Here is a 72089-nt window from a genome sequence, read left to right on the forward strand (position 1 = left end):
AAAAATTGATAAAATATATTTTTGCTCCTTTATTAGGTTTTAATTTAGTGTCTTAACTTTATTTCGTGACTGATCAGCTCTACAAATTCTCATTATTCCAGCACATTTTCAGTCTCTAATTCTCATATTTTGGAGGCTAATTGTGCATAATTTACATTTATACTTTAGAATTTGTGCTGTTGATATGATATATTGAACGTAGGTGAATTTTTGAGCAAAGTATAAAAAGATTGAGTTAATTTTAGTATATTTGAGAATTTACAAGTTTTGTGGTATAGTTAAAGGTTGGAAACGGAAGATAGATGCATAAAAGGATTGCTTATTTCAAGTTTTGAAGGTTAAAGTTCAAGACATAGAATGGAAGCATTGGAGGGAAAAATGGAGTCAATAAGTGGAGGAAGCCTACAAAGCATCAAATAGCCGTGGTAATTGGTCTCAAAAGCCTGGAAATTGATGTTGTCCAGAAGCAATATCCTCTGCACTACTATGAATTTTACTAACTTGATGAAAAATGACGGTATCTAAGAGAGGGTTGTGCAATTTTCTGGCATTCTTCACACTTCAAAACTTTTTGAGAGAGCTTTCTGTTAGGGCTTCGAAGAATTGGAGGATTGGAAGTTTGAGTCAAGAGTTTTGAAGCATTTTGGAGCTCTTTCCTTGGGTTTCTTCTGTTTTTCTTTTTCTTCTTTACATTCATACTGTTATGGATTCGATTTTTGAACAAAGTTGTAGTTCTTTTCAGATCATGAGTGGCTAGTAAACTTGTTCTAGGATTGTTTTGAACTTTTTATGTATTGAAGGTTGTTCTTTTATTTCTTTTGAGTATTATAATGATATATGTGTTGGTTTTATTCTGTGCTTATTGCTTCATTTTGACTAGTCACCATTTTGAAAGATTTATTAATCTTGATGAGTCTTGAGAAGGCTAATTTTGATTTTGAACTTGATTAAAATCATGTTTGACTTGAAAGTCTTAAGTGAATGAATGGTTTGTTGGATTGGTTAGAGATAATCTACCGACCTAGCACTGTCAAAGCAAGACTGATTTTCCAGGGTAATTTTCATTAAGTGTTTCATTTCAAATGGAAGGATAAATTTGTTTTTGACTTGAGAGAGCATTTCCAATTATGCTTTAGATTCTTGGACAACACATTTTATCATTGAAAAGCCTTTTCAAGTTAAAATAATAGTTTCAAGAAGGGCAAAGGGGGTGAACAATCCTAGGTTTTCAACATATTGAAGTTGAAGATATATTTGAGTTTAATTTTACAGCAACTTAATTTGGTTTAAGAACTTATCAATTCACTAATTTTTTTCCCTTAGCTCAACCTAATTTTTGAGAAAAAATAACAGAAAACTATCTGTTAAATTTTAAAAAGATAATTAAATAGGTCATGTTGACTACTCATGTAATGGTTTTGACAAGTCAAAATATGTCAAAATTACCTATTTGTCATTTTCAAATTCAATGGCTATTTTTAACTTCTTCAAATTTTTTATCATATTTGCGGTAATTGGTTCATTTTCACTTTGGTCCTCAAGGAACCGATACTTTCTTAATTTATACTACTTGTTAACAATTATGCGCTTGCTGTCGCGCTGAATGGCGAACAGTGGCTTTTTAGTCTCTAATTTTATTATCGTGACTGCAACCGATAGAAAATACTGACAAAACAATTTTCTTTGGGCACAAAGCATTCTAAAATGTCATTTTAATCTAATCATTTTATTTCTTAGAGAAAATGAACCTGTATTTTATTCTTTAATTTTTTTTAACCATTAGAAGAAAATAAATTAAGAAGAGATTAGGTCCATACAGTTGTCAAATTTCCTATATACCAAAGTTGTAGTGTTAAACTAATGCTTTGATTTAAGTCCCTTTGAGAATCATGTTTAAAATTACTTATATACAGGTTTTACCTAAATCGAGACAAAATTCTTTTCATATACTTACTTTGTATTTCATAAATTATGATTAAAAAACCATTTATAAATTATTTTAAATGGACTCATAATGAGTCTAGTAGGCCAGCCAATCAACGCACTTATTCATTTCTTTTTTCTAACGTAAAAGCATGTTCTAAAGCAACAATTTAGTCCCTTGTGATGATAAAGTCTCTAGCATTCTTTAGAGATTTTAGAATGCTTTATTAGGTGTTGAAGATTGTTTTGCAACATTTTTTGGTAATTGGACTAATATTGTCAGAGTGAAGAATTAAAAATTATTGAATAAAATCAAGGCACCATAATGAAACCTAATTGAAAATTAAAAAGCCAAAAGTATACTAGTTTAAAATCATTCTATAAAGCTAAGAGACTACTCCTCTGGTCTTATTTATAAGTTATTTTTAACATATTTCACATGAAATGTGAACTAAGAAAAACTCTAGACTTTATGAATTTTCATTTTATATCTAACAAAAATTAAACTTTATCCTTATTTAATGTAAATTATATCTTGTGATGATAACAAAGTCAACACAACGATAAACAAAAGGTAAAACCGTACATTCATATGAAAAACTTTTTTCTCTTCTCTATAAATAGGACCAAAAAATGTTCTCTCTTTACATCTTATAAATATGATCAAAAAAATATATCCGGGATAACTTTATGAATTAAAAAAATAAAATAATCCATAAAATCCTTAAAAGATAAAGCCATGAATCCATTTTACAGTTATCTAGCATTCATGAATCCGTCTTTCTTAATTTCAAGTTGCATAGTTGAAAGAAGTAGAGTCGAATTAAAGTTGAATGGATAAAAATGGTTGTGGCCATCCAAGGAGCCAAGCGTTTCAACAGTGTGAGAAAAGTGGTCCAAATAAGGTTGTCAATTTAACTCATCCAAATAGCCCCTATATGATGGGTTGGCCTAATAAGTAATAACCTGTCTAATCCATTAACTTTGATAGCTCCACAAGAGACTAGCATGTGCTCCTCTACAACCTAGAACCTGGTTGAGGCTTGGTTTCTATAAAACAAACTTTGGATGGGGCAACCCAACGTGAGCTTGTACTATTGGAGTGCCAGTAAGAAATGTGGTTATTTTGATGCCAGCTCGTTCTGAGAATGAAGGAATAGAGGCTTGGGTCACCTTGAACGAGTTTCATATGTCCCAATTTGAAACCAGTCCTCTACTTCTTCAATTTGCTTCTTTTGATCCTTAGCTACTTCATCTGAAAGTATATATATGTATTTGAATATTGTTTGCTGGATTTCATATTGAGTTGTTGGTTAAATATTTATTGGATTGATAAAACGTGATCAAGTAACTATATATATATATTGAAATTTAAGTGTTATCTACTATATATACATGTGTGTGTGTGTTTATGTTGGAATATCCTTCAAAAGTTTTATCTATCCCAAAGCCCAAAGGTCTCCACCAACTTTTATAAGTGTTATCAACTTTTTTCTTTGCAATCAAGGGTTAACTGTCAATTTTTAGGTTATAATGTTCGTTGTTTCTTTACTGATTGACAATCATAATGCATGTTTGATTAAGCAGTGAGGGTTTAAATAAATTGGTTTGAGCTCAAATAAGTGATTATGAAATATGTTTATTTTGCTTGGATAATTTTTATAAAATTTTGATAAATCATGATTTCACTCTCCTACCGCACTTTTTAATATAACCACTAAGAAATAGCTTATGCGTTTGAATAATTCTGATGAATCAATGAATCTTTATCAGCTGAATTTTCTTCAATCTACCCTCCTATACTCTTACAAAATTTTCTCCCCCAAATATTATTTGCATATATTTTGCCTATAATTTTTCAACTAAAACCACATGAAATTTATTAATTTTTTTTGCTATTTAAATTTTATTTCTTATAATTTTGATTCAACATTCAATTTTCTTAATTTGCTCACGGTATTAAATTGCTAATAAAATTTTATTTATTTTCATTCATCACTTATTTAATATATATTGTCTTTTCTTTAATATTTGTACTACACATAAATTTTTAAGTTATTATAAATAATAATAACAATAATGTAAAATAAAAATAATATTTAAATATTCATGTGATTTATTAAATTATATTATATAACATTTGTTATTAAATGTAATAATTATGAAAATGTAAACAATTTTATGAAATTCATACCTTTTTTGGTAATTATACATTCATAAGTGATTTTAATAAGTGAAAACCAATCATAATCACAATTATCGAAATCACTTATAAAAAAATCCATATAAAAATTAAAATTAATCAACATCATTTATAACTAGTATCATCTATAAAACGGTCACATTAGCTAGTGTCACCGCTAATTCAAACGGCCACATAGACCACGGCTGCCTGCTGCCAGCACTTTCACTCCAACAACTTATGAGGCCAACTATTTAGCAATTTGGGAGATTTAACAAACATTTCTTGGGGCCGTTAATCTGTCTGAGATTTTCAGTACAATCATTTTGTTATCTTTGTCTCAATTAATTATTGATTAGTCTCACTGTATTAAATAATTATTTATTCATTGTCTCTTCATAAATGATGATACTTTTTTTAGAAAAACTGCATTTTGATAATTTATTGCATTTAATCAATCTTAATTAATTTATATATATAACTTGGTTATTTATATCTTATAAGAAGGATAGGTGAGAGTAAATTGGAGAACCATTTACTTCAAACAGTTTGGAAACACTAGATTAAAAATGGAAATAAGAATGAAATTACTACTATGGTTTTTAAAGATATTTTTAAAGAAATAAAAAGGAGCGTTTTGAGGAAAAGAGGGTAGTGGATGGGAAGCTCACCGGAGAGAAGCCAAACCCCTGTTTGGTTAGATTGACTTGTCTAGTCTGGTACTCTTTCAGTTCTTATTATAAACTTTAAATAACTAATTTATAGATAACGAATAATTAGTTAAAACTAGTTAAAAATAATAAATAGGTTAAAAATATACTTTTATTTTTAAATATGCTCTTATAATAAATAAGAAAAAAATGAAAGAGAATGTGTGGAGAAATGTGATAAAAGAGAAATAATTAAGAGTAACATTAGAAAAAATATATTAAATGTTAAGACAAATCTCAAATTAAAACTTATAAAATGAATCACACTCTTTTTCAAATTTGAAGCTTATAAATATGATTGGGGGAACATTTTATCCTTGGACTGCAATTATTTAAGATAGAATAATTGTGAAAAGAAGCTAGAGGTTAAGTTATTAAAAAACATTGGAATTTGAAATCAAAGATGCATTATTAAAGTGAAAACTAATATGGAGGTCTTTATATTTTTATCCCATTTTAAATCAAGTCCCTAAAGTTATTTTCTATTTCATGGGATCCTTAATGTTTCAACCGTTTTATCTGTTAATTTTCCAAACATTAAACTGAGATTGAACACCGTTGAAGATCCTAATATATTCTCTTTCACCACTATAGAAGACCCCGCCAGCAATTTCCAATTCTTCCCCCAAGGCCACCCACAGACGGCAAGTCCAAGTTTGACGCTCCTCAAAATTTTATGATCAAAATGAAGATTTGTCGAGCTTAAAATTTTTTAACCATGGGTCCAGCAAATCGGGGTGCGAGACTTAAATTTTTCATATACATCATTTAGTTCATGTATTCATCATGCTTTGTGGAGTGGATGCCTAACAATACAAGGTCCAGTATGTGTGATGTTCCACGCAAGAATTTGAAGATGTCATCAACCAATATTGGGAACTTAACATCAATTCAGGAGATGTTTAGGAGGGTCAGTGAGTAGTTCACTCCCATGAACTGGCACAAAGCCTTCTATATTTTAACGGATAATCTATATCGAAGTTTAAAAACAAAGTGAATGGATATTAATAGTGAGTGCTAAGGAGTATCATTGGTCACAAAGCTAAATATCCTTTCAAAAACAGGTGGAGAGAAAACAAACAAATTTCTTTAGAAAGCATAGTAAATCATTGAGGCAAATAACCTTTCTTGGCTTAGAAAACAGAGGTAAACAGAGGAAACAAGGCAAAAAAAAAAAATTAAAAGCTATGAAGGATGGTAAAGACCATCAACTTACACACACATTCAATATTTTATACATTATTTTGGTCAAAATCTGTAACAAGGAGACAAACATCTTTTCTAACTGCATTTGATGGGACTTGTGTCGTCGTTATGTCATTCTGTTTAGAGGTGGAGTGATGATGTTTGAAGGAGTGTCGGACTGGAACTTGCTCTTTGCAGGTGGCCTTGGGGGAAGAATTGGAAACCAATGGCAGGGTCTTCTATATTGGTGAAAGAGAATGGGCTGTGACGTCTGATCCACTTGTCCACCATATTAGGATCTTCAATGTGTTTAATCTCAGTTTAACCTTCTGTGAACAGAAGGATTAACGGATACAACGGTTGAAATATTAAGGATCCCATAAAATAGAAAATAACTTTAGGGACTTGATTCAAAATGGGATAAAAATATAAGGACCTGCATATTAGTTTTTCCTCATTAAATGGGAGAATTAAAATGAATCAATAATCAATCATCAATAAAATTCTGTAAACATTGTATCAGCACAGTGATTGGGCCATGTGACTTGCTGACTTGGTCTTCCATCTGGCATCCTATTGGTTCAACTTTGTTGACATCATGACCTTGTTTTCTATCTATTGGTTTGGTTTGCCGGGCACATTCCACGTATGTATCGGCCTTCCTTATTGGGGATCTCAATGGCCACGCTAGCGTTGGCGTACGCGTTCGAGGTCTCAGCTGACATTAATATCCAGTAGGGAGAAAGGACAGAACCGAAGCGTTTCTTCGCAGACCAAGGGACTGTTTGGATATTATCAAAAGCATATTTTCATAAATCAAGATAAACTCTTTGACATATTTATTTTATATAAAATTATTTTTAAAACTATAGTTTTATTTCCATTCAAACACCCTCAACAAAGAAATAGATCGACTTCTACCCTATTCAAGACACACTGATCTGGTCTATGTTCATGGCGGAAGAATTGAATCGCTGAATTTCATTCTCATGGAGGTAATGTTTTCTTTGGTCTCTGTATTTCCAATTAAATGCCTCCTAACTGTCGCTTCGAATCCAATGCCACCAATGATTTCCCATCTTCTTGCGTTTAATATGCGATGAGGCCAACCCATTTCTTTTCCTCTTAAATTCATATTCCAAATCTCAGCTTCTCGCCTTCTCGCCAGCCTCTCCTTCTTTTTTTTCTCACCCACCTTCATCAACTTCCTTGATGATCTACTGGTCTTCCTAAATGCAGGTGTGATGCCTGTTTTGTTGAATATTTTTTCAACGAGGAAAATTCATAGTGGTTTCTGTGTCAAACAGTTCAATTTTACTGCATAAAAAGGCTGGCACCAGCTTAAATGGCATAGTCCATGGAGGAAATTGTGTTTCTAATTTTTCCACTATACCTACGTAACATGAAAACATTAGTAAATTATCTCAGGCTAATATTTTACCAACAGTGAATAGTGGATATCCTTTGTTCCACGGCTATTTCACAGCCCAGAACAAGTACAGTACACCCCACATTAATTGTTCACCACAATCTTCGCGCGCTGTATAAAAGTGGGAATTGTTTAATGAGTTGCACCTCCAGAATGATTCACTCCACCTTAATCTTGTGTTCTCTTTATGTATCGAAGCAAATATTAAAAAGGGAATAAATTGCCAAGTGAGGATGAATATAATTTGATAAAGAAAAGAATTTTGAATTTTGATAAAACCTTTCAACTGAACTCGTGTTTTTAAATCAATATAGGATAACTGGAAAATTAAGAGCCAGTTTGTCCTCACTCTTTTTCAGTAATCTTTCTCAACTAATTTTTCGCACAATCACCAATGGTTGATAAATTTCAGTTATTTTTTCCATGATTAAGGGATTTTTATTCGGGACAACAACTTATTCTTTTGGATAGCATTATGGTGTTTTTGTTCATTATCATTAGTATTTTTTTTAACTTAATTGGCACAGCTATTTGTCTTGCCAAAAATTAATTACTCAACGTTTTGAAAACCATAATCAGTTATTCTCCCTTTCTTCACTATAACTTACTTTAGTTAATTTATAAATTAATTGATTGATTGGTGTGGTAAATTAACAATTATTGTCGTCCTGTTTTTGGAATTCATATTATTAAAATTTAAATTTCTTATTATTGTATTTAGAATCCCTGACCAGTTGGCTTTATCATTTAACTTCCTCACAAAATTTAGTTTCTAATTTCGAGAGAATCCAAACTTTTATTTGGGTTATTAAATTTGTCAAACTCCTACTCATGTCACATAATCTAAAGAGGAATTTTAAAATTTTATGAAATAACTCTAATACCCCTTATAAAAAGAGAAGAATTTTAAATTAACATGTTTTATTTCACAATTAAGAACTTTCTGTCTCCATAACACATTTGCGTAAGTCTTTGAATAAAACTTGAACATAGTAAAATCTTGAAAATTAATAAGTTTAATTACACGGTTAACAAGATTCAATTCTATATTCACAATAAAACATCTTAAAATTATAATTATTTTGAAGAATAAAAAAATCATTATTAAATTTTACAGTACTTAGGTAGAAATTCTAAACCTTAAAATTTTGATACAAAAATATCAATTTTGAAGTCTGTAGTTTCAGTTTTTTTTTTCGTTTTTTTTTTTGCCCACCTGTAGTTTTAGCTTTTCTTAATACAGATTAGTGAGGTTAAGTAACTAATAATTATTAATAATGAAGGATTAGGATGCCATCTTATCTGCTTTAGAAATTGCAACAAATATATTTAATTGGCCGTGGGAATGTGGTTGTCCTTTTCATTTCTTACTTTAAAACACTTATTAATCATATACCTGCGATGACATGTCACACTCACAGAATTGCCGTTAATACAATACTGCTTTTCTTACATGTTGAAATTAACACGTTCAATCTTTATGGTTAATATATTTCAATTCTAAATTCATAATTTTTTGCCTTCATAATACAATTACAATAAGTTTTTGAATAAAACTTAATCATAATATAAACTTAAAAATTAATATGTTGCATTTCACATGTAAATACGTTTTAATTCTAAATTAACAACTTTCTATCTCTATAACACATAAGTCTTTAAATAAAATTTTAACATAATACAATGTTCAAAATTAACATGTACCATTTTGTAGTTAACACGTTTCAATTCTAAATTAATAATTTTATATCAGGATGAAACTATTAGAATTAAAGGAGGAAGATTTAATATAAAAACTAACTCACTATTACATCCTTGATCGATTTTTTGACTTTGAATAGTAGACACCAAGTGTTGCTCATTAAGAATTCTCATGTTTCGTTTGGATGGGAAGAAAAGTTCTAAGAAAAGAAAATGAGCGGTAAGAAAATAAAAAGAAGAGAAAACTGAAGAGAAAATAATATTACCCATCTTGTTTGGATGAAAGAGAGAAAATATAAAGGAAAGAAAATGAGCAAATATTTGAATGACCAAAATACCCATATCTCTATGCCAAAATATATTATGTTTAAAACCAAATTAAATATCACAATAAAAAAATTATATGAACATCAATATTATCAAATAATTTAAAATAAAAATTAATTAATAAAAATATATTATCACATTATTATATTTAAAAATCAAATAGTTTAGTAAAAATGTTATTTTTAATAAAAATAAAAAAGTGGATAATTTTTAAATTATATATTATTAAAATTATTGTTAAATAATAAAAATTTATTATAAACATTGAAAGAGATGGAGAAATATATGTGTGCATGTGTGTGTATAGTTAGTGCGAATTCTTAGTATTACAGAAATTTCGCTATGGTGAAATAATTTTTCTAAATAATAAAATAGCCATAAATAAAATTAAAAAATTGCTTTAAAGGCAAAATTTACATTCATTCATCTAATATGAGGGAGGGTATACGAGGAATGTGAGTTTTCTTTTCATTTTTTCTCCATGTGTGAAGAGAAAAGTTAACAAGAAAATAACGTGGACCTTCCTTACCAAAAAAAAAAGTGGACCCCACACCCCGTTTACTCTCTTACTTTTCTCTCCTCTTGCTTTTCTCTCCTCATTCAAATAATAAAAAAACTCATTTTTCTTCTCATTTTCCTCTCTTGTTTTCTTTCCTTCATCATTTTCTCTCTATCCAAACAAAAAGTTACGCAATGCAAGAATGATGGAAATCTAATCTCTTTAGGTTTCTAATAAAAGAGGCATTAGAGTCATTTGATAAAATTTTAAAATTCCTCTTTAGCGCATGTGACCTAATTAAGACTATGACAAATCACTCCTAGTTCATTTGAGTAACAAAGAAGATTATGATCATGCTCTAACTGAAGGTCGTTGACTGATCCTGGGTCATTACCTGGCGATCCAACCTTGGAGGGCAGACTTTGATCCGGATGCCGACGAAGTCTCAAAAACCACTGCTTGGGTAAGGATTCCTAAGTTTCCCGTTGATTATTATGACCAAGGAATCCTCCATGTTGTAGGTAATCAGATTGGAAGAGTGTTAAAAGTCAATCGAAATACGCTTCGTCAAGCCAAAAGTCATTTTGCTCGATTGTGTGTCGAGTCAAATTTGGATACACCTCTCTTGCCATCGATCTTGATTAATGGAAAGGAAAAGAAGATTGTGTATGAGGGCTTGCATTTGATATGCTTCACGTGTGGAAAGTATGGTCATGACTCTGAGCACTGCCCCAACCGTAAGATGTCCAACGTTGAGGTGCATTCACAACCAGCTGTTAGTAATCCGAAGGTTAGCAAGGCTGTGGTGGTTGACAAAGAACCTTCTAGTAGCACCTCATTGCAAACCTACGGTGAGTGGATGGTGGCTCCATGGCGATGTAGGCCTCAACGAGCACAGACAGGGAATGAGTATAATCCTGGGCGTAATGGTCGGCGTGATGGTGGGGTTGGTGTCGTTAATGTAGGATCGAGATTCATGACTTGAATGATCTTGATTCTGAGGAGATGGCCATTGAAAACAATCAATTAGTATCGCGGGAATCTCTCAATGACGCTGGCACTATAACTACAATTATCTCTAAGAACCTGAAATCATGGGATATTAATGTTGGGAAAAAAAGCAAGTAGTTGTGAGTAGTGGGTCTAAAAACAATGGTGTGGGTTGAAGTGCATGTGTGGACCAAAGTGCTATAGTTGCAAGCCCAATGGAGGCATATTTAAAGGTTAAAAATAAATTGGCAAAACAAGGCCCTACACAAGTAAGCTCAGCAAGCAAGATAGAGGTGCCAAAAAGTTCCAGTCATGTTGATAAAATAATAAATAATGGACTTCCTCAATTGACTCATAGTGGGCCGTTGGTTGCTGGGGTCAATTACGTGGATAAGGGTTCAGTCCCAATTGATCCGAATATTACAAATGGTGCATCTATTCCTTTAGATCTGAGTTCAGGTGGAAGCACGTCTTTTGTCTTGCATTCTAACCCTTTGATGGAAGATAATGATAGGGTTATGCATGTTGAAGGTGAAGTCTCGCTTAGGACTTATAATCAGTAGCTTGTTGTTGTTTATGGCGTTCATCTCTCCTTTAGCTTTATGATTATAATGACTTGGAATACTCGAGGTGCCGGTGGTGCCTCTTTTTGACGCCTTTTATCTAATCTTATGGTTCATAATAATGTCAATATTTTTGCACTTCTGGAGTCAAGGCAGGTTGGGGAGAAGGCTGAATTAATAGCTTGTAAGCTTGGTTGGCCGAATAAATTTTTGGTGGTGGCTAGAGGCTTTAGTGGAGGCATATGGCTCTTTTGGGACATGAATACTGACTTTGTTGTTCTATCTTCAGGTGACCAATTTGTTCATGGAAAAGTGAGGAATGGTAATGGTGATGAATAGTTGTTGACCTTTGTTTACGGTCACCCTAATACAACTCTTAGAAGACAGTTATGCCAGTCCCTTCATAATATCTATAATGCTTCTAATATGAAATGCGCTGTAGCAGGGGATTTCAATGCCATTGCCCATAGTGAAGATCGTTGGGGGAGGGGCAGGCAAGGTAGCTCTGAGATTGACAGGTTGTTTCGTGCTTGGATTACTAACTGTGGCTTGATTGATATTGGTTTTAGTGAGCCTCACTTCACTTGGGGGTATGAGAGGAGTCAAAGCAGGATTAACCGAGTCTTTATCAATGATTTATGGCATATTGCTTTTCCCAATGCTGCCGTTGTTCACTTGCCCAAGTACAAATCCGATCATTGTCCAGTCCTCCTTAAGACTGACAATTTCAGCACTGATCGTCCTAATAATCGGCCTTTCTGTTTTTTTGCTCCATGGGTTCTTCATGATGAGTTCCATAATTTTGTCAAGGAGAATTGGTCATCACAACATGATTGAGGTGCTTCAGTTTCTGAATTTACAAAGAAGCTTTTGACTTGGAATAAGAAGGTCTTCGGAAATATCACACAAAATAAAGAGAAATTACACTGGCGACTTGAGGAGTGCATTGTAAAATTACGTCTATAGGGCCAACCATGCATTTGGAGAAAATCAGAAAGGATTTGTGGCTCGAATTGGAAAACATTCTTAAGGAAGAGGAGGTGATGTGGCTACAATACTCACAATCTTCTTGGTATATCAATGGGGATTGTAATACTCGGTTGCTAACGGACGACGATGGCGTAACAAAATTAAAGCTCTTAAGCTTGATAACGGGATGTAGTCTTATGATTCAAATGAAATCATGAACATGGGAAGCAGATTTTTTGAAGAGCTTTATATAGAATCTGGCTCTCCAATAGGATCTATTCACTTCTCTTGTACTTATCCGGCTATTGAGGATAGGCATTTGCAATGTTTAGGGAGGAATATTGATGAGAAAGAAATTAAGCAGGCTCTTTTTGATATGGGGCCCCTTAAGGAGCCGGGACCGGATGGTTTAAACCCCCTCTTTTATCAAAGCCAGTGGAATACTGTAGGGGGATCTCTTATTTCTATGGTGAAAGAAGTTTTCAATAATCCTCGCTGTGTTGAGCATATTAATGGTACTCAGATTGTCTTAATTCCCAAAATTGATCATCCACAGACTATTTGAGACTTTCAACCCATCAGTTTATGTAATGTGATTTATAAGGTGGTAACCAAAATCATCACAAATAAGCTCAAGCCCATCATGCCCTTATGGTGGCGCCCAATCAATATAGCTTTATGAGAGGGAGACAAAGTTCAGATAATATTATTTTAACTCAGGAAATCATACACTCCATGAGAACTATGAAGAAAAAGAAGGGTTTTATGGCCATTAAAATTGATTTGGAGAAGGCTTATGATCGTATTCGTTGGAATTTTATTTTTCATTGCTTAGCAGAACTTAAGGTTCCTGATTATATAAGAGACGTCATCCATTATTACGTGTCCACTCCCAATATGTAATTACTTTGAAATGGGACTGCTGCTAAGGAATTTTGCCTGTCTCGTGGGGTGCGACAAGGAGACCCTATTTCCCCATATCTCTTTGTTCTTATCATTGAGAAACTGGGTCATCGTATTCAAAGTACTGTTGATGATGGCGACTGGCACCCTTTTAAATTAAGTAAAAGAGGTACGCCAGTTTCTCACCTATTTTTTTGCTGATGATCTTATCCTATTTGCTGAAGCAGATATGGAGCAGGCTGGAGTGATCAAAGCTATTCTTGATGATTTCTATGAAATTTTTGAACAGAAGGTAAATACAGGTAAATCACGGATTTTTTTCTCAAAAAATGTGAACCATAATAGGTGCCGCGAGATTAGCGCTTTCTTGAATTTTGCACCTTCTTTTGACTTAGGCAAGTATCTGGGTATGCCTATTCTCTATAAGAGGGTGTCGAAGTCTACGTATAAATATATTTTGGATAAAATGGATTCTCGCTTATTGAGTTGGAAAGCCAATGCTCTTTCTGTAGCAGTCGACAAACACTGGTTTGGTCTGTAGTTTCAGCCCTACCGACTTATGCCATGCAAACTGTTCCACTCCTAAGTGCGATCTGCAGTGAAATTGACAAGCGCTGCCATACCTTTATGAGGGGTAGTAGGGCTACGTCTCGCAAAGTGCATCTGGTTTCTTTAAACAATGTTTGCCGTTGTAAACAGGATGGTGGGTTGGGGCTCCATTATGCTTCTCTCCAAAATAATGCCTTCATAATGAAACTAGGGTGGTCTTTAGCTACTCGCAGTGATTTACTTTGGGTGAGGTTTTTGCGTGAGAAATACAAGACTGGTGAGGATATTGTCCCAAGAGTTGAACAGAAGAGGTCTGAGTCTAGCACCTGGAAGGGCATCAGATATGCGTGGGAAAAGGTTAGTGAGGGATTGGCATGGCGTGTTGTGGATGGTCAATGAACACTTTTTTGGAGAGATTGTTGGGTTCCTTATCTGGACAAATTGGAGAGCCTTGCTATTTGCAAGATCCCAATGGATTACTTGGAATGGAAAGTGGCCAAGTGTATTACGGTATCTGGGTCGTGGGATTGGCAGAAGTTCAGCGAGTTTCTCTCCCCTCATGTCTTGGAGGCCATAGAAAGAGTACATGTGAATGCTACAGGGGGAAATGATACACTGGTGTGGCGGTGGTCTTCCGATGGAAGCTTTACAACTAAGTCAGCGTATAAACGTCTCTCTGTGATTCATCCACCTGTTCATAATAGGAACTTATGGCGGTCAATCTAGAAATTACGAGTACCACAGCGTAACCGCATGTTCATGTGGCTTTGCTCCCATGATCGTTTGCTCACAAATGTGTCGTGATAGCGACGTGGGTTACATTCTACTGGGCTATGTGAAGCTTGCTATGATTCACCCGAAACCATCCTTCACGTGTTGCGTGATTGTTCCACTATCAGGCATGTCTGGACTTTCTTGCTCACCGAGGAGCGTTAGGATCGATTCTTTAGTGAGTCAACACTTACAGAGTGGATTTGGTGGTGCTTGTCTCAATGGGCCTTGGTGGAGGGCTATGAGTTTCAATTATGCTTTGCAATTCTTGGAAGAAACATTTGGTTGATTCGGAATGATCGTATCTTCAAGAATATTACTTGGAGAATCGATGCTTTACTTGCACGCACTAGAGCGAGTCTTTCTTGGGGCTCTCTGAATTTATTGCAGAAACAATCTTCTGTGTTTACGAGTGTCGGGTGGAGAACACCTCTGGCTGCGTTTGTAAAGATTAATGTCGATAGATCACGGAATCTAGCATTGGGTCTTTGTACTTGTGGCAGAGTGTTAAGAGACCATAACGAAGAGTTCCTGCGGGGCTTTATGTATAAGGTTGGGTATGGTTCAATCCTCATGGCAGAAGCTTGGGGTGCTCTTTAGGGATTGAAGTTAGCTTGGGACATGAATTTAAAGAAAATCATTGTTGAAAGCGACTGTTGTGATCTAGTTCATACAATCCAGTTTGAGATACCTTGTGACCATCCGGACTATGGTGTTCTTGTGGAAATACAATGGATGATTGCAAGGGAATGGGAAGTAGATCTAGTTTTCTGTGACAGAGAGACAAATAAGGTTGCTAACGCCTTGGCCGCTGAAGCTTGGACCATATTGACTGATTTCCATGTTCTTTCCTCTCCTCCTGACAGAGAGGTTGCCCTACTAAAGATGGATGCAGCGTTTCATTTGCTAATGTTGCCCCTGTTAGTTAGTTTCTGATTGTAACCTTGTTTTATCAAAAAAAAAAAAAAGACTATGACAAATTGGTAACCCATGTAAGGATTTGACTTATTTAAGTATTTTTTCAAGGGATTTTTTTCCTTTAATTTCAGATGTGATACTCTTATTTTTATATAGAAAAATTATTGGTAGTTTGATGTAAATTTGGTATTAAAATCTACTATTAAATAAATATCTATTGATAATTATAAGGCATTAATTATTACAAGATCAAGTATTTCAACAACTAAACATGTTTAATATATCTTATTTAACCAACGTGGCAAACTAAGATTTAAATCTCCACCAAGAGAAATACTCAACAGTGCTTCAAACAGGATTACTTCCAATAAAAGGATTGTACATAGCAAAAAATATATATATCTTGTTTATATTCAAATCTTTGTCTAGTTAAGTATCAAAGAAAGAAAATAATTACTAGTAAGTCCTAAGGACAAATAAGTGATCCTCATGTCGCTGTAATGTAACAATTGCAAAATCACAATCTAATCATCTAACTAAAATAGTCAAAATATAAAACTAGAATTGGAGACATAAATGTAATTAAAAAATCAATAATTAATTGCTCTAAGCTTTGGCATAGTTGTCTCCTCATTGGGGGATTTTAGGTTTAGCTACTCATGGTTAGATAAACCACTCCACCGAGCTCCTTCAATGCTTCAATCATCATTCATTGCAAACAAAGAAGTAGTTTCTCACGGTTAAATTTGGTGATTTGTAGCGGTTTTAAACAAATGCCAATTGTAAAAGTAACGGCTACAAAAACCTACCAAAGCAAATAGTTTTGTAGTAGTTTATCAAAACAGCTGCATGAGAAGCCCAACCATTACAGTATTTTTTTCACAGTTCCTTAATCGCTAGTAATAATGTCAAGGATGAGATCACTTTGTGACAATTTGTAGTGGCTCCTAAACCACTATAAATGCAAATGTAAGGCAGGAAATGAAATTTGAACATTTGTTGTGGTTTAGAAAACTACTACTAATGAATAGTGTAAAATTTTTATTTGGTGGGAATCAAAAAATTCGCAATGGCACCAAAATTTGTAGCGGTTAGCAGTTATAGAACCGCTACAAATTACAAAATTTAAAAACAAATGGCGAGAAGAGGAATTTGTGGCATTTTAAAGTTGCTACAAATGTTAAATTGATTTTTTAAAAATAATTTTCCTTATGGCTTGTAATTAAATTTACAAGATAAAATATAATAAATTAAATATGGTTTATATAATTGTGAAATGAAATCCCATTAAATTTTATGTTAAGAAAATTTTGTTAACATTTTAAATAAAAAATGCTTATTATAACATTTAGAATTTAAAATATAAATTATAAAAGTTAAAAAATTATTGAAATGTTATTTATGAAGGTAACAAATGAATTAGAAAGAGTAGAAGCTACTAGTGAATAACTCCTACATAAAAGAATAAAAAAAATTAGCAAAACTAAAATAAATAATGTGTCAAAATAAAAATAAATTGAGAAGGAAAAAAAACTTACAATATGATGGAATCGAGAAGTGAGAAAAATGAGAGGAAGAGTGGGGTATCTATAGAGGGCGGGTATTATTTATAGCGGTTATGATATAATTTGTAGTGATTTTGATTTTTGTAGCGATTTTATGTGTTTGTGGTGGTTTGGACAAAAAGCGAAAGTAAATTTTTTTAAAAATTAATATATTTTAGTTACTAATTATAAAATTTTTGTAGCGATTTTATGTGTTTGTGGTGGTTTGGACAAAAAGCGAAAGTAAATTTTTTAAAAAATTAATATAGTTTAGTTACTAATTATAAAAAAATTGTTTAGAATGAACTGTTGGAAATTTTTTTCTTCATTATCTTGCCTAAAAGGAGATGTATGAAGTCAAATAATTAGAAATTATTATAACACATATTTATATTAAAATTAAAACATATAGTTCTTAATTAATGTAATAAAAATGAACCAAAGTTATATATAAAAGAGAGATATTTAACAATTGCCAATTGCGTATAATAAGTCTACCAAGTTTCATGGCTTAACTCATATATTTGGTAGGTCAAACTGGAGCTGGAAGCTAACTGCTTCAGGACCTACGTTTTATCCATTCGATAATTCTTGCTCTAATCCTTTTTATTGTTTTGGCATGCATGACTTGGCTTTATTCTTTACCATTCATTCTCATACATTTTCATTCATGCTATAAACATTCTAAACAAATACATTGTATTATCGGCATTCATATACATAATTTACATAATAGGAGAATTATACATTAACCAATAGCTTCATTCATTAACATGAAAAATTCTCTACTTTCTTCTCCTTCCTTCTTATGCTCTTCTTCATGGAATCATTGTCCATCATACTTGACCTAAATGGTTGGTTAGGAAGGGGTGAGATTTGGGAAAATCTCTATAGCAAACAATAACCACCCAAACATACATGGCAAGCTTGGCATTCAAAACATGCTTGCAACTTAACATCTTTATAACATATTGACATGTTTGGAAATCATCATGCATTTATTATAAAACACATAAGCCTATGGCATATGTTAAACACATTCACAATCACAACATATGAGTTCATAAAATCATATAACATAGAAACATGTCATACATGCAAATAAATACAAAGCACATAAGAGTAAGGTAAAGCTTGCTACCTTGTGTCTTTAAACTCTCTTTACTTCCCCTTGCTCCCTTTGCTACCAACCATTAAGGTTGCTTGCTTAACCTTTGTCATTTATCTTCCTCAATATCTCATGACCCTAAATGCATTAACACATCATTTCTATTCATTCATTAGAGCCATGGTAATCAACAACATCAACACTTTGTTTTCTTTGAGCTATATTGACTTCTAACTTTTAAGCTTGATTTTCAACCTTTCTAAAATTAATTCCACATACTATTCCCACATAATTTTGCATGTAGAATCTATTTCTGAGCTCAAAATAATTGAAACCAAACTCCTTCCCCATGAAATAGCCTTGACTGAAATATAACTCAAGTTACATAGTCATGAAATTCAATCAATTTCAACATAAAGCCACTTGATTCTTGTTCCTTTCAAGCCTTTAAACATTATTCTAACATCAATTTCATCTTCTCCTATTATTAAGAATTTCATGTAGCATGTCTCCCTAGGGTTTCAAGCTCCCAAAAATCATTAAAATCCATAACCAAGCTCAACAACAATAAGGGTAGTGAAAACTATATCAAAAACCATGAACATACCTTGTTTTGGAGCTTGATCTTGCATATAACCACTTGGCCTTTCTCTTTCCCTCTTCTTTCTCTCTCTAGAATCTATTTTGCAAGAGTTTCCCCATAGGTCCATGGCTTGCACGAAAATGAGGGGTAGGGAGGGGGTGTTTATAGAAAACAAGACTGAATCTAAGCCGTTGATCTCAAAAATATGTGGCTTGATTGGACCATCTGTTTTCTCTTTTTATCTTGTGATGACATGTGTCTTATGACATCATGCTTGCATCATCAACCCACATGCCTTTAATCCAACAGTACATGTACATGTGTCTTGCATCTGATTGTACACGTAATACCTTTTTTTCCCATCTAACTGTACACTTATCTCTTCCATATTCCTTTATCATTTTGGCATTAAAATAGGGAGGAAATTAATATAAAATTCTTGTAAATACAACCCTTAAACATTCCTCCACCTATCTTGCTATTCTACACCGCATAGGGTACTTTTTGGGGTCTTAACTTTAAATTCTATTAATGCCAACCTCTTCGCTTTTTAAGGAAGGAATTATTTTTAAAACTTATGATAATTCCTCAAGTATTTTTTTCCTATTTTATTCCAATTATCTGAGGCCTTCCCATACTTTAAATAATTCATTTTTGAAAATATTCCAAATCAGTCAAAATTTTGGGAATTCCACAATTTCTAAAGGCATTTTTGTCATTTTTAGCCTCATACAGGCCTCTGAACCTTATTCCTATTTTTCTGAAATTTGTTTCAAGTGTTCAGACCTTAACCTACTATTTTTCATTTTCTAGGATTTTTCTGGGATTTTCAGCCATAATTTCTATTTTTGCCCTTACAACCCAAAACTTTACAAAATTACGATTTTGTCCCTGGTTTGGCTTAACCTCAAAATTCATCTCATTGAGGCCTCCAACATAACCTTTGGCCTACATTTATCTCTATTTCTCATTTCTAGGCCCCGAGACTTCTTTTGAGTCTCTAACTTCCTCTTTTCTCAGTCCTAGAAAACTTTCCCTTTACGATTTAGTCCCTGAGAATCCTACTATCCTTCCAAGGAATCTCTAGGATCTCTACCAAAAAAGGTTTGGTAGCCTGCCCAATTTAGGCTAATTCCATTACTCCTAGGTCTAAAATTTGGGACATGACAGAATGTAGGCTCATGATCTTCAAGTTCTCCCCTATTAATGAGCCTAGAGAAATTAACAGATGTGATGCTCGATTTGTCAGTAGTGAATCCATGTGAAGTTGTCGTATTTGCCCAGTAACACTTGAAGAGATTGATAGTGAAAAATCCTTAATAATTTAACTCAACAATATGAACCGGCTTTCATAGTAAGGAATGCCTCCAAATCGCACATCACTGTCACTTGTACTAGCATAACTCCTCATTCCAAACATGCCGAAAACTCTAGAGTTTTATGTGAGGAAATCCTAATCACTTGTTACTGTACGGAACTTGAATCCATTGACATTATATGTAAACCTCCTGGCATCATCAAACAGACTATATGTAAGTCTTTTGAGTTTAGCTATGTTGGGTTGTTGTCATTACGTATTCGGTGTGTAAACCAACTCGAAAATTCTCTATGGACTCTCTTTTCAACCTCAACGCATGTTTGTGAACGAACCCATGGCTGCCGCTTGACATATCTTCTCAATTCCTTGTAAATATGATTGGGGTTATTTGTTACAGAAGGCAATGATAAAGAAATTTTAAATATAGAAAAGAAAATCAGTGTATAACTTATTGGAGAAATGGTTCAACTTAAGTACAATTTATCAAGACATGTTGTGTGCTTGTAACATCTCAGTAGGAGTCAGTTTGAAGTATTTAAACGCTCCAACTAGTTTCCCAATAGCAGGAAAGAAGTTGCTCAAATTGGAAGGGCCCTATGGATAATTGTCAATACGTGAGGGGCGGTTGAAAATTGTCTTGATGTCATCAAAGTATCTAGAATAGAAAGTAAGGACCTCATCTCTAGCATAACCTTTTGCTATTGAACCCTTTGGCCATGCCTTATTCCTGATATAGGATTTAAATTTTCTTAAATACTTGTATGTTTAATCAATTAATAATTGTCTATAATTGAGATTAAAATGTGGAGTATGGAAAGAGATAACATAACATACCTCTCAGTAGGGTACATCTATTGATATTGAATTGGGCCAACAAGTTTTGCTTCTCGAATAAGATGGACAATAAGATGAACCATGATAGTGAAAAAGGATGGAGGAAATGCTATCTCCAAATGACAAAGCGTCAAAATAATTTTATTCTGCAGTTGATCTAGCTCCCAGAGTATCAAAGTCTTCGCATATAACTTTTTAAAAAATGAATATAGCTCCAACAAAACCATACAGACATCAAGAGGGAGTGTGCTTCTGAGTACCAAAGGAAGTAATTATTGCATCAAAACATGCGAGTCATGGCTCTTCAACCCAGTAACCTTTCAAGCTTGATCAATACATCTTGAGATGTTACTGAAATATCTATCAGAGATTTTTATTTTCTTTAATGTTGACAGGAAGATATCCTTATTCTACCTCATCAAGGTGAATTTAGTTGGTTGAAACCTGTCATTATCATCGGGCTAAGCATTTGGATGAATTCCAAGGGCCCATAAATCTTTCCTAGCTGAGAGGTGGTCTTTAGATTTTCTAGGATCGTTGAGCAACATGAACAGCACATTATCACATACATTCTTTTTGATATGCAAGACGTTAAGACTGTGGCAGATCAAATTAAATTTCCAATAAAAAAGGGTGAAGAAGATATTTCTTTTTCACCACTACATTTGGCTAACCATCAAATGTGCCACGAGAACATCATCCGACTCGTTCAACTTTGTCAATCTTACCAAACTCGACATCAACACCTTCGTGCTGCCCAAATATATCCAAGCTAGATAAAGTAAGAGGATGATCTCTTTTTTCTTATTTACCATTGAAGTGATTCTGTTATAATCTAAAGTTGTGCTTCAAATCAAGAAACTATTGGTGCCCCATAAAGTAACATATATGATTATGTGGAAGGCGCACAGCTTCGGACTCATAATTACACTCAGGACAGGCCAACCCAGTACACATATTGCAACCGAATAATGTTCCCAACAAAGAAAAATCACTAATCATACACATTAAGGCTGCACAAAAGTTGAAAAGGCTTTTCTCATATGAGTTATAGGTTTCCATACTAGTAGTCCACAAATCGATCAATTCCTATATCAATGGTTGTAGGTAGACATCTATATCATTTACGGGTGCTTTCTTCCCAAAAATGATCATGGAAAGCAAAAAAGAGCTTGGTTTCATGTACATCCAAGGTAGAAGATTGTATGGAATTACATCACATGCCATATACTGTAACTAATGCTCATGTTATTGAAGGGATTAAAATCATCGGTCACTAATGCAATTCGAACATTTCTAGGATTAGCGGCAAAATTTGGAAATTCTAAATTGAATGCTTTAAATGCCTCAAAATCTTGTGAGTGCCTTAACTTGCCATCTAAATTTTGGTCAACATCATACCACCTTATATGCTCAATCTTTTTTATGACATATACATTCTTTGCAATTGCAGCTTCAAAGGAAAGTACCTAAGAATTAAAATATGAAAAAATATATTAGTTTGTTAATAAAATAATCATAAAAAATAAAACATTAAAGCAAATAATACCTTAAAATCTTTACAAGTTTCTTCTTCTTCTTTTTTCTCTTTCGTGTGAGCTTATACCTAGACGTCTTGCACCTTTTACAAATTTTCTTGCTTGCATCCTCTCCATAGTACAACATACAATCATTTGGGCATGCATCAATTTTTGTGTAGTTCAGGCCAAGCTTGTTAATCATCTTCTTTGCTTCATAACAGGATGGTGGAAAATCTGTATGAGGGAATGCATCTATCAATAATTCCAAAAACATTGATATTCCCTTGTTTGTAATACAAAACAAGCATTTTATATGATGTACTTTACCAAGAATAATAACTTTGAGTACTTTAGCTTATCATCTTCATTCATGAGGTCAAAAAAACTTTGAGCAGCTTCATTCTTTATGAACTCTAGTTAAGGTCCTTGTACTTCTTCAGTGGATATATGTTCGTGAACCCCAAATACATCAAGCACAGCGTCTTTGATAGGATCATACTCCTCTGCTTCCACTCGTATTCAGGAAATTGCAGGACTTGACTAAGAAATTATATCGTGTTGTTCACCATAAAAAGACCAAAATGTATAATTTCATAAGAAAGGCTTGAAAATTAAACAGTCTCTAACAACATCTCATAGGTGTCACTTATTGAAATTGTATTTAGGATATGAACAATGAAGTTTACCGTTAGTAGTTGCATTGGCAGAAGCAAATTCTAAGAAGGAGGTTAATCCAGCCAAATACCATTAAAACGTACATGACAACTTGATCCTTGTCTTATCCATCATTTATGCAAGTAAGAGTAGGGAAAGATTTCATAGAAAAACTCAAATCAAAGTAGAAATGAAGTTTGGAATGTCTAAGATGGTTAAAAGGCAAAAAAATAATGGTCGAATTTCTATAGCGGTTATAAAACTACTACAAACTTAACAAAACCATAGCTAAAACCAATTGTCAAAATTTTGTAGCGGTTATAAAACCGCTACTAAGTTCAGGCATGGATGGGAAAATAAAATTTCAAACTTTGCAGTGTAACATCCTAAATTTTATTTTAGAATTAAAAAAAAGAAAAAAATTTAAATATATATAATAATAAATAAAATATACAATATTATATTATTATAAAATAATATTTTATTTGTAAAACAAAAAAAAATTCATATTCCAATGAAAGTTCAGTGGAAGGTGAGGAGTGAATTTATTAGGGGGACCTCGCCCTAATAAATGTGTGGGGGTACTAAATATACCCCCCACAATTCAGTTTTTTTCCGTGCGCAAGAGAGAAGAGAGAAAGAGAGAAAGAGAGCGAGAGAGAGCGAGAGAGAGAGATAGCAAGGGCATAGCGGTGGCCATAGTAAAAGAGATGACAATCTTTAAAGATATTTTAGGTACATGAAATCACTTTTTTTTATCAAACTTTTTTCATGAATATTTTCTATATATTTTAAGTTTTATAATGACAGTATTATTATAATAACTAGAGAAAATTTTGAGACTTATATATAAGATAAGTATTGAGTTTTGATAATAGATGACCATAGAAATTTAGAGGTAAATGACTAGTAAATTTTAATCAGTTTAGATTTTGTCTATTTGTTAATTTTCAGTATTTAAATTAATTTGTTTAGCTAAAAAGTCTGTTATATATGATATATATATATATAATATTTTTGCTGATCAAAATTAAGTTAAATATTTTTTTTGAGTTGTTTGACATATTATTGAAATTTTAATAGGTTTTTTTTTTGTTGGGTGACTGGATATTTTAAAATAATTATTTTAGCTAAAATTCTATTATTTATGAAGAAAAAGAAATATGATAGTTATATCATTAAAATTTTGGTTAGATTATTTATTTATAAATATTTGATGTACTATTAAATTTTTTATGGTTTGATTTTGAGGTCTAACTTGAAATAAAATTTTTAGAATTTAAAATATAATACTTTCATATTTGAGAATTTTGGAATATTCTTTCTATTAGAGTAAATAATCCAGAGGATATAAATGAATAATTTGGCTTGTTAGAAAATTTATGATTTAGTTTTAAAATACTTAATTTTAGGTTATAAGCGTTGTGAAAACTTAGAATAAAAATTAAATTAAATTAAATTAGAAATTTAACTAATATATAAGCTTAATTAATTAGCTTATATTAATGTGTGGTCATATTAATAGTATAGATTAATTATTGGATTATTGGTTTGAGCACGGGATTGACTTTTTGGTAATTTTTTTTATAGCTTTAGTAAAAGATAACCACTTTCCACTTGTTATATATGCTTGTATGATGTTTGTGAGTAATTTCGAATTACTTGAGATTCTTAAAATGCCATTAGGATATGATTTGAGCAATGAAATTTATTATTGAAATTGCCTTGAGATACTTTATGTTATTGAAAAATAGTTATGAAATTATGAATTTATAAAGCTGTCATGTGGGACATGAATTTATTGAGAAATGGTTTTGAAGATTGATGTTGATTATTGAAATTTCGAAATCTCGATTTTGGTAAATGTGAAAGTTATTATGTTATTAGTAAATGATTATTTTATAAATCTCATGAGTATAAATATGAAAGGGGATGGTGAACATTGATTAGTGGGAGACATATTACAGGGAGAACAAGGGGTGAATTTTGTACATATTATAGAGGTAATAAGGTGGTAGGACGCCAGATGTATACTGGTTGATCCTTTGGTCCTTTCATGGGTTATAAGGCATATGACACCCTGAGTGGGGAACCTATAGTCTAGTCTTGTGCTCTGTGGATTTTGGCCCGTTGACATCACTTGATCAATGAGCTTATTATGTTAAGCTACCAGTCACATGGGTCAATACTAGCTCATGGGTTCAGTCAGAAGAAATAAGGTGTAAGGATATAAGGTGAAATTGAGAGTAAGATATTGTATTTTGATGTGTGTGTGTGTGTGTAACCATATGACAATTGTGAATGTTATGATTTTTGTAACTGTTCCACTTGAAAGCTCCCAAGCACTTACTTGTATGCCTGATGAGTAGGATTGTGGGTTACTGAGGCCTTTGTCTCATCCCGTGATTTAATATTTTCAGGTAATAGCTCTAGGGTTGGTCTGTCAGGGAAGACAGCGGAGGCCTAGCTATCAAGTTTATCTTGTATAGCCTCCTTTTTGTTATGTGATGAGTATTTGTATATTATCACATATAGCTCTTTTTGCATACTCTGATTTATCTAAGATTGATTATCTTAGTTACTTTTGTTATTAGATTGCATACTGGTAGAAGGCTAGAGGTCTCCAAGGGTTTGTTTGTGTTTGTGAGTTGTGGATCGACAATGACTTTCGAAAATAGTTACTCAATGTTGGTTTGGAAGAATTTTATTCAGAAAATATCATGTTATGGGCTTAGAGTTAAATGTGATGTTCTAGACTTTGTAAAGTCCATGACCCAATTATTGTGAAATACTATTAATTATACTTAACATTTCTGATGAATCTAATTTCTTTTTATAACCATGGTAACCTTTTCAAATATTACACTAAGATTCTTTTCTACCATGGTTAGTATTATTAAATTTTGGGTTTAAAAAGATTAGTAAGGGGTTGGAGATAACCCTTGTTACATGTAGTGGTTACTAAAAGCCACTACTAATACCAACGATTGATTTATTTTGTAGTGGTTATTGAACAGCTACAAATATCGAGTTGGGAGGGACAATGGAATTTTAAAATTCAAAATTTGCAGGGTTATATAACTGCTATAAATGTCAGATGAGGAGGAAAATTCAAATTTTAAAGTTCAAAGTTAGTAACAGTTTTAAAATCGCTTCAAATTGAAAAAATTAGTTACTATGTTAACATTTAATCCAAATTACTTTATTATGTAGTTTTACTAAAAAAATATACTCAAAGTTCTGTAAATCAAGTTATGAAATAGCTAAATAAATATGATTACTTCAAAAAGAACAACTAAAATTGCATAAGAATTAAATTTCAAGAATTAACTACAGTAATCCAAAAATAAATTAAAGTTTGAATGTTCATGAAAGTAATAAAAGTCGTCAAATTTTGGCTCTTTGTGAAAACTCTACAAAATCATCATCCACGTCCTGACAAAGCAGTTGGTTTTGGGGTTGGAGGTGGGTTTGGGGTTGGGGCTCTGGCTAAGGCAACTGTTGCAAAAGGTCATAATCCTCATCATCCATCGCTATATCTAGGAGCACAGGAGCAGGAGTGCCAGGATTTACCTCCTGCCAAACAATTAAAAGACAAATGACAGGCAAAAGAAAGGGAAGAAAGAGAGAGAAGACAGTATATATATACATGTGTGTACCTTTGAGGGAATCCCCATGAGTATTTAGTGGGCAATATCAAAAGTTGCTGTGGGAGAGAGAAGGACAAAAGCACTATGCATGAAACCCCAAGAGCAAGAACGACAAATAGAAAAGGAAAGGAAAACAAAGGGGAAAGAAGGGATAAAAAGGGATACCTATAGGGTACACGACTTGTGCCGACAGCAAAGCGACTTGTGCTGACGGCAAAAATAATTGAGATAGAGAAAGGAGAAGGCTTTTTAAAAGGGAAACATGTAGGGTTTCACTTTTTTTTTCCAGTTATTTTTTTCCTTATAAATAAAAGATTTTGAGTTAAATTTAAAATAATTTGAAATATCTTGAAGATTTATCTAGATTTTTTTAACACTTATTATTGCTTCTTCTCTTATTTAAATTTGTCACATCCTGAATTTTAGGCCTCGAAACACTGAAATTAGCCTAAAATAGGTAGACTGCCAAACTTCTTTTGGCACAGGTCCTAGAGGTTCCCTAGAGGGACAGAGGGATTCCCAAGGACTAAGTCGCAAAAGAAAAGTTTTTGGGGACTGAGAAAAGAGGAAGTTAGAGACTCAAAAGAAGTTTCAGGGTCCAAGAATAAGAAATAGAGATGAATATAAGCCAATAGTTATGTTGGAGGCCTTAATAAGGTGAATTTTGATGTTAAGCCAAACCAAAAGCAAAATCATAATTTTGCAAAGTTTTGGGCTGGTAAGGCAAAAAATAGAAATTATGCTCGTAAATCCCAGAAAATGGGAAATGGTATGTTAGGGCTTGAACACTTCAAAAAAGTTTCAGAAAAATGGGATAAGGTTTAGAAGCCTATATGAGGCTAAAAATGACGAAAATGCCTCTAAAAGGAATTTGTGGAATTCCTAGGGTTTTAACTGATTTGGAATATTTTCAAAAATAAATTATTTAAAGTATAAGGAGGCATCAGATAATTGGAAGAAAATGGGGAAAAATACTTGAGGAATTATCACATGTTTTAAAAATAGTTTTATCCCCAAAAAGCGAAGAAGTTGGCTTTAATGGAATTTAAAACATATTTACATACTATGTGGGAAAAGTCAAAGTCAAAGGTCTAGAGGTTGACTTTGGACTTAAGAAAAATTAGAAGAATTTCCTATAATGAATAAATAGTATTGGTACCCGGAGATAGATTCTCGAAGTTGTGAACCGATAGAAAGAATTTAGTCAAATTCGCTCCGCAATAGATATTATTAATTATTTTAATCAATATATCTTTTAATACTATTCCACTCAAGCCACGTCTCAAATGGCTTATTCTTTAGCTTCAAACTCATTTTACTGTTCATAAGGAATTTTTGGCTTAATAATAGCCTATCGGGCTCTGTGTCATATGGCTCATATAAATGGCTGCGTGCAAAGACTATATTTTGAATTTCAAATCCCGCCTCATTTCTTATATTTTGAAATTTGAATCTTCCCCATTTATGAATCCTGTCAACACTGTCTTATCCTTTCTATTTCTTCGGCATCACACATTCTCTCTTTCTCGTACGGCTCACTTCTCAACTCCTCCCATATCCTTTTTCTCAGCCTCCACCCGTCAATTTCTTTTTCAAACCGCCTCACTCATATTTTCTTCGTTGGTCTCTTCTTCTTCAGTCTACGTCTTTACTAATGAGGAGCTAAACATTGAAGATGGTGGGGAGATCTGGTGACCACGACAACAGCGGAGAGGCACCGATGAGAATGGCGATGACACTGGGGAAGCAGAGACGAGGAGATCATGGCTATAGGAAGGTGAGTGACAGAAGTGAGGGCTACACATTGGTCCTCGCCCTCTCTATTCCATCGCATTCTTCTTTCTCATTTCTCAGTAAGGATGGTAGGGAGATCTAGCAACCTTGGCGACGACGAAGAAGCCATGATCACGATGGCCATGATAGTTGGGAGGCAGAGATGAGAGGAATCGGCGGTGATTCTTTTCAGGCAAGGATGCGACAGTAGAGAGAAATCGCTGAGGATATGACGGATAAAGTCAGCTTGCAGTGCTTTTGGCTTCTTTCTTTGATTATTATTTTTCCTCTTCTTCTTACATTATATCTTGACCTTCATACCCGCAGCATTTGCCTTCAGGTTCGTTTGAAAAAGGATGGTGGATGTTTCCACTTCATGACATTCCCCCTTCTTTTTCACGAGTATGGAGATTAAAGAGGGCAACGAATCTACGAGATAATAGCGATTGTACATTTATATTGTAATCCTCTATCTCCATTTTATATTTCCTCATTTCAGCAATATTTCAGCTATCGTTTTTTCTCATGCTGCCAAAATTTCATCTTTTTCCCAACCAGATTCAGTGTTGTGGCTACCAACTCTCTCTAGGTTTTCCATCCTTGAACATGTTATCAGTAGGATCAAGGGACATAGCAGAGAGAGGGAGATGTATGAAATGTTTGCAAGTGAATAAGGATCACTATCAAAGAAAGGAAGACAAAATGCTTCTACTTCATGTCAACAATTATGGTCCCACAGACTAGACCTTCATTCAATCCAAGGGCCTTCTTCAATGCAAGTGCAAGTGTTGTTATCTTTTCCAAGTCAAGAAGCTTTGTCCAAACCTCAAGAAGTATTTCTCATTCCTCTTCTCATTTTACCTGTTTTTGTTGATTTGGCATTTGAAACAATATATCAAAATTAATTGATGGGGTTTTTCTGTATTGTAAGGATCTACGCAAAAGACGAAATCAATTCACATAGGTGAAAGAAAGACAGAGCACGTCATTTTCCAGAAAAAATGAAATTGAATAACGGGCGTGTGTGGGGACCTTTTAAACATGTATTTCTCTTCCATCCAAGAGGGGCATCCTGTTGCAAATAAAAATCAAAGTCAAATGTAAACTTTGTACTTTATACGTTGTGCTATTGAAGTCCAACTATTAATTTCATCTATATCTATAGAATATTTTTGATACTATTAACCAACCATGTATATGTCTGCAGAACTTCCCGAGCCACGAAATGCAAAGGATGCTCCAAAGTCTTTTATTATTTAGCATTTGAATGTTTTTTTTTTTCTTTTTGTGATGATCAACATAATATACTTTGAAATGCTGATTCACATTTAAGATTTAGTGCGATGGTTCATGGAATAAGACGGGATAGGATGTCAAGTAGTAAAAAGGTTCATGGGGGTGGATTTTTCAATCAGTTGACATACTGCACATTGGAAGATGTTAGATGTTGTGCAGATTTTTGGACGCGTACTCTGACCTTTGCTTAGAATGCATAATATGGACCGTGGTAGTTTATCCTATGAATAATTAAATTCTAAACCAATGACTTGTAAGTGCTACAGAGCTTCGTATGTAGATAACTTTTGGTAATGCAAAATTGTCCAGCAAAAGTGCGGCGCAGGCTGTAAAATTTGTCTCTAATGAAACCGGTCAAAACTTCTGAAAAAGTTAACTTGACAAGGAAAATCTATTCATCCTTTATCACAAGGAAAAGCCCAAGAGCTGCAAGTCAAAAGTTTAAAATTACATATGACAAGAGAGTTATTCACTTAACCTTTATTCCTTTAATTCCACTCAATTGCCGGATCAATTTGAAAGTGCGAAACATATCTCTGCTATAAAATATAGACAATGAAAAGATCATTTGCCAAGACATCCGATTAGGGCATACAATTATAAGTGAAGCTAATGATTACTTCAGATATAGAAATGAGATATTAACTCCTCGCTGTTACGGCCAAGCAGTACTTTGAGAATATTAATTTGCTCCCTTGATGTGGACACTAACAATGACAATGTTTATGCGTCAAATTTAATGAGTGAGATTTTTTCAAAGCTACAACTCACTAATGAAACAATCTATTTCTTTGTTACCAAGGCTTTTTTAAGACTATACAACGCGCCAAGGAAACCTTTGCGACAATTACTTCAAGTAACTCACTAACACGGCAACATGTATGGTTGCATATACATGAACATAATCATATGTGATCATATAATCATTGTTATTTTTAGTATAATAATAAATCATAATCAGATGCAGGATTTCTGCGCATAAAAAAACCTTCCATTAACAATAACAATGTTTATGTTCATAAAACTTCAGCGTTTTCATGTTTAACATAAAACATAGAATATATAATATTAGTAGTGTAAGATTTTCATCTAAAAAAATAGAAGTTAAGATCATGTTGGTTGTTTGTTGTTTGTAAGCATCTGGTCCTTCGGCTATATTATAGCTGTTGTCACTGAAGAAATAATAGATTAATAGTGACAGTTGCGTAAGAGAAAAGCTGCATGGGTTGATTTTTCAGTTAAAAATCACAAGACCATATTTAAAACTAATGCTGCCATGTCAATTTAAGGACCCCCAACAACTTATTACCAAGTGGATAAAAGGATGCTTACTTATGAAAACACTTTGTTGTCCAATGGGTATAGGCAAATGCAAAGATAACAGAATGCTTAGCTGCCGGAAGTCATGCAATCACGAAATCATTTTTTATATGTCGTAGTTTCCGTTCTTTCTTTTTTTTTTGGCCAAAGTTTTAGTTTCCATGTGGATAATCCAGCATAACGTTATTTAGGTTAAGCATCCCTCATTTGTTTTTCCAAACATATTTCTTTTCCTAGAATCAGCTTATTTCCTGGAGTACAGACATACTTCAACTATGACTATCTCTCTCTCTATGTGGTTGCATTTTTATTCCATATTCAATTCATAGATGTAGCCTCTTCAATCAATATCCTGTAGTTTATCCAACAAAGTAATAAACTAACCTGCCATGAAAACACTAAGGTCATGTTTGATACTAGGTATTAAAGTTTAAGGGATTGGGAACGGAGTTGGGAATGGGAATGGGAATGAGAATGGGCATGGGATTGGAGTTGGTATTAAGTTTTAATATTATCTTTGGTCTGGGATGGGATGAAGAAAAAAATAGGTAAGACCCAACTCAAACAAAAATTAGTAAAAAGACATGATTGCCCTGGTTTTCTTCTGTTCTTCCACCTTCCAAAAGTCCATCCCCGCCAGATAGCTGAGCACATTCCATGCTCATCACAATTTGAACAATTCAGATCGATTTTAGATGGTTCATACTAAATTTAAGTTTTTTATATATTTTAATCAACTTTTTGTTTTAATAGATACAAAATTTTAATTTTAAGTAAATATAATATCATAACTAAGATATCTTTAAAAAATAAATTTACCAGTAAAAAAATTATATATTAAAAATTTTAAATCTGAACCATCCATATTAGATTTTGGATGGTTTAAATTGTATTATAGTGATAAGCACATAGTATTCATTGTTATGATGAGTACTGAATAAAGACCATTAAATAGGTTGGAGATGGCATTTAATGACGCATGGTGATTCTGGTGACTTTCTTTGTATCAAATAATAATATTAGCAAACAATAAATTAAGCACTATGGAAAGCATCTGGAAATTACGCATTTATTAGCTTTAGATATTTTCGTCATATGTTGTGGATTATAGGCCCAATAGATTTTTTTTTTCCCCCTTACTAAGTAATGATATTCATCCTAATTACAATATCAGATATTTTCATCAATACGTTAAAGCATCGTGGTGGGACGTGGTTAGAGAGGGGGGGAAAAAAAACAGAGAGCCAAATGCCAATTTAATCTATTGGGAGATACTTAGAGAATTGCAAATAAAATGCTCTCCAAGTGTTAAGTGGAAGCATCGCCACAAAAGAAAAGCTTGAACCGCACGATAGTACAAGAGAGAAGGAACTCTGTTTTTTCCTCTTCAATGGTTGTAGCGTTAACACTTCGATTTTTTTTTTTTTAAGTGTAAAGAGACATTATTTTAGGTGAGGTTCTCATTTAAAGTAATTGCTCCCCGTGCAACGCATGGGACAGCATCATCTAGTTATTTTAATAGAAGAACAAGGGAAGAGCATCACTCTCTCTTTGGGCATGTTATATAATGCCATGTGGATTTATTTGAGGTGAGAAAATGATGCCATAACATGTCCCAGTGGTGCCGGGTAAGTCAGGGCCAAAAAAAGTACCATATACGGTACAAAATGGCAAAATAGGTGAAGAAATACCTAAGGGTTGTATTTTGCACGAATTTTATATTAATTTCCTCCTTGTTTTAATGCCAAAATGATGAAAGAATATGGAGGAGACAAGTGTATAGTTAGATGGGAAAAGAAGGTATTACGTGTACGGCTGGATGCAAGACACGTGTATGGTCAGTTGCAAGACACGTGTATAGTTGGATTAAAAGCATGTGGATTGATGATGTGAGCATGATGTCATCATGATAAGGTAAGCATGATATCATGGGACACTTGTCACCACAAGATTAAAAGAGAAAATGGATGGTCCAAATCAAACCACACATTTTAAAGATTAACGGCCCAGATTTAGTCTTGTTTTCTATATATACCCCCTCCCCTCCCCTCATTTCGTCCTAACCTCATAAAAACCATGGGAAAACTCTTGTAAAATAGATTCTAGAGAGATAAAGAAGAAGGAGAGAGGAAGGCCAAGTGATCCTATGCAAGATCAAGCTCTAAAACAAGGTATGTTTATGGTTTTTGATGTAGTTTTCACTAGCCTTGTTGTTATTGAGCTTGGTTATGGATTTTAATGATTTTTGGGAGCTTGAAATTCTAAGGGGACATGCTACACGAAATTCTTAAGGATAGGAGAAGATGAAATTGATGTTAGAATAATATTCAAAGGCTTGAAAGGAACATGAATCAAGTGGTTTTATGCTGAAATTGGTTGAATTTCATGATTGTGTAACTTGAGAAAATGTTTTGGCCAGACCTGGTTCTTGTGTCTAGGATGTGATTTTGATGATTTTGATGCTTCCAATGTGTTTGAAATGGAAAATTGTGTAGGGATAAGATGAAAGGATGAACTTGGAAGCATTGAAATCAAAACTGAAAATTACATGACAGATTTTGCTTTGGGCCTAGGACCAAGGGAAGGAGCTATATTTTGATGAATCTAAGCTCATATTTGGATTCATTGGGCAAAATTGTATAGGATTGGCCTAAACAAACAATTTTTACAAAACTAGAACACTACATTATAAATTAAGAAAATCGGGATTAAGTTTAAGGACATAAGTCTTTCGTGTTATGTAATTCTTGGTCTTAATGAGTAATGTGACCCTTGTGGCTATGATTAGGACCTTGATGCATCCAAGAGAAGGTTTGAATGTGGTTAAGCAAGCAACCTTAATAGTTGGAAGCAAAAAGGATTAAGAAGAAAGCTTAAAGATACAAGGTAGCAAACTTTACCCTACTCTTATGTGCTTGGTATTTGCTTGCATGTATGACATGTTTTGTGTTTATATGGTTTTATGCACTCATGCATTATGATTGCGAAAATGTTTGAAATGTGTCATAGGTCTATGTGTTTTATAGTTAATGCATGATGATTTCCAAACATGTCATTATGTTATAAAGATGTTAAGTTGCAAGCATGTTATGAATGCCAAGCTTGCCATGTATGCTTAGGTAGTTATTGTTTGCTACTAAGATTCTCCCCAATCTCACCCTCCCTTAGCTAACCATAGTAGGTCAAATGATAGAGAGAAGGCATACGTGAAGAAGGGCAAGAAGATAGAAGCAAAATGACCTCTGTAACTTCAAGTCGCGACCAGAAAGTACCAAGTCACAACCCGGATATTCTATGGACTCAATTTGTGACCTGGAGGTATCAAGTCATGACCTAGACTGAAAATTCGGGGAAAAACTTCAATTTTGCTATAAAAGTTTAATCTAAGGGCTTGTTTCATGATCTACTTAAACCATAACGCTTCCAAACGTATACTCTGAGGGGTTAAAGATAGGATGTTTCAAAATTCCGATTAAAACTAACTTCAATATAATAAGACATTTGAAACATTTTGAATTTCAAACCATTTCATCTTCATTTTTCCTTTAGTATTTTTATCTTTATTATTATTATTATTATTATTAGTACTACTACTATTATTGTTGCTACTATTTCTACTACTACTAGACAGACATAACATAATTATTTGTGATTATTTCATTCAATTTGATTCTCTCTTCTCTTTTTTTCCCCCTTACTTTCTTTAATCTTTTGTGATAAATTTAAATAGTAACAAAATTTACTTATCCCAATTTTCTGTAAATAGTTAACTATGAAACCCAATTAAAATGTTGGGATGTTACAAGCTTGGCTAGCTAACTTGGATTCAACTAGAGATATCTCAATTCTTATTTTTATGATGTAAAGTGTAAGATCTAATTACGAATTAGACGGATGAAGAATAAGGGATCTAATTTAGAGAAAATGACAGAGAAAAATGATTGTTGATTTTGAAAATCTCCAAATAGTCCTAAATTTAGGCACACACGACAAAATGAGAATTTTATAATTTTATAGGATGACCATATTATCCTTATGAATTTCTTTTCAGAAAAAAAAAATCTTAACTCCCCCTCACCAACCTGCGACCGGAGCTAACTATTTTTTGGGGATCTTTTTCAATATTCTTAACGTGATTATTAACTCTTATAATGATATGTTTAACTCCATTAACACCATTAATAAAATTAAAAGATAAGATGACACTTTATGTCTAATTTTGAAATACTATCATTTAATTATAAACTCATATGAAAAAAATAGGATACATAGTCATTGAAAAACTTAATATAGTGAATATAACAAACTTGATTTAAATATTTTCCAAAGATTGAAATTTTCAATAATTATGTGCATAAAATCAAGTTATTTAATTACTTTTTTCTTTAAAGTACATTAAGTTAAAAATTAAAAGATTATTAGTTACAGGGTGTTATATATACTCAATAACAGATGTTGCGAAATAATGCAAAATCTTTTCCACATGTGTGTATTCACATTGACTCGGCCTTCTTTGTTCTCATTTTGTGAATGTAATAATTCCAATTTGGTTCCACATAAATGCCAGACCGACGTACACTTTGAAATTTATTTGATATCTCCAAATTATTGTGGACATCCAAATTACTCTATCTCACATTCTTGTTATAAGAGACTTGTAATCGAATTACAAGTTTAAAAAACAGTTAAAATTAGTTAAATATAATAAATATGGAAAAAATGAACTTTTTTCTTCCAAGCATGCCCTTATTTATAAAAGGTTGGTAAGGGAAAGAAAGTATGAAAGAGCATATAATATGCCAACTTTTTAATTAATGCAATATAAAAATCAATTATGGGCAAAAATAATAAAAATACATTAAATATTCAAACAACTATAATTGGAATACTATAAAATACTCCTCTGGTCTTATTTATAGGGTAGATGAAAAAGATTTTTTTTTGTCGTATCTATAGGGCACTTAGAGAAATTTTTTGTATTTATGTATAATTTTACTCTTCATTTATTATCAAAATGTTTACATGAGGTATAATGTCTATTAAATAGGGATTAAATTGTAAAGTTGTTGAATTTTAAATGAGAGTTAATAAAATTTAAGACTTTTTTTAATTTGTGTAAAATATGTTACAAGTAACTTATAAATAGTACGGGAAGAGTAGGAGCAAAACAATTCAAATTCAAATTTGAGGCTGAAAAGGACCCAAGGGAGTATTTAATATCTCAATTTAATCCGACGTCTCATGATGACAGCATGGTTGGTAATGGTAGGTCAACGGCCAACCGTCTCATTTGTAAAATTAGATTTTTTTTTTTTTTTGTGCACTTGAATGGTGGTAAATTTGCTTTGTCTATATAGGGAATATGTTGCTTTAATTTGGTTGGTATAATGAGTCATGATTGATAGAAACAAATACAATGATGTGATAGGTATGATGAATATGTAGGAAAAAAAGCGGATAAAAATTAGTGTGGCATCAGGAAAAACTGACAAAATATATTTTGCTCCTTTATTAGCTTTTAATTTAATTGGTGTCTTAACTTTAGTTCGTGACGTATAAGCTCTACAAAATCTCATTATTCCAGCACATTTTCAGTCTCTTTCTCATGATTTTGAGGGCTAATTACGCATAATTCACATTTATATTTTAGAATTTGCGCTGTTTATATGATATATTGAACTCAAGTGAATTCTTGAGTAAAGTCTGAAGAGATTAATTATTTTAGTATATTTGGGAATTTACAAGTTTTGTGGTGCGGATGAAGGTTGGAAATGGAAGATAGATGCATAAAAGGATTCCTTATTTCAAGTCTTGAAGGTTAAAATTAAAGACATAGCATGGAAGCATTGGAGGGAAAATGGAGTCAACAAGTGGAGGAACCCTAGAAAGCATCAAATAGCCACTGCAATTGGTCTCAAAAGCCATGGCGATTGATACTGTCCAGAAGCAATATCCTCTGCACTACTATGCATTTTACTAACTTGACCGAAAAATGAGGGTATGTAAGAGAGGGTTGTGCGATTTTCTGGCATTCTTCACACTTCCAAACTTTCTGGGAGAGCTTTCTGTTAGGGCTTCAAAGGATTGGAGGATTTGAAGTTTGGGGTCAAGAGTTTTGAAGCATTTTGGAGCTCTTTCCTTGGGTTTCTTCTATTTTCCTTTTTCTTCTTTACATTCATACTATTATGGATTTGATTTCTGTAGAAAGTTATAGTTCTTTTCAAATCATGAGTGGATAGTAAACTTGTTCTAGGATTGTTTTGAACCTTTGTATGTATTGAAGCTTGTTCTTTTATTTCTTTTGAGTATTATAATGATATATGTGTTGGTTTTATTCTGTGCTTACTGCTTCACTTTGACTGGTCACCATTTTGAAAGATTTGTTAATCTTGATTAGTCTTGAGAGGGCTAGTTTTGATTTAAAACTTGATTACACTACTAAAAAAACAAGGTATTAGTGACGGAATTTGGCGACAGAATTTCATTTCGTCGCTAATTCATTGCTAATCCCTCACAAATTTCGTCACTAAAATTAGAAACGGAATTTAGTGACGGAAAATTTCTATCACCAAATTAGTGACGAAATAAAATTCCATCACTAACAGAGACAATTAGTGACGGAATCTTATTCCGTCACTAAATTCTATCACAAGTCCGTCGTTAATTTTGTTTTAAATGATTAGTGACGGAAAAATTCCGTAACTAATTTCCGTCACCAACTCTCATTTTGTGATGGAAATTAGTGACGGAATTTTTTCGTCACTAATTTCTGCCGCAATTCCATCACTAATCCGTCACAAAAAAATATAATATAAATATATAATAATTATTTTTTAAACTTATTATTAAAATAAAAATAAATATATCATAATTTTTAAATAATATATTATATAAAAATTAAAAATACAAATATTATAAAATAAAAATATATAATATATAATATACTTATTATTTTATTAAATATTTGAATAAAAATACAAATTAGTAGAAATTTTTTACTTAAATATAAAAACTAAATTCAAATAAATAATAATATATTAAATTATGTATATAATATTTATTATATATGTTTGTATTTGTTATTAGAAATATTATATATATTTATTTTTGTAAAAGAATTTCGTAGGTACTTCTCAGTTCAACTGGCAAAAGCTTCAGCATGCGTGCAAGAAGTCTTAGGTTCAAACTAACACTTCTTCACAAATTAGCTCAATTTGTGACATGGCGATGATGTGGGCAAGGCGATGATGTGGCGGCTCATAATGATGGACACGTGGCAATGACGTGGACGCTATGATAACATGGCTGCATGGGAGAGAGGAGGAGTTGAGGTGGCATCCAATGATGGACATGTGGCGATGACGTGGGTGACAAGATGATGTGGCAACATGGGAGAGAGAGGAGTTTGTGAGGTGGCAGCCATTGATGATGTAGTGGCTCATAGTGATGGACACGTGGCGATGATGTGGTATTTTAAATTTATAAAATAAAAGAATTTAGTGACGGATTAGTGACGAAAATTTTCGTCGCCAATTTGTGACGGAATTTTTCGTCACAAATCCATCATTATTTTATGACAGAATTTTTGTGGGATATCCGTCACTAATTAGTGATGGATTAGTGACGAAAAGTTTTCGTCACTAATCCGTCAGTAATTCGTCACTAATTAGCGATGGAATTTTGAATTCCGTTACTAGTTATTTAGTGATGGTGGAATTAGTGACGGAAAAAATTCCATTGCTAACTGAATTCTGTCACCAATCTGTCGCTAATACTTCACTAATTTTAATTAGTGACGGAAATTCCGTCACTAAATTCCGTCACTAATTTGATGTTTTTTTTGTAGTGTTAAAATCATGTTTGACTTGAAATTCTTAAGTGAATGAATGGTTTGTTGGATTCGTTAGAGATAATCTACCAACCTAACACTGTCAAAGCAAGATTGATTTACCAAGGTGATTTTCATTAAGCGTTTCAAGAGATTGAGTATTTTAAATAGAAAGATAAAATTGGTGAAAAGTGTTTCCAAATACTTTAGGTTCTTGGACAAGTAAATTTTATCATTGAAAAACCTTTTTGAGTGAAAAGAATAGTTTCAAGAAGTGCAAAGGGGATAAACAATCCTAGGTCTTCAAAATATTGAAGTTGAAGATATATTTTTGAGTTTAATTTTATAGCAACTTAATTTGGTTTAAGAACTTATCAATTCAATAATTTTTTTTCCTTAGCTCAACCTAATTTTTTAGGAAAAATGACAGAAAAATACCTGTTAAATTTTACAAAGACAAATAGGCCATGCTGACTGCTTTTGTAACGGTTCTAACTACTCATGCATTGGTTTTGATAAGTCAAAATATGTCAAAATCACCTATTTGTCATTTTAAATTTCAATAGGCATTTCTCTGTCATTCTCCCAATTTTTTATCATGTTTGCGGTAATTGGTTCATTTTCACTTCAGTCCTTGAGGGAACGACACTTTCTGAACCTATAATACTTGTTAACAATTCGTGCGCTTGCGGTCAGGCCGAATGGTGAGCAGTGGCTTTTTAGTCTCTAATTTCATTATCGTGAACGCAACTGATAAAAAATACTGAAAAAACAATTTTCTATGGGCACAAAGCATTCTAAAATGTCATTTTGATCAAATCATTTTATTTCTTAGAAAAAAAACCCACCTGTATTTTATTCTTTAATTTTTTTTTCAACCATATGAAGAAAATAAATTAAAAAGAGATTAGGTGCACACAGTTGTCAGATTTCCTATATACCAAAGGTGTAATGTTAAAGTAATGCGTTAATTTAAGTCCCATTTGGAATCACGTTTAAAATAACTTGTAAGCATATTTTACATAAATTGAGATAAATTTTTTTTTTACATACTTAACTCGTATTTCATAAATCATGATTAAAAAGTTACTTATAAGTCATTGCAAATGGACCAGTAATAAAGTCTAGTAGGCCAGCCAATCAACGCACTTATTCATTCGTTTTTCTAACGTAAAAGCATGCTGTAAAGCAATAATTTAGTCCCTTCTCATGATAAAGTCTTTAGCATTCTTTTGAGATTTTAGAATGCTTTATTAGCCGTTGAAGCTTGTTTTGCAACATTTTTTGTTAATTGGACTAATGGTGTCAGAGTTAAGAATTAAAAAAATTCTTGAATAAAATCAAGGCACCATGTTAAAACCTAATTGAAAATTAAAGAATCAAAAGTATACTAGTTTAAAATCATTGAATAAAGCTAAGGGACTACTCCTCTGATCTTATTTATAAGTCATCTCTAACATATTTCACATGACGTGTAGACCAAGAAAAATCCTCAACTTTATGAATTTTCATTTTAAATCTAATAAAATTTTAACTTTATCCTTATTTAATATACATTATACCATGTGATAACAAAGTTAACATAATAATAAATAAAGAGTAAAATTAAACATTTATATAAAAAAATTTCTCTGCCCCATAAATAGGACTAAAAAGTATGTCCTACATAAATTTATGAATTAAAAAATAAAATAATCCATAAAATCTTTAAAAGATAAAGCCATGAATCCATTTTACAGTTATCTAGCTTTCATGAATCCATCTTTCTTAGTTTCAAGTTGCATAGCTGATAGGAGGAGAGAGTCGAATTCAGGTTGAACGAATAAATGCCCACCCAAGTAGCCAAGTGTTTCAACAGTGTGACAATAGTGGTTCAAATAAGGTTGTCAATTTAACTCATCCAAGTAGCCCACATATGATGGGTTGGCCTAATAAATAATAATTAATAACCTGTCTGTTACATTAACTTTGATAGCTCCACAAGAGACTGGCACGTGCTCCTCTATAACATAGAATCTAATTAGGAAGCTAATACTGATTCTATATATAAGATTTATTTTACAAGTTTATCAATTTTTTTAAAATTAACCCTATTAATAGTCTCCCAACAATAATCAAGTAAGAGAAGGAGGGAGGGAGGGAATGAATTAAAAAAATATCATATTAACTAATTTGACTGGCATTATTAATCTACTCAAATTAATTAATTAGGTCTTACATTAAAAATTGGATGAGTGTATATATATATATATATATATGTATGTATGTAAGTATGTATAACTCCAAGAAGATCAACCAAACCTCATCAAACTTGCAATTCCATTCAACCCATTCTTTTCTTATATATATATATATATATATATATATATATATATATATATGCGTGCCCTAACAGCACACCAAGCTTTCAAATTTTTTGTATTTAAAGGTCCTCAATCTGTGTCCCAGGAAACTCAACCAAACCTCATCAACCTTCTTGCAATTCCCTTGAACCCATTTCTTTTCTTTTGTTGTCTTCGAAACCTTTCATTGACTGAGAAATGGCAGAAGCTAAGGTTGAGATTGTATCTAGAGTCAACATAAAGCCATTATGTCCAACTCCAAATCACCTAAAGCACTTCAAATTTTCTCTCCTTGATGAGCTAGCTCCTCCTCCTTCTGTTTATGTTCCCATTGTTCTCTTCTATGCTGCTTCTGATCATGATTTTCCCAAAATATCCCAAAAGTTGAAGACTTCATTATCTAAAGTTTTCACTCTCTACTATCCATTTTGTGGAAGAATCAAAGGAAACAAAGGCAATCTCTATGTTGATTGTAATGATGAGGGTGTCCATTATCTTGAAGCCAGAGTGCTCTCAAAGCTCTCAGATTTTCTCGAGAATAATACAAACCAACAACTCAATGAGATTAAAGGGTTTCTTCCATTAGATCCCTACAAACCTAAGCTAGATGATGATGATGAAGATCGTCTAATAATGGCTGTTCAGGTTACTGAGTTTGGCTGTGGAGGCATAGCAATTGGTGTGTGCATCTCACACAAGGTTTGTGATGGAAAAACAGTAGCTTCATTCCTTCAAGCTTGGTCTCAAAAGGCAAATATGGGAGATGGAGGTGATGTAGTGGCTTCTTCTTCATCTTTCAATATGAAAGCTTCTTTGCTTTTTCCACCCAAAGGCCTAGAGATTGATGTCAATGACAAGATAGGTGAGAAGAATACCACAACGAAGAGATTCTTGTTTAGCGAAAATAGTTTGTGTACACTAAAAGAAGAAGTTTCAAGAGGTTGTGGCTTTAAGCCTACCAGAGTTGAAGCCGTGACAGCTTTAATATGGAAATCAGCCTTGGAAGCTGCAATAACCACAGAGACAAGTCAGAAAAGTAATAGTTCATTCATGTTACATGCTGTGAACATTCGAAGTCGAATGTTACCACCGTTGCCAGAGGATTCTATGGGTAATCTCTTTGTATCTGCCACTTCTCCGTTGGTAGAAGTTGACAAAGAAATGAAGGTAGAACTACAAGACTTGGTTGAAGTAGTGAGAAAAACCATAAAAATGGTTGATGGGGATTATGTCCGCAAGCTTCAAGGAGGAGAAGGTCAAGAACTTGAAATCCTTGAATCAATGTTACAAAAGTTGTATTTGGTGTATGAGAAAGGTGTTCCTTATTACATCTTCACTAGCTGGTTGAGGCTTGGTTTCTATAAAACAAACTTTGGATGGGGCAACCCAACGTGGGTTTGTACTATTGGAGTGCCAGTAAGAAATGTGGTTATTTTGATGCCAGCTCGTTCTGGGGATGGAGGAATAGAGGCTTGGGTCACCTTGAATGAGTTTCACATGTCCCAATTTGAAACCAGTCCTCTACTTCTTCAATTTGCTTCTTTTGACCCTTAACTACTTCCTGTTCATCTGAAAGTATATATATGTATTTGAATATTGTTTGCTGGATTTCATATTGAGTTGTTGGTTAAATATGTATTGGATTGATAAGACGTGATCAAGTAATTTTATATATATATATATATATATTGAAGTTTAAGTGTTATCCACTATATATATGTTGGAAGATCCTTCAAAAGTTTTATCTATCCCAATGCCCAAAGGTCTCCGCCAACATTTATAAGCGTTATCAACTTTTTTTGTTTGCGATCAAGGGTTACCTATCAATCTTTAGGTTATAGTGTTTGTTGTTTCTTCATTGATTGACAATCATCGTCCATGTTTGGTTAAGCAATGGAAGTTTAAATAAGCCTGTTTGAAATCAAATAAGTGATTACGAAGCCTGTTTATTTTGTTTAGGTAATTTTTATAAAATTCTGATGAATTGTGATTTCACTCTTTCACTGTACTTTTAGGATAAGCATCAGAGATGCGTTTGAATAATCCTAATGAATTTTTATCAACTAAATTTTTTTAATCTATCCTCCTACACTCTTAGAAAAATTTCTCCCCCAAATATTATTTGCATATATTTTGCCTATAATTTTTCAACTAAAACCACATGAAATTTATTATTTTTTTCTATTTAAATTTTATTTCCTGTAATTTTGATTCAACATTCAATTTTCTTACTTTGTTTATGGTATTAAATTGCTAATAAAATTTTATTTATTTTCATTCAACACCTATTTAATATATGTTGTATTTTATTTAATATTTGTACCAAAATAAATTTTTAAGTTATTTCAAATAATAATAACAATAATGAAAAATAAAAATAATATTAAACATTCATGTCATTTACTAAATTATATTATATAACATTTGTTATTAAATATAATAATTATGAAAATGTAAACATCTTTATGAAATTTATACCCTTTTTGGTAATTATACATTCATAAGTGATTTTAATAAGTGAAAACCAAATATAATCACAATTATTGAAGTCACTTATAAAAAAAAATATAAATAAAAATCAGAATCAACCAACATCACTCATAACTACTGTTATTATAAAACGGTCACGTTAGCTAGCGTCACGGCACTTAAACCGGTGGTGCCTACCATCCGCTCCAACCACTTATGAGGCCAACTATACAGCAATTTAAGAGATTTAACAAACATTTCTTGGGGCTATTATCTGTCTGAGATTTTTAGGACAATCATGTTTTATCTTTGTCTCAATTAATTATTGATTAGACTCACTGTATTAATTAATTATTTGCTCATTGCCTCTTCATAAATAATGATTTTTTTAAAAAAAAAACTGCATTTTGATATATTTATTACATTTAATCAATCTTAATTAATTTATATATATAATTTGGTTATCTATATCTTATAAGAAGGGTCGGTGGGAGTAACTTGGAGAAACATTTACTTCAAACGGTTTGGAGACAACAAATTAAAAATGGAAATAAAAATGAACTTACTGATATGGTTTTTAAAGATATGTTTAAAGAAATAAAACGGAGTGTTTTGAGGAAAAGGAGGACAATGGATGAGAAGCTCACTGGAGAGAAGCCAAATCCTTATTTGCTTAAATCCACCTATCTAGTCTAGCATTCTCTCTAATTCTTATTATAAGTTTCAAATAATTAATTCATAAATAATAAATAATTAGTTAAAACTAGACTTTTGTTTTTAAATATGCCCTTTATAATGAATGAGAAAAAGGATGAAAGAGAACATGTGAGAAAATGTGATAAAGGAAAAATAATTAAGGGTAATACTAAAAAAAATGCATTAAATATTATGACAAATTAAAACTTATAAAATAAACCATACTCTTTTTCAAATTTATAATTTATACATAGAATGGAAAAGAATATTTTATCGGACTGCACTTATTTAAAATAGAATAATTGTGAAAAGGAGCTAAAAGTCAGGTTACTTAAAAACACTGAAATTTCAAAGATGCATTATTAAATGGGAGAATTACAACCGATCAATCATCGATAATCAGTCAATCATCAATCATTTACAAAATTCTGTAAACATTGTAGCCGCACAGTGATTGGGCCACGTGGCTTCCTGACTTGGTCTTCCATCTGGCATCCTGCTGGTTCTACTTTGTTGACAACATGACCTTGGTTTTTATCTATTTTGGTTTGGTTTGCCAGGCACACTCCACGTATATATCGGCCTTCCTTAATGTGGATCTCAATGGCCCCGCTTGCGTTGGCATTCGCGTTCGAGGTCTCAGCTGACATTAATATCCAGTGGGGAGAAATTTTTATATATTTATTTTATTTTGTATAACATAAAATTACTTTTAAAATCTAAATGACCCTAGATAATCCCTCTGTATCTTATTATAAGTAACTTTCAACTTCATCACGTAGATTAAAAAGTTAGCTAAAGACACTAAATAAGTAGAAATTGAAATTCTGTTCTCCTGGGGGAAGAATATAAAAAAGAAATAAGAAAATTATTATAATAAAAATAAATATGAAAGAGAGAATATTGGTGAAGAGAGATAATAGTTTGAGAAATGAAATAAAAATTTATTGGATATTAAAATAAGCAATTAATAGGGACAAAATAGAAAATTTACTGTAAAAATTTAAGACAACTTACAAATGTTACTTATATTTAAGGATAAAAAAGAAATAGTAGTTGTTGTTTATAAAAAGTGACAGAAGGAATACACTAATCTGGTCCATGTTCATGGCGGAAGAATTAAATTGCTGAATTTCAAACTCATGGAGTTAAATAGGTACTACCTCCATCCCTTATTATAAGATCTAATTTTTTGAATGAATTTGTCCTTTTCTATAAGATTCTCTTTGAGTTGGTCTGAGTATTCAATATATTGTTACTTATTTTACCTCTAATTTAATGCATTTAATACATTCTCTTTCTTCATTTATCTCACTATTATTTTTTTTATATTCACCCATTTATATATAGAGATATCTTTGGAAAAAAAATACATTTGCTACGTATTAATTGCTTTTAACTAATTTTAACTGTTTTTTTAAACTACGCAATTTAGTTAAAAAGATTTTATAATAAAAAATGGAGGGAGTAATGTTTTTTTGGATCTCTGTATTTCGAATTAGATGCCTCCTAAGTGTTGCTTCGAATCCAATGCCACCAACGATTGCCCATCCATTTCTTTTCCTCTTAGGTTCATATTCCAAATCTCAGAATCTCGCCTTCTCGCCTTCTCGCCAGTCTCTCCTCCTTATTCCTCTCACCCACCCTCATCAACTTCCTTGATGATCTACTGGTCTTCCTAAATACAGGTATGATGCCTGTTTTGTTGACTATTTTTTCAACGAGGAAATTTCAGTGGTTTCTGTGTCAAACAGTTCAATTTTACTCCATAAAAAGGCTGGCACTAGCTTAAATGGCATAGTCCATAGAGGAAATTGTGTTTCTAATCTTTCAACTATACCTACGTAACATGAAAACATTAGTAAATTATCTTAGGCTAATATTCTACCAACAGTGAATAATGGATATACTTTGTTCCACAGCTATTTCACAGCCCAGAACAAGTACAGAACACCCCACATTAATTGTTCACCACAATCTTCGCGCGCTGTGTCAAAGTGGGAATTGTTTAATGAGTTGCACCTCCAAAATGATTCATTCCTTTTCATTCATTCCACCTTAATATTGTGTTCTCTTTATGTATCGAAACAAATATTAAAAAGGGAATAAACTGCCAAGTGAGGATGAATATAATTTCATAAAGAAAAGAATTTTGAATTTGATAAAACCTTTCAACTGAACTCGTGTTTTTAAATCAATACAGAACAACTGGAAAAATAATAGCCAGTTTGTCCTCACTCTTTTTCAGTAATCTTTCTCAATTAATTTTTCATACAATCACCAATGGTTGATATATTTCAGTTATTTTTTTCCATGATTAAGGGATTTTTATTCGGGACAACAACTTATTCCTTTGGATAGCATTATGGTGTTGTTGTTCATTATCATTTTTGTTTTTTTGTTTTTAACTTAAATAGTGTACTTTAGTTACACAACAACAAAATTGGAAACCATCATTAGTAATTTTTTAACTTAATTGGCACAGCTATTTGTTTTGCCAAAAATTAATTACTCAACATATTTGAAAACCATAATCAGTTATTCTCCCTTTCTTCACTATAGCTTACTTTAGTTAATTGATAAATTAATTGATTGATTGGTGTGGTAAATTAACAATTATTGTCGTCCTGTTTTTGGAATTCAGATTATTAAAATTTAAATTTCTTATTATTGTATTTAGAATCCCTGACCAGTTGGCTTTATCATTTAACTTCCTCACAAAATTTAGGTTTTAATTTCCAGAGAATCCCCTTAAAAAAAAATACTTAAATAATCCAAACTTTTATTTGAATTATTAAATTTGTCAAACTCCTACGTAGGTCACATGATCTAAAGAAGAATTTTAAAATTTTATAAAATAACTCTAATACCCTTACAAAAGGAGAAGAATTCTAAATTAACATGTTTTATTTCACAATTAACAAATTTCTGTCTTCATAACACACACACTTTGGTAAGTCTTTGAATAAAACTTCAACATAGTACAACCTTGAAAATTAATAAGTTCAGTTATGTGGTTAACAAGATTCAATTCTAAATTCACAATAAAACATCTCAAATTATTTTCAAGAATAAGAAAAATCATTGTTAAATTTCATAGTACTTAGGTAGAAATTTAAACCTTAAAATTTTGATACAAAATCTCAATTTCGAAGTCTGTAGTTTCAGTTTTTTCTTCTGTTTTGTTTTGCCCTCCTGTAGTTTTAGCTTTTCTTAATACAGATTAGTGAGGTTAAGTAACTAATTAATTATTAATAATGAAGGATTAGGATGCCATCTTATCTGCTTTAGAAACTGCTACTAATATATTTAATTGGCCGTGGGAATGTGGTTGTCCTTTTCATTACTTTAGAACACTTATTAATCATATACCTACGATGTCACGCTCACAGAATTGACGTTAATACAGTACTGCTTTTCTTACATGTTGAAATTAACACGTTCAATCTTATAATTAATATATTTCAATTCTAAATTCATAATTTTATCTTCATAATACAGTTACAATAAGTTTTTGAATAAAACTTAATCATAATATAAACTTAAAAATTAATATGTTCCGTTTCACATGTAAACACGTTTTAATTCTAAATTAACAAATTTCTATCTCTATAACAGATAAGTCTTTAAATAAAATTTTAGCATAATACAATATTGAAAATTAACATGTACAATTTTGCAATTAACATGTTTTAATTCTAAATTAACATTTTTATGTCAGGATGAAACTATTAGAATTAAAAGAGGAAGATGTAATATAAAAACAAGGTCACTGTTATGTCTTTGATCGATTTTGCGACTTTGTAATAGTAGACACCAAGTATTGCTTATTAAGAACTCTTACGCTCCATGTGGATGCAAAGAAAAGTTTTGAGAAAAGAAAATGAGGAGAAGAGAAAATAAAAAGAAGAAAAAATATTATTACCCATCTTGTTTGGATAAAGGAGAGAAAATATAGAGGAAAGAAAATGAGCAAGTATGTGAATGACTAAAATACTCATATCTCTATGCCAAAATATATTATGTTTAAAACCAAATTAAATATCACAATTAAAAAATTATATGAACATTAATATTATCAAATAATTTAAAATAAAACTAATTAATAAAAATATATTATCACATTATTATATTTAAAAATAAAATAGTTTAGTAAAAAATGTTATTTTTAATAAAAAAATAAAAAAGTGGATAATTTTTAAATTATATATTATCTAAAATTATTTTTAAATAATAAAAATTTATTATAAAAGTTGAAAAAGATGGAGAAATATATGTGTGCATATTAGTGTGAATTCTGAGTATTACAGAAATCTGCCTATGGTGAGATAATTTTTCTAAATAATAAAATAGCCATGAATAAAATTAAAAATTGCTTTAAAGGCAAAATATGTGTTTATTCACCTAGTATGAGAGAGGGTATACGAGAAATATGAGTTTTCTTCTCATTTTCTCTCCATATGTAGAGAAAAAAGTTAGCGAAAAAATGACATGGGCCCTGCATTCTGTTTTCTCTCTTACTTTTTTCTCCTCCCGCTTTTCTCTCCTCATTCAAATAAGAAAAAGTTCATTTCTGTTCTCAATTTCCTCTCTAGTTTTCTTTCCTTCCTCATTTTGTCTCAATCCAAAACAAAAGGTTACACAACGCAGGAATGATGGAAATCCTAATCTCTTTATGTTTCTAATGAAAGGGGTATTAGAGTCATGTGATAAAATTTTAAAATCCCTCTTTAGCACATGTGACCTGCTTAAGACTATGACAAATTCAGTAACCCAGGTGAGGATTTGAGTTATTCAAGTATTTTTTTTCAAGGGATTTTTTCTTTAATTTCAGATGTGATATTCTTATTTTTTTTATGGAAAAATTATTGGTAGTTTGATGTAAATTTGGTATTAAAATCTACTATTAAATAAATATCTATTTATAATTATAACGCATTAATTATTATAAGATCAAGTATTTCAACAACTAAACATTTTTAATATATCTTATTTAACTAACGTGGCAAACTAAAATTCAAACCTCCAACGAGAAAAGTGCTCGATAATGCTTCAAACAGGATTGCCTCTAATAAGAGGATTGTGCATAGCTAAAATATATACATATATATATATATTATTTAGATTCAAATCTTCATCCAGTTAAGTACCAAAGAAAGAAAATAATTACTAGTAAAGCCTAATGACAAGTAAGTGATCCTGACGTAGCTGTAATGTAACAATTGCAAAATCACAATCCAATCATCTAACTAAAATAATCAAAATATAAAACTAGAATTGGACACATGAATGTAATTAAAAACATATGCTATAATTCATTAATTTTTTAAAATTTTTTAATATACTCATATTAGTTAATAAATAACTCTATAGTAAATCTGCTTTGTGTATTTACCACTAAAAAGTAGGGATGAGATTTTCGGAACTGGGAGGGAGAATAAGAACGTGTTAAAAAAGCGCAGAGGAATATAGTTTAAAAGAAAGAAAGAAAGAAAGAAAGGCAGGGGAAACAAACAGAGAGTTAAAACAAAATTAAAAATATAAAACATTTAAGATTTGAAAAGAGAAGGAAGATAAAACCTTAACTTGAAAATATAGGGAATATGTTGATTTGGTTAGCATATGATTGATAAAAGAGCATAATAAAATAAAGAGATGCAATATGTATATTGAATATATGTAGGAAATGTAACATCTCACTCTAATATATTCTAATAGGGTTAATATAATGATTGTGAACCACTAATGCCAAGTTTCTAGCATAGTAAAACTAAGCCTAATTTTTTTTTTTTCCAAAACTCATACTTTTAGAAACAAATTCTAATACAAGAGTTGAACCTATAAACAACATTGAAAATCTTTATATAAGAAATTTCAAGCTTTCAAGAAACCTATCCAGTGATTCACAATCAAACCCTACATATAACTTACAATTATAGAAACCTGAAATAATATTTAAGCAAATAAGTCCCATCCCATAGATAACTAACAAATACATGCAGGCTCACTAACGTACGTCATTCCTGTTACATGCCGTGAACATCTGTGGCCGGATGACAGAAAATTCTTTCGGTGATGTTGGCATGCATACTTTGACTAACGTACTTAATTATGAGTGCTTTCATTATAGTCATTTGTTTAATGTGAGCTTTTCCATTGACATAATCTAGGTACCCTTTTTGTGCCTACTATTTCTCCATTGTTTCAAGTTGACAAAGAAACGAAGATGGAGCTACAAGATTTGGTAGAAGTAACACTACAAAAAAACATGGTTTTAGCGACGGAATTTAGTGACGGAATGGAAATTCCATCGCTAATTACCGACGGAATTTTTCCATCGCTAATTCCGTCGCTAACTCGATTTTTTTAAAAATAAAATAAAATACCACGTGGCACCTCTACCAATTGCCACGTCATCACTGGGACCACCTCCACGTGTCACTGCCACCTCACATCTATTGCCACGTGTGCTGCCACCTCACCTCCGCCTGCCATGTGTGCGCCACGTGTCACCACCACATAATTCCCTTCTCAAAGTGACTTCTCCATGGCTTGAACCCAGGACCTCCTTCGTGGGTCCTTCGTGCGCACGTGCGGCTTTACCAGTTGAGCTGCAATGAACCTGTTGACTTATTATGTAAAATTAAATATATATTATATTATTTTACACAAACAATTATATATGCATATATATTATTAAAAACTAAAAATATACTATATGATAATTTTAATCATAACTATTTTAATGAAAAAATATTTTTTTAAATATTTTTTTACTATTTTTATAATGTTTTATTTTTAAAAAAATATTTTTAATATAATTTTAATTTCTAACGACACTAATTTTGAATTTTACATCATAAATAATTTTTCATAAATATTTTTTAAATTTATTTTTTAATTAACATTGATGAGATATACAATTTAAGTATATATATATTATATTACATTATATTATATTATGTATATGTGGTTTATATATTTGAAGAAAATCATTTACAATTAGTCAAAAAATCTTGTTATTCAAAAAATTCAAAAAATAACTACTATAATAAAATCTAATAAATTATTCTATATAAAAAATTAAATGATTTAAATAGATTATGATAAACAGTATTTTCCTACTTGTATATATATCCTATGTAATTTATTTTCTTAAAATTTGCGACGGAATTTGTGACGGAAACAAATTCCATCGCTAATTTCTGACGGAATTGCGATGGAATTTCCGTCGCTAATTTTTTGATGGATTAGCGACAGAATTATTTGATAGAAAAAGATTCCGTCGCTAATTCCGTCGCTAAATACGGATTAGCGACGGAATTTAGCAACGGACAGAAATTCCATCGCTAATTCGTCAAAAAAATTAGATTCCATAGCTAATTCCATCGCTAAATACGGATTAGCGACGGACAGAAATTCCGTCACTAATCCGTCAAAAAAATTAGCGACGGAATTTTCGTCGCTAATTTGTGACGGAACAAATTCCTTCACAAATTCCGTCGCTAATTTACGACGGAATTTGTTTCCGTCGCTAATTAGCTGTTTTTTTGTAGTGTAATGAGAAAAACCATAAAAATGGTTGATGGAAACACTACAAAAAAAACAAAAGACTTTAGGTTATGACTTTTAGCGGTGACAAAAAAAGTCACCGCCAAAAGTAAAACTTTCAGCGGTGACAAAAATGTTGCCGCTAAAAGTCCACTTTTAGTCGCCGCCAAAAGTAAGACTTTCAGCGGCGACAAAAAAGTCGCCGCTAAAAGTGGACTTTCTGTGATGATTTTTTAGTGTTACCACTCAAAGTAAACTTTCAGCAGCAACTTTCTACTATCACTGCTGAAAGTATAATCTAACAATATGTATTTTATTTTACAATAATAATAAACAAATTCAGTCCAACTCAACGGCAAGAAGATTGGACCTAAAAGGAGGTGGTTACGAGTTCGAACCTTGAAGAAAACACATTTAAAGTGAAAATAGTTGAGCAGTGATGTGGCATGAGAGTGGTGATGTGGCAACGACGTGAAGGTGGCTGATGATGACGTGGAGGTGGCAAGTGATGATGTGGCATCCGGTCGGTGATGATGTGGCGACCGGCAGCAATGAGGTGGAGATGGACAATGATGATGTGGCATCAGCGGTGATGACGTGGCGTCATTAAAGTCAATTTTTCTTAGGTATCACTTTTAGTAGCAACAATAAGGTCGCCGACAAAAGTAGCTTTCAATGGTGACAAATGTCACCACGGAAACTTCTAAAAGTTGCTGCTGAAAGTTTTCAACCACAGTCACTATGGCAATGACTTTTCAGCGATGATAAGTCGCCACTATAAACTTTCAGCAGCGACTTTTATACTTTCAGCGGTGACTCTTTGTTGCCGCTGAAAGTCAATTTTTTTGTAGTGAAATTATGTGCGTAAGCTTCAAGGAGATTGTTAGGAACTTATGGAGACCCTTGAACCAATGTCACAAGAGTTTTATTTGGTGACTAAGAAAGGTGTTCCTTGTTATAACTTCAATAGCTGTGTGAGGTTTGGTTTCTATGAAACAAATTTCGGATGGGGCAAGCCAACCAGGGTTTGTACTATCGGAGTGCCTATAAAAAATGTGATCATTTTGATGCCAGCTTGTTCTGGGGATGGAGGAATAGAAGCTTGGGCCACTTTGAATGAGCTTCATATGTGCCAATTTGAAACCAATCCGCTACTTCTTCAATTTGTTCCTTTTGATCCTTAATTAAGTACTCTGTATTGGATTGATAAAAAGTGATGCAAGTAATTATGTTTATGTTGGAAATTTTATCTCTTTTAATTTGTTAGTAACCTTTTATTTATACATGAACTGTTATTTATGTTTATTGTAGTCACCATAAATTTACATATATATTATATATTATATATTTTATGTTACAAAGCAATTACTACTTCCCTTGGCTTTTGCTTGAAATAAACACTCTGATTATAAGAATCTTTAGTCATATATACTGTCCCAAAGTCAAGTGGAATAAATCCTTTAATATTTGTTTTATATATGCTTACAGATATTTATACTGTAACTAAAAGACAAAAAGATGTTTGTAACGGGTTTAACAAGTATATAACGATTCTTGGTAACTGTTACAAAAGTCATTGCCACATCAAATTTTTAGCTTCTGTCAAGATCACTATAAACTATTTATGAAGAAATTTTAAAAATATTTAGTACATTTGCAAACTATTAGAATTAAATTTTAATAGATTTTTTAATGTATTATTTATTTATTTATTTTTATTATTTAATGTTTTAACAATAGTTTCAAAAAGATTTAAATATAAATCGTTAAAATATTATCCAATAGTTAGAAAAAGAAAAAGAAAGAAGAGGATGGGGAGGAGAGTGGAGAGGTTCCAAACTGTGCGAATACCGGTTGGGAACCTCTCTTCTTCCCTTTCTATCCTCTTTCCTTGTTTTCATTTTCTAATCATTGGATTAACATATTTCAACAATTAAGATTTTAATTTTTATAAACTATTTATAAAGAAATTTTTAAAATATTTATTACATTTGCAAACAATTAGAATTAAAATTTAATAGATTTTATAATTTATAAATTTATTTATTTTTATAATTTAATATTTTAATAATAGTTTTACAAAGATTTAAATATGAACCGTTAAAATATTAATACAATGATTGGAAAAGGAAGATGAGGGAAGAGGATGGGAAGAGGAGAGGAAAGGTTCTAAACCATACAAATACACTAAGATAACCGCGAGAAAATAATATGTTTTACTATTCATCCTATTCTAAATATAAGACCTATTTTATAGTACAAATCGCACTACAAAATAGGTTTTATATTAAGAACCGATAGAGTAGTTTATATTTATTAAACAAATCAAAATATAAATCACATATAGGGAAAATTTTAAAAAAGGAACCCTGCAATTAATATTCTCCTTAAACTATATCTCAAGTCTGCCTAAATCGTATCATTTGGATTCTTATGTGCGCTAAAGAGTTATAAAACTAGTTTCATTATATATTTCACAGAGAAAGAAAAGAGAGTGGTGAATTAATCGTGATTTAATAACTTTCATATTATGCCTTTTTGGGAAGACTTATTTTGGGCCATAAGTAGCTTATTATCTGAAGAAGCCTAATTGAAAATTGTGGTTTTATTTGGCACAGCTTGTGGGCTACTAAGCTTGAGAGCCACAAGTTAGGCAAACGTGGGATTGGAAATAAGCTAAAGGAGCTACAAACGAGATCTTATAATTAGGATCGGAGGTAGTATTAAGAAATAAAAGTTGAGCCTTTAAAGTTTTCCTAAAATGATACAGTTTTTCTATTTTACTCTTAAAAAATGATAAAATTACCTTTAATATTACACTTTTATTATATATCATCTCTCTACCCTCTCTCTTATATTTAATCGGGGTGAAAGTAAAAAAAATCACATTAATTATAATAACAATGTCTTATATTTTAGACTATAATTTTTTTTTGACTAACTCTTTATGTTTATATTATGGAGAGTTACTACTACAAAAAAGAGTTTTCACAACCCTAATTTACAGCAGTTATTAGAAAAAACACTGTAAAAAATATGACGTTGATATTTCTGTAATTATAGGCATACTTTTAAAAGTGGTTATTTAAAAAACCACCGTTAAAAGCATTTTTAACGGTGGTTTTTTAAATAACCACCATAAAAAGTCTACCAAATTTTAAAATCCATCACATAATAGTTTTCACTTTTCAAAGTCAAAGCTTATAGTCCCCTATTACCATTCCCACTCGATTTTCTCCCTCCTCCTACCTCTGTTGGCGTTTATCCTTTGCTTCTATCATCTCTGCCATGTTCTTCCATCACCGTTGCTATCGTTGTTGCCGTCGCCATCACCTCATCCTCTTCATTCTTATTTGTGAGTTTTTTTTACCTCTATTCTTTCCGTGGATTTCATAGTTTTTATGGTTTGATATGATTATTTTCTTTAGTTAAAAATATAATGTTTAATCTAAGTTTAAAGAGATATAATTTTTATTAGATCTGAGTCTTTGATTTTATCAGATTTGAGTTTTTGATTTTATCTTTATTAAATCTTAGTGGCTTTGATCTAATGGTTGAAGGTGAAGCTATGTGACGCTATTACAGCAGGAAAGAATCTACGTTTGCTCCATCAGCATGCTTTTAACTGGTGAGAGATTATTGGTTAATTGATTTTCAGACTCTTTCCTTTGAGGCTTTGTTCTCCCGTTCCATCCTGATCAATAGGGTGAAACGTAGACTAAAAAAAAAAAAACTTTTCATGGTAGTTATTTATATAACCACCATGAAAAGTCGCACACCACTGCGATTCTTAAACTGCCGTCTATGCCATCGATGTAAAATCTAAGGGAGTTCACGGGACAGGACGGGACCGGGACAGGCCCATCCCGGTCCCGTCCCGGTGAATAGGGACGGGACAGGGATTTTGTCCCGTGTCCCGTCTCGTCCCGGTTTTGTCCCGGCCCCGTCGGGACGAGGACGGAACCGAGACGTCCCGCTTCCCCTTTTTTTTAAAACAAAAACTATAATTTTTTATATGAATTTTTTTTTATGTTCTAATACTTTTTTTTTTGGCTTCTAAAGATAAAAAAATATTATAAAAAAATATTACGTAGAAAGCTCAACTATATAGCATAAAAAATGTGTAAAAATAATACTGTAAAAAAAAATACCGTAAAAAAAACACTATATAATGACTTTATGAATTATTTTATTAAGGAAGGAGATTTTGTTGAGATAATACTACAATTTAAGAGCTACAAATCACCATAAAAACAAGACTTATTATTAATAAGTAAATTGAATAATCTAATAATAATTATTAATAAATAATTTTTAAAAGAAAAAAAATCTCGGGATTGGACGACCCCGTCCCGCGTCCCGTCCCATCTCGGTTACTGTTCCAAAATTTTTTTTGTCCTGTCCGGTTCTGTCCCAAACTCACCGGGACCGGGACGGGACAAATTGAATACCCCTAGTAAAATCCTCTACATTTTACGTCGATGGCATGGACGTCACTCTCAAAGCCGCCCTAAAAAGCTCATTTTAACCACCGTTAAATGTTTTTTTTGTAGTAGTGAGGAGGGAGTAGATGGATGAAGAAGCATGGATCTAGTTTATGTGATGAAGCAGTCCCATAATGCTTATACTGTGATCAACACTGATTAATTAAATTTATAGTGTATGATTTCTCTTAAATTTAAAACATTTTTTCTTTTAAAAATAAACGAGTGCGAGTTGTTATCCAAGGGTCTGTTTGGTTAAGCATTTAAGTGATCTAAAAGTAGCTTATTGGGTCTATAAGCACGTTTTGAAAAGTTTGGCCTATTTGGATGAGCTTTTATCCAATCCTCCTTAAGAGCTAAAAGCCATATTTATAAGCTCGATTTGATAAGCTCCTCAGATCAACTTATTACTTATGTATCGTGCTTATGGGTGGCCAATAAGGGACTGTTAAAACATAATAATTATTCTCAGAAAAATTTTTCTCACTTTTCTCCTCATTCTCCGTTCTGGAATCTCTATCGCATCTCCTCCCTAAGCCATGTCCAGTTTTGGGTCTCCGTTCCATCTCCTTATCTCGCTCCTTCATCTACACCTCTCCTCTTTCCTTGTTCGATCTATCCTTCCCGTTAGGCCAGTGCTCCCAGACCTGTCACCAACTAGGTCGCCACCATCACACCCAAGATGAATGAGCGAGAGAAAGGAGATCAAGAACAAAAGGGGATTCCAGACTTGTGGTCTCTGAAAAAGCTGTAAATGTTATAAATATTAGAATATGTGGATGTCCATAAATTCTCTCAACTCTTGACCTTTCATATTCTACACTCTATAACCTCTCCACTGAATAGTTTTTAGGAGTAGTTTTTATTCCATAACTTAAAGGTTACATGTACCACACTTATGTGAATTCATATTGTTATTTATTTTATGTAACCCTTGGTTGAGTTTTGGAGTCTATAAATACACTCCTCTTTCTTTCAATTTCTCTCTTATCTTACTCATCTCTTTCATTCCAAATCTTGCTTATATTGCTCATTTTTATAACAGTAAATAAAAAATAATTAAATAGGAGGTGGTGGAATTGTACACGTTTTTTTTTCCCCTTTTGGTGTCTTCTCTGGTATATAGGGAAATCTTTATTTGAATTAAAGCTATATCTGAAAATTATTTTCGTGTTAAAAAATATATTCTGTAAATTTTCTAATTTAAATATATTTTGTTTTGTTTATTATATTGAACTTCTTCCAATTAAAATAATTTAAATTATGACATTTTGTAAATTGATAATTTTTTTATTGTATATCATGCAATAAAAGTCATATCCACTTTGGTAATTTTACAATCAAACTTACTTTTACTCAATCATAATCCAAACAACTTTTTACTAATCTCACTTTTACAAACTAACTTTTCTAAACTCCAATCCAAACACAATTCAGCTTATCTAATATAACTTTTATCTAACTTCATTTTTTCAAAAATCAAATTGACAATAAGTTACTTTTTTAATCCCTAATTCAAATGGGCACCAAGATGTATAGCCTCGAGTCAGAATGTTAAACATATTCAGTGTTGTGATTTAATTACGTAGTTAGGTTCTTGGGCTTTCTTGTGAATTTTGTCAGGTTCGTAGTTGGGTTCTCGTGCCTATAAATATTGTTTTTGGTGGACTGATGTATGTGTGAAGCAGTGCTAATAATACATGGTATTGTTCAGATAATTGGGTCTGCTTGTTTCTCATGGTGCAAGAGCCAGCCCATTGTAAATACAAGATGGTTCGGGTATTGGGTCCTCTTTGATCCAAGATGAAGATCGGGTCTGGTTCATATTGAGGTCCCCTCTGATTTGAGTTCAATAACCTAATTCCCTTCTTCGTCCTTCTGCTCACCAGAACTAGGGATTAAAGTTTTCCGTCCCATCTTACCAGATCACACCATAGAGAGTTGTGATTTCATCAGTTGTTTTGTTCCTCGCGTAGCTCGTCGTTCTAAATCTCCGTCTCTGACGAATCACTGAGTTGAAGGCTTCTTTTCATTCGTTGTACGAACCGGTCATCGCATTGTTTTTTTTGAATGACCAATCAACAATAATTGTCAAGAAAGGCTTTCATTCTCCCTGGTTAGTTTGATCATTTGCCCTCAGTTTTTTTTCTCCTCCACCTTCGTCCATTCTCCACTTTCATCCGTTCTTTGTTCTGTTCCTTCCCGTAGTCAAGTCAATTCACCATGCCAGAGCCAGATGAACTGAAAACCCAAATTCTTGATTTCCAACACCCTCTATATTTGTACCCGGCTGACACACAAGCGCACACACTTGTTTCTCAAGTCCTTCAGGGATCTGAAAACTACTCCATATGGAGTCGGGCTATGCAATTAGCTCTTTTGGGCAAAAATAAGGTGGGTTTCATTCAAGGAACCTGTCTTCGTGAACGCCATTGTATTATCCTGGGTCATCAATTCGGTCAACGCTCAAATAGCTAGTGGACTGGTTTTTTCCTCAAACGCACATTCAGTATGGCTTGATCTCAAGGAGAGATTTGATGTGATCGATTGTGCAAAAATCTTTACTCTCTATTGGTCAATCAACTCACTTGTACAAGGGACTATGGCCGTGTCTGTATATTACACGAAGTTGAAGGAATTATGGGACGAACATTCATCGTTAGTCCCAATTCCTACTTGTTCCTACCACTCTTCTAAAGAATATGCCAAGAGCGTCCAAGAACAACGGCTGTTCCAATTTCTTATAGGACTTAATGAGGTATTCCATCAAGTTCGAAGTCAAATACTCTTAATGAAGCCTCTCCCATCTCCAAATCAGGCGTATTCCATGGTCGTCCAAGAAGAAACATACAGGCATATTTCGTTTGGACAACCCAATGCTCTGTCAGAAGGTTCTGTTTTGGTTACTAACACCACTAGAGGAGGTAGAGGTCGCGGATGAGGCCGTGGGAGAGGAAGAACCCAAGACGAATGTACCCACTGCCATAGGAAAGGGAAACCTATTATCACCTTGTTGGTTTCCCACCTAGGTTTGGATCGGGCAGGGGAAGAAAGAATCAAGAATACTAAGTCAACCCAGCTGTAAATGACTCTGTAAAGTCGTCTAGCAATAATAAAGCACCTCAAAGTTCACTATTCACACCAGATCAATATAAGCAAATTCTGGAGTTGCTCAAATGTGGTTCAGATCCAAGTAAGAATGCAGTGAGCATTCAAGCAACTACTCCAGGTTTGACTGTAAACTTTGGACTCTGAATGGATTCTAGATTCTGGGGTTAGTTGCCATATAGTTTGTAGTCTTTCCTTCTTAGATAAATATGCTCTTTATATTGGTCTACCTATTCCTAGTGGTGAAAGAATTAGGATCACTCATGTTGGACAAGTTAGAGTTACCAAGAATATTTTTTTGAAAGATATTTTATATGCAAAAGAATTTTGCTATAACCTAATTTCTATTACTAAGATCACTTTAGATAGTTTATATGTGGCTTCCTTCTTCCCTAATATTTGTGTCTTGCAGGACATGTTCAATGGGATGATCAAAGGGATTGGTAGACTTTCAAGAAACCTTTACTTGCTTAAAAGAGAAATTACTTCTGAATTCATGCATACTGTAAACAAAAATGATTCTATACATGTTGTAAATTTTTCTCTTTAGCATCTTAGACTTGGACATGCACCTGTGGATGTCATGAAACATTTAAGTGACATGAAAGCTACTGATTGTACTCTTGATAGTAATAAATGTGAGATATGCATTCAAGCTAAGCAACTTCGGTTGCCTTTTATTTCCAGTATATCTAAGTCTTCTTTCTGCTTTCAATTGCTACATATTGATGTGTGGGGTCCCTACAGAACACCTACACATCAAGGGCACAGATATTTTTTAAGTATAGTAGATGACTATTCTAGAGCAACTTGGGTTTTCTTAATGCATTATAAATCTAAGGCTGGGAAATTTCTCAAGACATTCATTGCTTATTCTGAAAATCAGTTTTCTGTCAAAGTTAAATCTATTAGAACTGATAATGGAAGAGAATTTATTAACAATGAAATGAGTGAATTTTTTGCCACTAAAGGGATTGTACACCAAAGATCTTGTCCTTTTATCCCCCCCCCCACAAAATGGTATTGTTGAGAGGAAGCATAGGGACATTTTGAATGTTACTAGGAGTATTATGTTTCAATCAAATGTTCCTACAAAGTTTTGGGGGGAAGGGGTTAGAACTACTGCTTACTTGATAAATCGCTTACCCTCTAGATCCTTGGGCTATGTTACACCTTATGAATTACTGCATCAAAGACCACCTTCCATCAAGCATTTAAGAATTTTTGGATGTCTTACCTTTGCTATGAATTTAAACTGCACAGATAAGTTACAACCTAGAGCTGAGTCTTGTGTTTTTCTAGGATATCCTACTACTCAAAAGGGATATTTCCTATATAATATTAAAAATCAGAACTTGATTGTTACGAGGCATGCTACTTTTCTAGAAAACAAATTCCCTTTTAAAGATGCTAATAATATTAGTCAAGGGGAAGCCAATAAAGTCATAATTGACCCTTTCTTGATTGATAATCATAATTAACAGCCCTTTAATATAATGCAGGATGAGGTTGAACATGATCATAATAGATATACAGACACACAAGAACCTGCTAGGGAGTTATAGAGTTGACATTCAGGAGAAACTAATCCTAATCAATCCTCTTCTATGCAATCCAGTAGGCCTCTTAGAAACAGACAACCACCAAATTGGACTAAAGATTATGAATGTGATATTCCACCTTGACGCACTCAAAATTATGAATCTTTGCTTTCTTGTATCACTTGTGATGATTTAACTGATTCCTGTAAGTGTTTTCTTTCTGCCATAGATAAGGAAATAGAATCGGATAATTATATGTAAGCTTCTAAAGACCCTAGATGGGTCACTGCTATGCAGAATGAGATAAAGGCCTTGCAAGCAAATAAAACTTGGCAGATAGTGACTTTATCTAAAGGAAAGAAACCAATAGGGTGTAAATGGGTGTACAAAGTGAAATATAAGGCTAATGGAAAGATAGATAAGTTTAAAGCTAGGCTTGTTGCTAAAGGCTATAGTCAAAAGGAGGGAGTTGATTTTTATGAGACCTTTTCCCCGATTGTTAAAATAGTCACTATTAGAACTGTTCTTAAACTAGCTGCTTTGAATGATTGGTCTCTACATCAAATGGATGTGGATAATGCTTTTCTGCAGGGAGATTTGCATGAGGAAGTCTATATGACTATACCTCAAGGTTTTGAGCAGAAATCTGACCAGCTCAAAGTCTTTAAGCTTCAAAAATCTCTATATGGATTAAAACAGGCTTCACGCTAATGGAATAAAAATTAACTCAATCTTTAATCAAAGGGGGTTTTCAGCAAAGCAAGTATGATTATGCTTTATTTCAAAAGGAATTTAAAACTGGTATTGTTTTCCTGCTTGCATATGTTGATGACTTAATGATTACTGGTAGTAATGTTCAAATTATAAATGAAGTAAAATCTTTTCAGCACAAAGAGTTTAAAATCAAGGATTTATGACCCCTAAAGTATTTTCTTGGTTTAGAGGTTTTGAGATCTGAACATGGTATTATTCTCAGTCAGAGAAAGTATGCTAGTGAGATTGTTGATCAAACAGGTTTGGATGAGGGACAAGTTGTTACAACACCTATGGAACAAAATTTAAAGCTCACAGCACAAGAGACAAGACATGATCATTATATTGAAGACTTTGGAGTCTATAGAAGACTTATTGGTAAGCTCTTGTATTTGACCTTAACCAGACCTGATATCTCTTTTACTGTACAGGTATTAAGCCAATTTATACAAGAACCCAAGGAGTCTCATTTGAAGGCAGCATTGCAGCTAGTCAAGTACATTAAGGATAGTCCAGGATGTGGCATATATCTCTCATCCCATGGCTCTTCAGACTAGGAATGCTTTTGCGATTCAGATCATGGGGGCTGCATAGATTCAAGGAGGTCTGTTACTGGATTTCTAATCAAGTTTGGAGGTTCTCTTGTTTGCTGGAAATGTAAGAAACAGAGCACTGTTTCTATATCTTCAGTAGAGGCAGAATACAAGGCGCTAAGAATGGCCGCAGTAGAGATCACATGGCTTGTAGGACTAATGAAAGAATTACAAGTTCATGGTGTTGAACCTGTAAAAGTACATTATGACAGCAAGTCTACCACTCATATAGCCTCAAACTCAGTTTTTCATGAGAGGACCAAGCATATAAAAATTGACTGCCACTTTGTAAGAGAAAGCTCTTAGCTGGAATGATAATGTTCAAGCATGTCAGCTCTGAAGAACAATTGGCAGATATCCTAACAAAAGCTCTTGGAGGACCACAACATGAATATATCTTGAGCAAGTTAGGAACCTGTGAATATAGAGTTCCTAACTTGAGGGGGGTGTTAAACATATTCAGTGTTGTGATTTAATTGGGTAGGTAGGGTCTTGGGCTTTCTTGTAAATTTTGTTAGGTTCCTAGTTGGGTTCCCGTGCCTATAAATATTGCTTTTGGTGGACTGATGTATGTGTGAAGCAGTGTTAATAATACATGGTATTATTCAGATAATTGGGTCTGCTTGTTTCTCACAGAAAATAAATGAAAAGAGTACGAAAGCCCATGATGTTGCTTCAGCTTTAATTCGAGGAACCATAAAAGATGTTAGTTGGGAGATGGGGGAAAACGATGGGGGTAGGGCACTCGACGTACATAAGTTGAAGTAAATGTCGGTAGTTTTTTTTTGGGGGGGGGGGGGGGGGGGACATGTTCTGTTAATATAAATGGAATAGGGATAAAAAGATTACAATCAGATCCTAAAAAGAAGATTTAATTACCCTAAAATCTATCAATTAGTAAAGAATAAGCAATGACAAGTTTTAAAATAGAGAATGATAACATATTTTAGTTTGTCACTTATCATTGAGATTTTTTAGTAATTAAATTTCTTTCTTATAATCTTTTGGTAATTCTATAAGGACCAATGATTTATAACTTGATAATCATTAATTTGAAAGCAAAATTCGTCATTAAAAAAAAAAGAAATATTCAATTTGATAATAATATTCAATTGGACGTCATATTTCCTAATTTACAACTATAATTTCTGACTCCTAATTTGCAAGTGAGATTTATCAATCTATGAAAAAAAAATTGTCATGATTTCCAAGCATCCATTTGGATAGGCGGTAGAAAAAATAGTTTATTTTTAATTTTTTTAATAGAAAAGTTGGAATGGATAATGTAATTTATATTTGGATTAGATTCTTAAAAAGTTAGCTTGTAAGAGTAGAAAAATTGTTTTGAATATGATTGAATAAATAAGTTTAATTTGTAAAATTATCACAATTGGTGTGACTTTTATTAGATAATAAAAAAGGATAAAAAACGAATTTACATAATATAATGAATTTAAATTATTTTAATAGGAAGAAGTGAAATTTTATGACTGAAATATATTTTAAAAAATTAAAAATATTATAATAAAATTTGTAAGTATAAAATGAAACATAATTTTAAAAAATTATAGATTATTTATATTGCAAATTTTTTTCCTATGAAATTTGAAACACACATTTCAAGCTTTTTTCCTAACTGAATGTCATCAGCAGGGACGTGCTGATGCTTTTCCTGCTGAAATGCTAGAGCGGATGCCTTTTCAATTTTGGACAATAGTATACGAGAGTGGTTCGTTGAAGTCGAGTAGGAACGAGCGAATGAGAAGAGTGAGAAAATGTTTTCTGACACAGTAATTATTGTATCATAGTGATTCTTACCAGCCACGAGCGCGGTAAAATTGTCCTTCTAATCTCACTTTTGGCCCATGAGTAGGATGGGCCAAAAGTTCAATCAGACATATGCTTAATTGGCAAACGTGTTTGTTAGATTCATAAGCTATTTTCAGGCTACTGAAACGTCCAACCAAACAAGTACTGAGTAGTTTTGATACACATGCTCCTTGTATTTTTTTTTTTTTCAGATTATAAAATCGTTTTCATGATATCACTTACATTCTAAATTTTGAAATTAAAAAGCTAACTTTCATATTCGATTGTGTCCTATTCCATCTTGGTGTTTCATCCCCATCTGATCATTTCAAAACGTGATAGTCCTATCTTGAAAATTTTTGTTTGAGAGGACGAAACTTTCTCAAGACGAGATGAGATGGAAGATAATGGTGTCCCATCTCAATCCTGTCCTAATATATATATTTTTTAAAATGTTATATATATTTTTTTAATTATGTTGTTTACAAGTTCTTCTATATGGATTATATGATTTTTTTCAGACATTTTGAGGTTATTAATTTTTCTATCTTTCGAGATTATAATAAAGGTTCTTCGCCAAATTTTGATCATTGCCAAATTTTTGGCCAAGTTTTATCAATTTTTTTTATTTTCTTTGTATAGAGTTTATCGTGAATTATTATATTTTATGTCCAGTTGGTTTTGAAATAGACGGAACGTATCTACCCGATCCCATTGTGTCCCGTCCAAATCATAAGGATAGAGTTGTCCCGGTCTCATTCCGCTTCAGGAACTCACTTAAATGATGTGTTAAATGGCATAGATGAGAGTTATAAATTTATGTGTGGTGGGAGATGTCACTGTGAGACCAATTAGTACATTAGTTCAATTATGATTTAAAACAGAAATATTTCAAATTTTAATAAGAAATTTTCAATAATTATTTGCACTAAGCGAAGTTATTTAATTGCTTTTTCCTTAAAAATATATTAATTTAAAAACAAAAGATTATTAGAACCAGATTACTGTACATAGTCAATAACAAATGTTGCAAAATGATGCATTACCCAAAAAAATGTGGCGTTGTCTAAATTTAATGCTCTCAATTTAATGCGATGTCTCACTTATGGTCCTATGGTGGATATTGATAGGTCAACGGCCAACTTTATTTTGTGTGCATTTTAGGAAACTTGAACGGTGCTTCCACGGCTCCTTATAAAAATTAGTCAGAGATCAAAGTTAGATTTATTCGTGAATATATAATTCAATTTGCCTCTCATATTTATTATTATTTTTAAATTAATTTATTTAATTTATAAACTGATATTCTTCTATTATATTTATAAGGCACTTTCAACATGTTTCACACAAACTAAGAAAAACCTCAAACTTTATTAACTCTCTTTTAAAATTTAATAACTTTTCAATTTTATCCCTATTTAATATACATTATACCCCATATAAACAAAATTAACATAATAATAAATGAGGGGTAAAATTGTATATCCATACAAAAAAAAATTTTCAGTATCCTATAAATAGAATAAAAAAATGCCATTTCTTTCTGTCCTATAAATAGGACCAAGGAGTATATACAGGCTAATATTATGTAAGTATACTTTAAAGAAATTAGGTCACATTTGTCATAATTAATTGATTTATTTAGTTTATTTAATCTATACTCAAATTAGTTAATAAGTAAATCTTATATATAAATTTATCTTAGATAAATTTATCAATTAAAAAGAAAAAAAATCCAAAATAATATCATTCGAAGAAAAATACTTCTAAAACTAAAGGGAGAATTGCTATAAAGTCCCATGTAAGGAACATAATTACTAAAATGTCTCATTGTGTCGGCAACAATAAAGCAACTTTGCAAGCTATGAAATGACAAGTTTCAAGAGGCAAACGATAGCTGCTCACTTGTCATTTTGACAATTATTTTTTTCCCCAAAGCTAATACCTAGACATTCCCAAGTCACAATATACCTTGCACAGCTCTCCCTCTCCTTCTCAACTCAAACTCAAACGCTCTTGGACAGTTAGGTAATTTCACTGTCCCACTCATGTCCATTGCCACTCATGAATCCATTGAAGAAGTAGTTTCAAGGCGAATAATTAGAAGAAGAAGTAGAGTCGAATTAAAGTTGAATGCATAAAAATGATTTTAATTTTGGCCATCCAAATAGTGAAGTGTTTCATCAGCTTCAAAAGTGTGAAAAAGGTGGGCTAAACCAGTTAAACAATTCAACTTAAGACTTATGATGGGTTGGCCTAATCATTAACCCGTCCAACTTATCGATTTGGACAGCTTCACAAGAGTTCGAATGTATTTTATATATATTAGAGTCTCTCCCAAGAAAATCAACCAAACCTCATCACAACCTTCTTGCAATTCTACTGAACCCATTCTTTTCTTATATTAAATAGGGATATATTATACCTCATATAAACAAAGTTAATAGCGAAGTGACAAAAGTAATTCATTCTTGTTACATGCTGTGAACATACGAGGCCGAATGTGGCTGCTATTGCCAGAGAATTCTTTAGGTGACAATAGCACGTTTCACTTATTGATGTGGTTATAAATTATTTTAATGGTTTTTTTTAATTTGAACTTTTGCGTTATCAAAACACAGGTAATCTCTTTTATACCCTCATTTTCTCCATTACATGATGTTGACAAAGAAATGAAGGTGGAACTACATTACTTGGCTGAAGTAGTGAGAAAAACCACAAAAATGGTTGATGGGGATTTTCTGAGTATGCTTCAACAAGATGGTCAGGAACTTTTTGAAACCCTTGAATCAAATTTACAGAAGATGTATTTGGTAACAGAAAAAGGTGTTCCTTGTTATACCTTCGGTAGCTGGTTGAGGCTTGGTTTATATGACCCAAACTTCGGATGGGGCAAGCCAACCTGGGTTTGTACTATTGGAGTGCCCAATAAGAAATGTGATTATCTTGATGCCTACTTCTTCTAGGGTTGGAGAAATAGAAGCCCGGGTCACCTTAAATGAGCTTCATATGCCCCAATTTGAAAGCAATCCTCTACTTCTTTAATTTGCTTCTTTTCATCCTTTACTACTCCCTTGATTTATATGTATACTTGTATCTATTTGCTAATTAAGTCATTGTTGGAGTGTGAAGTGTGTGTGTGTGTGTGTGTTTGAGTAATGTTAGCTGAATTTCTGAGTTACGTTGTTGGTTAAATATGTTTTGGATTATTGATAAGAAGTGATCAAGTCATTGATATACAAGTACGTTGTAGTTTAAATGTTATCTACTGTGTGTGTGTTGGAGTTTTATGTCCTTTATTATTGACCTTTTATATATCCGTCAAAAGTTTGTTCTCAAATGTCTCCATCAACTTTCGAGTGTATTTTGTAATAACCTTAAATTATATATACTTCTGCGTAATATAAGACTCATTTTATAATATAATTTATATTATAAAATAGGTCTTATATTTAGGAGTAAAAAAAATCTTTCCTAATAGAAAAACATGAGAAATATTGGATATATTCATTGAGACGGAGATCTCATTATGCTTTTGTTTTTTCTTTTCTCATTTATAATTTTTCTTTCTATAAGGAAAAAGGGTTATTTGAGACATAAATAACATGACAAAGTCCTTATGGGATACATGGGTTTTATCAAAATAATTACCGACAAAGCTAAAATTCAAAATATTTATATTGAGTATAAATAAATAAATTTATTATTTTTTCGCTGCCAAGTGAATTGATTGAATTCAAATATTGTCGGTGAGAACGAATTAAAAGACTAAACTGAACGTTAATGTAAATTTAGAGGACAAAACATATTCCTTTTTATCCATATTATAAGAAGTCTTATAAGGAATTTTTAGTTCATTTTACAAGACGTTTAGATAGTTTTAATAAGGAAAAATTGGTAAAAAAAGTTCCTGTTTGAAAATTTAACTAGCTAAAAGCATGGTTATCAGAATCGTGCGATTTGGGATACGAATCACACGATTCGTTACAAAATTTGCACTGGGAGATACGAATCTCCCAGTGTATCTTCAATGCATCAGTATTGTGGCCTAAATCGCGCGATTCACACTGGAATCGCGTGAATCGCGCGACACCGGTGGATCGCGCGATTTTGGGTAACGTCGGGTCGCGCACATCCGACCCGATTCTGTGCGTGACCCAACACGGTGAAACCCCCCTTTTTTTATAATTTTTTTGTTTTTTCCGGTTATATAAGGGAAGTAACTGCCAAACCCTATTTTTTTATTCCCCTCTTGCTCTTCTTTTTACGTTTTACTCCATATCTTGTGCCCCACGCCAATTGCTTTTTTTCTTCTCTTCTACCGGTTCCATGATGCTGAAATTTGGAAGCTTTGAAGTTTGAATATTGAAGTCTTCTCCTTTGCTGGTTCTTTCTCTAATCTTCTACTCCTATTTGATAATTTTTTTACTCTATTTTTTTATTGGATATTATATTGGTGGGAAAAATGAGTCAGAATCAGAATAAGAAAAAAAATTAAAGGAAGCTGACATTACATGGAAACATTGTGAAAGTGTTTCTCCCCATAGACTTATAGTTAAATGCAAATACTGTTCACATCAATGTTGGGGTGGGGTAGCCAAGATGAAACATCATTTGGCTGGAACTAGAGAGAATGTGAGTCCCTGTACAAGTGTTCCTGATGAAGTTAAAAATTTATTTGTTAAAATGCTAGAAGATAGAGAGAGAAAAAAAAAAAGATGCTAGTATTGTGTTGAAATATTTGAAGAAACAACTACTCAAAGATGCTAAGGGGAAGGAAGAGACATCAAAAACTATCAAACAGAAAATGATGAATGAGATGGTAAAAGATAGAGAGTTAGTAATTAAAGATATTTGTAAATGCATCTATGGTAATGCTTTACCATTCAACTTGGTAAGAAGTCCACTGTTTATTCAAATGTTAAAATCTGTTGGTGAATATGGTAGGGGTTTGTTTGAAACCTCCAAGTTATCATGAGGTGAGAGTTTCTCATTTGAAAAAAAGCCGTTGATAAAATTCAAGAAAGTTTAGTGAAGTATAAGAGAGAATGGGAGAAATGGGGTTGTACTTTGATGTGTGATGGTTGGACTAATGGTAAAAGGAGGTCTCTTACTAATTTTTTAGTTAATAGTCCTGGTGGGACTGTTTTCCTAAAGTCGGTGGACACAAGTAGTGTGATTAAAGATGCTAAACAATTGTTTGAATTACTAGACAATATAGTTGAAGAAATTGGGGAGGATAATGTGGTGCAAGTTGTGACAGATGGTGCCTCAAATCTTGTGGCAACAGGGAAGATGTTAGAAGAGAAGAGAAAAAAATTATTTTGGTCCCCTTGTGCAGCTCACTGCCTTGATTTAGTCCTTGAAGACATTGGGCAACTTCCGGTATTTTATAATACCATCACCAATGCAAAGAAAATAACATTCATTTATAGGCATACATGGGTCCTTAACTTGTATAGAAAATATTCCAAAGGAAGAGAATTAGCTAGACCAGCAGTGACAAGATTTGCAACAGCTTATCTTACACTAAGTTGCATATTGCAGCAAAAGAATGCTCTTCGAACCATGTTTGCTTCAGATGATTGGGTTTCTAGTTCTTTTGCTAGTAAAAGTGAGGGTAAGCAAATGGTAGACATGATTTTTGGGGATTCTAGATTTTGGAGTTCCATCAAATATTGCTTAAAGTGTGTAAGTCGACTTGTAAAAGTTTTGAGACTTGTAGATGGTGACTCTAAACCTGTTATGCCATATATTTATGAAGCAATGGATAGAGCCAAAGAAGAGATTGCTGACAATGTTGAAAAGAAGGAATCAAGGTATAAAAAGATATGGAAGATTATTGATACTCGTTGGAATTTACAACTACATAGACCCCTCCATGCGGCTGCCTACTTTCTTAATCCCAAGTAAGTTTTATACAATTTAAAGTTTAAAATTTAAATATTTATTATTTAATTGTATGTTAGAAAAGGATAACTTATTCATTATTTTTTTAGGTTCCATTATGATGAAAAATTTAATGCGGATCAAGAAGTCTATTTTGGTTTATATGAAACTATTGAGAAAATGATTCCGGATAGGAAGACAAGATTTTTAGTTGATCAACAGCTTGAGGCATTCAAGTCTGCCAAGGGACTTTTTGGAAGGAGCGTGGAAATAGATACTAGAAACAAAAAACAACCTGGTATCGTTCTCTAGTCTATACTATTTATAAGAATTTAATTTTTAATCTTGCTAATAAATCTGAATTTTGAAAAACATTCCTAATTATTTTATTTTATTTTTTAGCTCTTTGGTGGGAAAGTTATGGAGGAGAAGGCAAGGAGTTACAAAAGGTAGCTATGAGAATTTTGAGTCTCACATGTAGTGCTACTAGATGTGAAAGAAATTGGAGCACATTTGATCAAGTGCATACTAAACGAAGAAATCGCTTAGAACAACAAAGGTTAAATGCACTTGTCTTTGTCAAGTACAACCTTCAACTTGAGATGAGACAAAATATTAGAGAGGAAAAAGGAGGGACATATGATCCAATTTGTTTATCAGATATTGAATCTGATGATGAGTGGATCACTGAAAAAGAAAACCCATGCTTGCCAGTGGATGGGTCATGGATGGACATACATGAGAGTTTCACTCTTGATGAAAGAGCTCCAAGCAAGAAAAGAAAGAGAGGTATAATATTTTAAAACTAAACATAAGTTGATTTTAGTTTAAATATATAAAATCATACTTATTTAAGCTTTCTGTTTTTCCCTTAGGTCCAAGCAATTTGAATGCCAAAACCAATAGCTAAGGGAAATCTATAGTGGAACAAGAGAATGAGAATGAAGATAATGTTGAAGATGGGGAAGAGGAGGATGATGAAGAAGTGACATTATTAATGGAGGATGATCATGAATTGAGTGACATTGATCTTGGAGATGATGAATGATGAATTGAATTTTATGTTTAGTGACTTTAGTCTTTTTAAGTTAGGAGTTTGGTTTTTGAATTGATTTTGGGGACTATTTATGTTTAAAATTTCATATGTTGGCTATTTTATTTTTTTTGGACAGTGTATAGCACCTAATATTTACAAACTTCTAATATTTTTTCATATGAAAATTACTTATATATTATCCTTAATATTTGTTCATGAATTTTACGATTCACGATACGGTACGATTCAAGATTCATAAAACCGGCTTTCCGATACACAATTCGTATCTTGGTTTGATAACCATGGCTAAAAGCATATGAATTTGAGCGAGTACAATCATGATCTGTGAGTGTAACTTATCTTCTGCTGTATGCAGCATATCATTAATGATGTGTAACAATCATCAATACAGAAGTCATTTGCATACAACGGAAGATATATTACACTCACGGATCATAATTACATATGTTCAAATTCAAGTCCATTTAGCCAATTAAATTTTCAAACAGAGATTTTTTTTTTAACCAATTTTTCCTTTTAATAAATATTAAAATTTTTTTCCAAATATGTCCATATTCAATAAGGATAGTAAGAGAGTAGAGATTAATACCTTTGGTCCTATTTATAAAATATTTTCAACATGTTTTACATAAACAAAAAAAAACTTCAAACTATATTAACTCTATTAAAATATAACAACTTTTCAATTTTATCCCTATTTAATATATATACCCATTTCAAAAAAATAATTATTTATACTATAATAAATGA

At 32.4% G+C, this 72089-nt stretch overlaps 2 protein-coding genes and 1 long non-coding RNA gene across 3 annotated transcripts; all 3 read left to right on the forward strand.

The window, feature by feature from the left end:
* The first annotated feature begins 28709 nt into the window (after positions 1–28709).
* LOC114761214 (uncharacterized) lies at positions 28710–29213 on the forward strand. Its single transcript, XR_003742122.1, has 3 exons — positions 28710–28844; positions 28931–29064; positions 29162–29213. It is a non-coding gene; the product is annotated as an uncharacterized LOC114761214 (long non-coding RNA).
* Positions 29214–41587: 12374 nt separating this feature from the next.
* LOC114761215 (vinorine synthase-like) lies at positions 41588–42943 on the forward strand. Its single transcript, XM_028950544.1, has one exon. The coding sequence runs from the start codon at positions 41588–41590 to the stop codon at positions 42941–42943; it is 1356 nt and encodes a 451-aa protein (XP_028806377.1).
* Positions 42944–69466: 26523 nt separating this feature from the next.
* On the forward strand, positions 69467–71330 carry LOC114761216 (uncharacterized). The gene is made up of 4 exons (XM_028950545.1): positions 69467–70302; positions 70393–70580; positions 70685–71071; positions 71206–71330. Exons 1-4 carry the CDS (start codon positions 69467–69469, stop codon positions 71328–71330), a joined length of 1536 nt encoding a protein of 511 aa, XP_028806378.1.
* The last annotated feature ends 759 nt before the right edge of the window (positions 71331–72089 follow it).

Source organism: Neltuma alba, unplaced genomic scaffold (assembly GCF_004799145.2).
Source record: "Neltuma alba isolate B1F8T4 unplaced genomic scaffold, ASM479914v2 tig00011090_pilon, whole genome shotgun sequence".
Classification (NCBI taxonomy): domain Eukaryota; kingdom Viridiplantae; phylum Streptophyta; class Magnoliopsida; order Fabales; family Fabaceae; genus Neltuma; species Neltuma alba.

Bases quoted from the DNA above. Each gene is read 5' to 3' on its own strand.
- LOC114761215 (XM_028950544.1), top strand. From the start codon at position 41,588: ATGGCAGAAGCTAAGGTTGAGATTGTATCTAGAGTCAACATAAAGCCA.
- LOC114761216 (XM_028950545.1), top strand. From the start codon at position 69,467: ATGTGTGATGGTTGGACTAATGGTAAAAGGAGGTCTCTTACTAATTTT. The intron at 70,581-70,684 runs GTATCGTTCTCT...TTTATTTTTTAG, and splicing joins TAGAAACAAAAAACAACCTG to CTCTTTGGTGGGAAAGTTAT. The intron at 71,072-71,205 runs GTATAATATTTT...GGAAATCTATAG, and splicing joins AAGCAAGAAAAGAAAGAGAG to TGGAACAAGAGAATGAGAAT.